The sequence below is a fragment of the Zeugodacus cucurbitae genome, chromosome 2 (assembly GCF_028554725.1).
Source record: "Zeugodacus cucurbitae isolate PBARC_wt_2022May chromosome 2, idZeuCucr1.2, whole genome shotgun sequence".
NCBI classification, from domain to species: Eukaryota; Metazoa; Arthropoda; class Insecta; order Diptera; family Tephritidae; genus Zeugodacus; species Zeugodacus cucurbitae.
The window spans coordinates 11,796,548-11,848,615 of record NC_071667.1 but is presented as its reverse complement, the minus strand read 5'-3'; the positions used below and the strand labels follow the sequence as shown (position 1 = coordinate 11,848,615).

Here is a 52,068-nt window from a genome sequence, read left to right as displayed (position 1 = left end):
TCCGTAGGAATGGGAAGAGCGGCGATGGCATTCTCGGTGAATTCTGTGAAGCCGTCCCAGTTAGCTTTATTAAAGTTAACATAGGTGCGGTTGTTCGCAGGAATAAAGTCGGGAGGTTTTTCAATCGAGAAAATTATGGGCAGATGGTCTGATGTAAGAGTTAGCATAGGTCGCCATGTTATGCTGTTTATAAGACCACTGCTAGCAATGGTGATGTCTGGCGAGCTGCTGCAAGTGCTCATAATTCTGGTGGGGGCTTCGACATTCATTGTGCAGAATGTCGAATCGTCTATCTGTTCTGCCAGCTCCATCCCTCTCCGATCATTTGACAGGCAAGAATGCCAAAGATCGTGGTGCGCGTTAAAGTCGCCAAGTACCAGTCGGTTTTCACCACGAAGTAGCACACTAATATTCGGGTGATATCCTGTTGGCCAACTTGTAACTGGGGGGATATATATATTAAATATTTCGAGCTCGACATCGCCTGACCGGACAGCTATACCCTGACATTCTAGGATAGTGTTCCTACGGTCGATGTCACCTTCGATAAGACGATATTGCACGGTGTTGTGTAATATGAATGTTAGGCCACCACCACTATCTCGCTCGCGATCTTTACGTAAAACGTTGAAACCTGCACAACTCAGAAGATCTGAGTGGCTGTTTAACTTGGTTTCTTGGACCGCAGCTATTGATATGCCTTCCCGACTCATAAAATAAAAAGCTATCTCCTCGATCTTGCTCTGGAGCCCGTTGCAGTTGAATTGTAAGAGTCGGGTGTGTCTTGGTGTTGCTGTCGTGACCCTGGGAGTGAGGGAGTGATGTACGGGTGGAGGTTGTTGCAGCTGTGTTACCCGCAAAGGAAAATGTCGCACTTCGGTGTTGTTTGGCGACTCCGATGTTGTTGGTTGCGGGGGCAGACTCTAGGCAAACTAGGTCTCCGAAAGGGCAGCCCTTGACCGGATAAAATCCGGGTCAACTCCGGTGGCGTAGAACCGGCTGCGTTGGGAGTTGTTAATAATGGTTAATAATGCAGTCAATAAGTACAGTAGGGCAATTCACAATCCGGTGCAAATGGTCTTGCATATTTGCAATTGCAAATTCGCTGTATATTTTGTTAGTGTAAAAGCAACAATATGCCTCAATATAGATATCAATCCGTCAGAACCCAGAAATGATAATTGATTTGGACTTTGCTTTATAAAATGTGCATAATAAATTTATAAAATGTGAATTTAAGAAAGTGTTGGTCACTCCACCATATTTTTATCCTTTCCCTCTCGCTAGTTTTCTTTCATACAAAATGATATGCATTTCTTGGAATATCACTAAGAAGTATAACTTCTTCCGCGCGTAGGGACTCCACGCACCTTTTTTATACTCTCGCAACAAAGTTGCTAGAGGGTATTATAATTTTATTCACATAACGGTTGTTTGTAACACCCAAAACTAAACGAGTTAGATACAGGGTTATATATATCAAAGTGATCAGGGTGAAGAGTGGAGTTCAAATCCGAATGTCTGTCTGTCCGTCCGTCCGTCTGTGCAAGCTGTAACTTGAGTAAAAATTAAGATATCTTGAAAATGAGCAAAATCTGACCACTGCCACGCCCACAAAATGGCGAAAACCGAAAACACATAAAGTGCCATAACTAAGCCATAAATAAAGCTATGGAAATAAAATTTGGTATGAAGGATCGCACTATTAAAGGGGCATGTATTTTTTTCGGGAGGTGGGCGTGGCCCCGCCCCCAAATAGGTTTTTTGTACATATCTCGCAAAACAATAAAGCTATATAAACCAAACTTTGTGCAGTCGTTTTTTTAGCCACTTCTTAATACAGTCCAAAAATTAAAGAAATCGGATAATAACCACGCCCACCTCCCATACAATGGTTAGGTTGAAAATTACTAAAAGTGGGTTAACTCACTAACGAAAAACGTCAGATACATCAAATTTTACATAAGAAATGGCAGAAGGAAGCTGCACTGAGATTTTTTTACAAAATGGAAAATGGGCGTGGCGTCGCCCACTTATGGGTCAAAAACCATAACTCAGGAACTACTCGACCGATTTCAATGAAACCTTACATCCCAATGATATGTTGTGAAAATAAACCAAATCGCTTCACAACCACGCCTACTTCCTAGATATCAGAACTTTGAAATTCAGGTCGTTTACATTACAATATATAAAGTAAGTACTAGGGAAGACATCGGTGCAGAACTTTGCACAAATACTACATTTATAGTGTGACAGCCCCATTATAAAAATCGCCGAAATCGGACCATAGGTTTTTAAGGCCCCATATATCGAACACGAGGACCTCGGTGCTTCTAACCTAATATTATGGTTTCCAACTTTCAATGGACTTTATACAATATATATGACGAATATGTGGGTCAAATTGTGTATTATATAATATAAATAAAGTTAAATAAATAAATTGCGAGAGTATAAAATGTTCGGTTACACACGAACTTAGTCCTTCCTTACTTGTTTATTATTAAATTTCTATTTAAATTAAAATAAACAAATTTATGTAAATCATTATCATATTTTAAATAGAAAAAAATTGCAAAAAAATAATTATAGGACGAAATTACCAATAATCAAATAAATAATAATTAATTGGAAATAAAATAATAATAAAATATACGTTCTTTGCTATAAGTTTCCAGCTGCAATAATAATATACATATATATTCTTAATCTGGAGAATCATTTCTATCCTCTATCTCTAACCATACCCATTTTAATTCTGAAATCGTAAGATGGTATATCAATATTGAGATTTTATGTGTATTTTTTTTTACTGTAGAAAACTAAGAAAGTACTTAATTAGGTTGCTATTGTTGTTGTCTAATTGGATAAAACTGATAATGTACTTAGTATGTATGTGTAAAGTTTCCATTGGTTTGAAAATGTTTTTGTAACCTCGAAGACCTGATAGGCCAATTGAACTTTCCAATCCAATCCAGCGGCGGAGCTTTTCGGTATCTTTTATTTTGTGAAAATACATACATATATGAAATTAACGATTATTGTAAGCAATTAGTTTAGTTATGTCTACAATTTCTCACTTTAAAATTAATTTATACAATTATAGTTAATGTAAGTTGAAAGCAAAATAGCATCAAAACTTTTTAGCGCCATTCCCTCCGCATTTTTCGGCTATAACTAATTTTTAATGTTTATATTACCCATGCCACTGCTGGGTGTGCACTACCTATTCTCGGTTAAAGATAATGCCAACACACCGTACGCGTAATAATGATAATGCTGAGTGAAAACAAAATAGGCATAAAGTTTTAAACACACTGAGTGGCACGAGAGTAATGTACTTGTAAAAACATACTCTTGTACATATCAGTTTATTTGTATATTATTCTTTCATACCAAATGTAAGCATGTGCAAGTGTTTGTGGATACAAATTTTCGCGCATTTTCGTGCAACTTTATATTCGCAAAATTTTACAACTTAAATATAAATACCAGACAGGCTGCTGCTGAGTGCTGCAGGTGTGCAACATGCGTTTATGTGTGGATTTCACATATATGTATATACTAGTTGACTTATATATGTGTATCCAGTTAGTATATTGTGTTGCTTAAAAACTCATAATTGAAATTGTTCAACAATTTTTAGCTGTAAACTTCGGCGTTGTGTGTGTGAAATTTTTATGCGAATTGTTTAAAACGATTTTGTTTATTCATTTAATACGTGAATAATCTAATTTGTGAGATTTACAGCTCGAAACGTGTGTGTTATAGTTAGTTACAAAATAAAATGAAAATTTTTTGGAAAGTAAATGCCAGTTCTATATATTAATACTGGTACAAATTAATGAAATTGGAGTAATTCAAGTATTAGGTCTACAACTTTGCTGCCGCCGTTTTTTTTTGTAATTTTAAGTTTTTTTTTTTCACTTAGGACAGCCTCACCGTACGTATCCGAAAGCATTCCATGACCGTCAGCCGCACTTTCTTGAAAGTAAAAAAGAAAAGCAAAATTTCCCGCAAATGTCGAGAATTCGGCTCTAAAAGTGACATTTTCTGTTGAGAATAAGTTTGGGATGCAAACAGATCTCTACAAATATTTTGTTGGGTTAATGTTGACACAAATGTCCAAGATCGATATATAAACCGATTTAATCGACCAGTGCTTGACCCTAGAGACATCTATTGGAAAACGGCGGAAGCAAAGTTGTAGACCTAATAATATGAAAGTTATTTTAGAATTGCATATCTCACATAAAACATTGGTATAACTCGCTTATTTTGGTATAATTAAGTAGATATTGAGTAGCTAACGATTATAACACTTTATTGAGCTATCCACTTACGTTATTTGTAATAAATCCAATTGAATAACCTTATTATTTTTTACACATGTGACAAGAGAGACAAGAGTGCTATGCTTTAATAAGCGAGCAGAGTCAGCGGTCGAGTGTGTGTGAATCGAAGAATCGAACTTATATAGTAGTGGATAAGAGATAATTTTTGCAGTTCGGTCAACAAATATGCAATTATTTCTCAAATTTATGTCAAACTCCAATCTTACGGTATTTTAAAAAACGAATTCCGATGATTAAAACTGATTGTACTTGTATTTTTGACTAAAGTCTACTAAATTAAAGCGACTTTATTTTCATTTTCTGACCAATGTCTTGAAGTCTGAAGTTTATTCGTCGTTTCGGCATTTTCGGTTGATGCTCGATTATTATGAACATTTTAAGTAGCTAGAATATATGGTCCTACTTAGATATTGCATTTAGGAACCTAACCTGTGTAGGGATATCCTAAATTTCGGGCTTTGTGGGATTCAGCAAGACTACTGTAGCAGATTACTACTTAAAAAAATTCGAGAGGCGGGTCTGGAAGAGTCCGAAAGATGTCAGTCGCATAAGACGGTCTTGTCTACTGGATCGCTTTAAATTCTCAACAGATATTAAAAAGAACCTTAGGGACGCGATAGCAGTGTTAGTGGATGCGTCAACGATTCTCCGGCTACACTAAGGGACATGATTTAACGGTCAATGTCCTTCAACAAAACCGTTTTCGAGCCAATTAATGATCAAAGTGCGGTATGTGTTGTTAAAGAGTGTGTAAATTGGTCGGTAGATCAGACCGTGATTTTCTCGGATGAATACTTACTTAATATCTTTGGATCAGATGGCATCCGTTATGTATGGAGAAGGTCAGTCGAACGGTTCAGCGGAGAATGCCTAAAAACAGTGCGTCAGCTAGTAAGCAGGATCGTCTAAAGGGTTTCATTTAATTGAAGGTAGAGTCAACGCTGGAAACCAATTTGCATCCTACAACGAAGAACTGTATCAACACCAAAACGACGTCATCTTTCAGGACGACTCTGCGCCATGTCACAGGGCCAACATCGTCAGTATTTTTTTCCATTTTACTACCTGTTATCAATTTCCCTTTTTGTTTTCAATTTGGAGAATATTCCTAATTGTAATATTCTAATCAAATTTGAAAAAAAGTCCGTTCAAAAAAATTTAACACTAATATTATTTGGCTAAACATCTATTTTATTGTTTACTACAAATCCAAACAAACTCTCATTTTCACTTTTTCCTTCGATGAATATTTTAGCTCTTAATTCACCGATCGTTTTTTTATACCTAATAATGTATATGTTAAGCTTATCAGAGGGCGAGAAGAATTACAATCCTTTTCACCTGCAGTTGTGAGAAAATTGCTTTTTCAATAAGAGCGCTACATTAAAAATCTTTATTTCTGTGAAAGTACATTCGATGCCAACATGTGTAATGCCAATCTTCGACGGTTTCAAGCATAAATCGGTCGATACTGTTGCAATTTCACGTTCGATATTCGGTCGGCCCAACAACCGCACCAAACCGTAATTTTTTCGGGATGTGATGGTGACTTATGGACCACGTGTGGATTGCTGCCTGACCAATAACTCATATTTTGCTTATTGACGAAGCCATTCATGACGACCATAAATTGAACGTAGACTCTTAAGGCCCTTAAAGTTGAGGCCGCTGGCTCCGAGTTTTGGTAGTAAATTTTAATAATTTCGACTCGTTATTGGATCGTATATCTTTCCATGATGAAATGTCAAATCTTACTGAAAATAAATGTCAAACCAAGTGCCAAAAAATATGGCGTCGTTTGCTGTTCCTATCGGTTTACTTTTAAAGCGTCCTTTTTGAAAAACCCTTTATATGTATGTATATCAGGATTAATAATTGCTTTTGGCTCTGTAAAGGGGTGTTAATTGGTGTATTATAGACCAAATTTAAAATAAATCAGACTCAAAGTTTGTTTTATGAATTCCGAAATATACACGTTCACTCTATAATGCTCTCATGATTTTTATACTCTCTCAACATGGGCTATACATATTCAAACTCCCAGATATCGAAAATGAAAACATCAGTGCCATTGGATAATTTTTTACCGAAAATATCTGCAAATCTTTCAGATATTTTAAGGAAATTCAGAGAGAATCTTTTTGCTTCTTCTTTCTTTAAAAATCCGGTGGGCTTTATAATATATGCTATAATATATGCGGCGGCGAAGAACTGATAAGGTGCATGCATCAGCTTCTTTGCAGAATATGGTCGGAAGAAAGCATGCCTGACGATTGGAATCTCAGTGTGCTCTGCCCAATCCATAAAAAGGGAGATCCCACAATCTGCGTCAATTACCGTGGGATCAGCCTCCTAAATATCGCATACAAGGTTCTATCGAGCGTACTGTGTGAAAGACTAAAGCCCACCGTCAACAAACTGATTGGACCTTATCAGTGTGGCTTTAGACCTGGAAAATCGACAACTGACCAGATATTCACCATGCGCCAAATTTTGGAGAAGACCCGTGAAAAGAGGATTGACACACACCACCTTTTTGTCGATTTTAAAGCTGCTTTCGACAGCACGAAAAGGAGCTGCCTTTACGCCGCGATGTCTGAATTTGGTATCCCCGCAAAACTAATACGGCTGTGTAAGTTGACGTTGAGCAACACCAAAAGCTCCGTCATGATTGGGAAGGACCTCTCCGAGCCGTTCGATACCAAACGAGGTTTCAGACAAGGTGACTCACTATCGTGCGACTTCTTTAACCTGATGCTGGAAAAAATTATAAGAGCTGCAGAGCTAAACCGAGAAGGTACAATCTTCTACAAGAGTGTACAGCTCCTGGCGTACGCCGATGATATTGATATCATCGGAAGCAACAACCGCGCCGTTTGTTCTGCTTTTTCCCGCATGGATAAGGAGGCGAAGCGAATGGGTCTGGAGGTGAATGAGGACAAGACGAAATATCTCCTGTCATCAAGCAAACAGTCGGCGCATTCGCGTCTTGGCTCCCACGTCACTGTTGACAGTCATAACTTCGAGGTCGTAGATAATTTCGTATACCTGGGAACCAGCATCAACAACACGAACAATGTCAGCCTCGAAATTTAGCGCAGAATAACTCTTGCCAACAGGTGCTACTTTGGACTGAGTAGGCAATTGAACAGTAAAGTCCTCTCTCGACGAACCAAATTCAAGCTCTACAAGTCGCTTATCATTCCCGTCCTGCTTTACGGTGCAGAAGCTTGGACGATGTCAACATCAGATGAGACGACACTAGGAGTTTTCGAGAGGAAAATTTTGCGCAAGATTTATGGTCCTAAGAACATTGGCAACGGCGAATACCGCAGGCGATGGAACGATGAGCTGTACGAGTTATACGACGACATTGACATAGTTCAGCTAATAAAAAGACAGCGGCTACGCTGGCTAAGTGTTCGATGCAGTACCCGCCGGAGGAAGCCGAGGAAGGGGAAGGCCTCCACTCCGTTGGAGGGACCAGGTGGAGAGCGACCTGGTTACACTTGGGATCCCCAACTGGCGCCGAACTGCGAAGGAGAGAGAGAGATGGAGCACTATCGTCGATTCGGCTATAACCGGCTAAACGGTTGCAACGCCAATCACATACATACATAAAGCCCACCGGTTAATATGTGAGATATCTCAGCAAAATTAGATATAGTATAAAATGTTCGAAAACACCCGTTTTTAATTAAATGCATAAAGAGAATCACCATGTGTTGTTAAAAAATTTCATTTTCATTTAATATCTTGATAATGACATGTGTGAAACACGTTTGCGAAATGACACGCTTTGATTTGCAAGCATACTTACAGGCGTTTACAACTGTTTCTGTACCAATAAACAACGCTTTTTTCAACATTTTCGAACAAAGTCATAAGCAGATGTGTGCATATATATGTATATGTAAATATTCACATACACACACACACACACACGAAAATATAAACGATTTTGCCAATACAAGCAGTTCAAGCGCACAAGCATGCTTGCAACCATTCAACCATGTGTTCAATCATTCAACGAATGGCGTAAATGTGAATTTCAAATCCTTTTGGCCAAAATTTTGTTGTAAACAAAAAAACGTTACCTGCACGCACGTAAGCAGCGTAGTGTGTAAAGGGTTTAGTGCTTCCACTGTTGTTGCTGTTCTTGTTGTTGTAAACAAATTTTGTAATTGATAGGCACGCAAATTTCATTTCATTCAATCCAACTTAGGCTGTCTACGAGGCGTTGTCGAGCGAAAAATCGGCAAGTGAGCATTATAGTTACATTGCATATGTCTGTACGTGTGTCTGTGTTTTTCGTTGTTGTGCATATATATATGTTGGTTTTTACGCAATTTCGCAATTATATGTATGCACATATGAGCTTCGGCTGCTTTGCGTTTTTATCCTTGAAATCCTTTTCCGAAAAGGTTCACACGCAAATTGAGTGCTGCTGCCATCAAAGCAATATGTTTAAGCAAATGCTCTACGCTCTCTCTGTCTGTCTTCTGTTTGTAGCGCTGCTTTTTCTGGTTATTGGCTAAAGCCGTTATTGTTGTTGTATTCATTTTATTTCATCTCTGTCCCAGTTGTTGTTGGTTTTTGCATTGCAATAGCAGTTAGCTACACCTTTACAACAACAACATCAACAACAACACTTTGACCTGCAATGAAATGCTTTTATGTCATTCACCATTCCCTTTAAGCCCCTCATATCCGGCAGCACTTAATGGCAGCACTGTACTGTGTTTTTTTTCTTATTGTTGTTTTTGTTGTACTTTTTGTATCTATCAGTGGGTGCGATAATCCAATCGTCAAAGTGTTTTTATGGTCCTTTGTAAAAGTCTGCAAAATTCACTTTTTTTTCAAGCATTTCAGTGCTTGTGTTTTTTCAGCTGTTAACCGAGCTTTGAAATAATTCCCGTGAGACAGAATTTTTTTGCCACTACCGGTCGACCGAGGCCGTGACTTTCACCCGCAAATAAATACACACGGACGCACACACTCACAAGCGCAAGCGTTCGCCACGTCCGCATGCAATTTGGTTTAACTGTACATGTTTTTGTTTTTTGTTTTTTATTGTAGGCTATCGCTTGCCTCGGCTTTATGCCAATCGCATCGCTTGCTAGCTCGCCGACATTTATCCGTGTATTTGTTTTAAAATATTTATTATGCATGTCGTGTAGATTGGATTTTTATATATTTATTGCATACTTTTAGGCCAAAACTGAAATATGGAAAATATCATGCTTTAGAAAGTGTGGCCACCGCCACCGTCGCCACGGCTCTGTGATGCGTGCAATCGCAATCGAAATATTAAATGAATTGGTTTCACCACTCGCCATCATTTTGTCAGCTCGCCTCGTATGAGCTGAATAGCAATTTCACTTGTGTCATGTAAGTGCAATTATTTGTATGTTTGTATGTGTGCGAAATTTTTTATTTAGGAATTTGCCTGCAGGTAGTCACGTGGTATGGTATGGTGGAGGGAAAATTAGCATTTTTTTGCAGACCTACATCTGTTAATCTCTTCTAAGGAACATTAAGGAATGTGGGCAATCAAGCGTTGATTCTATTTTCGCTTGCTTTCTTCGTTGATAGGCATATGCGGACAGCAACTGTATGTTATAGCAGAGTATATGTATTATATATGTATAGATAGTTGCAAAATTGAGTTCAACTTTCACATAATTTTTCGTCTAAACGTTTCACGGAAAATTGTACTCAAACCTCAAGATAAGTGCATTTCTAAGATACTCAAAAGCAGGGATAAACTAACCGACTTTTCTTGTTCAACTTTTGCCTTTCATTTTCACTTGGTATCTATTTTAGAATTTTTAGTTTTTATGTATTTATTTTTCTATTTTCCTTTTGAGGTGCTAGCCTAGCCGTCACATCACAATTTCATCAATATTGATGAAAGCTTATATACAATGTAAGCACTTTTACCAAAATCATTAACAAAAAAGCTTCATTCAGATATGTTGTTCGTTAATGAAAGCTTATATAAATGCGAAAGCTCTCAACATAAGCACTTATATCAAAATAATCAATAAAAAAAGATTCATTCAGAGATGTTGTTCATTGATGAAAAGTTATGTACAAACGAAAGCTCTCAATATAAGCACTTTTACCATAATCATTAACAAAAAAAACTTTATTCAGAGCTGTTCTTGATTAATGAAAGCTTATATAAAAGCGAAAGCTCTCGATGGAAGCACTTTTACTAAACTCATCAACAAAAAAACTTCATTCAGAGATGCTGTGCAATCATGAACGCTTATATGAAACACTTTTACCAAAATCATCAATAAAAAAGATTAATTTAGAGATGTTGTTCATTGATGAAGGTTTATATAAAAGCAAAAGCTCTCGATGTAAGCACTTTTATCAAAATCATCAACAAAAAAAATTCAGAGAAGCTGTGCAATCATAAAGCTGTTATACTAGCGAAAGCTCTTAAGGGGGGGTAAGGTTTGTTTCGTCGAAAAAAGACCTTTTTTCATGAATTTTTTTAGAAAAAATTATTGCTGTAGGTTTATTTTACTTATTATTATATGAAAGTACAACATTTGAAGGATAATTAAAAAAAGTTTTATCGAAAAATAGCGAGGAATAACGGATTTATCGTCGATCTCTCCAGGCACCTCGAAAAAAAGTTGTTGTGCGGTGACCAGCCTACAGCATCACTGGATCATCCGAAACCAAAAAATCAAAATGCTTTCTTTAGTCTATTAGTTTGTCTTTCAATTGACGTCGAGTTTTTTTTAATTTTTCAATTTTTCAATTTTTGGTGCCATTTTCAAACCAAAATGACGATTTTAGACGAAAAAATCGACCTATTTGTTATTGTAAAATTGTTAGTAATTAAAATTTTTGGAAAAACTCGACGTCATTCGAGAGCTATATATATTTAGAATATTTGTTCAAAATTTCAAAACGATCGATGCAGTAGTTTTTTCTGCAGACTGGTCACCGACTTTAAAAATGACATATTTGGGAAAATCGATTCAAAGTTTTGTACACTCAACGCAGATAGCTGGAGATACCGCTATTCAACCTGCTGTAACTTCGTTAGTTTCTCTCCGAATGACCTAAAACTTGAACACAATATTCTAGAGATGTTGATGGTTCAGAAAAAAAAAAAATTAAAAAAAAAAAGTTGTCAAACCTTACCCCCCTTAAAGTAAGCACTTTTACCAAAATCATCAACAAAAAAGCTTCATTCAGAGATGTTGTTCATTGATGAAAGCTTATATACAAGCGAAAGCTCTAAATGAAAGCACTTTTTCCAAAATCATCAAAAAAAAGCTTCATTCAGCGATGTTACTCTAATTTAATTAGTTTCTTTTTGGCCTACAATTTGCCGAAATAGTATACATTTTAATAAAATTCCGCATTCACTCTGACATTTTCTCTATTTACTCTATAAAATATAAGGAAACTAGAACAAAAGCTCGAGCAAGTGCTTTCTACTGTTTGTATTATAGTATATACACTAACACTTTCGTTTTAATATAACAGCTGTTGTTCAACATTTCTGTCTCGTAAGCATTTAGTATATACCGCTTAGTGTCGCTAATAAATCACTTATTTTCATGTAGTCCCATTGCTATTGTCTGTATAGCACACTCACGCAATGGATACAACGTCATAACACTTTGCTCATTGCTTGTTCGGTATCTATAAATTGTATTAATAAACAAAAATCTGTTAATTTAAATGATTTATTTATAGCAAAGATAGCCAGTTGTGGAGTATATACTTGTATATGTATGGGTATGTGTGGGCATACTTACTAAGAAAAGGCGGATGTTGTTTATTTTGTTTTCATGTTCATGGAGTAATTATATTTGCGCATTTTTGAACATTCACCAAGTGTACATATGTATCAGTTAGGAGATGCTTACGAGTTTTCGAAGAAAATTTTACTGGTATTTATTTGTCGGCGAATACTCCTTATTTGCCTTTTGAGTTCCTTAATCAGATTCCTAAATTTGGTCAAGAAAATATCCGCTAACTTTCTGAAGTTCCAGTTCTACTTTAGTGATTCTTTAGGAAAAGTGATATAGAGAGATAAAAATAAAAAGAAAGACATATTTCTATTCCGATAGATCCATATAACAGATAATCTATGTCTGAAACGCATCAATTTTTTTTCTGGCCTTCTTTATTCGATTTGGTGAGTACCAAAAAATGTTCAAAAAATTTTTCATCATTTTAGACAACCATTTCGATAATACACTTTGACCTTATTCTTCTCGCTTCTCAATTATAATAAGATCTACCATACCAAACCGAAATGGACTTAGATTTATAACCGTTGAGGGACTATCTGTACAACACAACTTTTCATACAAACTACTTTGCGTCACAACAACAACGTTCACCAAACAACGAATTCCCGAACAAAGGTACCAAAAATATGTGCATTTCCCTGCTGGGTCATAGGCTGCCACACATTTCTGCTGTCTGTTTATCAGACCGCGCCAACTACATTATTGCCACGGTCGTCGAGCAAATTGCCACAACAGCTTTTGACCTTCTTCGCCTTCTAATCGGCATTTTGATTTTCGCTTCATTTAAATAGTAATTTATGTATTATTGTTTTGTAGACGAAATAATTTTATTTGCCTTATCTTAATTTCTCAATCGCACGCTCGCCCCCTTTGGCTTTTGTAGGATGCTTATGAAATCGCCGTTAGGCATATTTTCGTCTATTTATTTGTACAACACAATGGCTTGCTTTAGCTACTCGGCAGTACCTTTCACGCGCTGTTAATGATTTCACAACCCCGCCACACTCCCTCCCCGAAAATGTAGAATAAGATTTCCTGCGAAAACTCATTTATTCATTTCCGCGTCATGATTTTATTGAGCGCCTACACTAGCAGCAGCTTTTTTGTAGTATTTACGTCGCTTTGAGCTTTGGCTGACAGTACACGGCGTATACGCAACATTCGCGGATGCTGGTTTGTATGAGTGCTATTACGTGTCCAGTGTTCGTGTTATAGTGCTACTTTAGACATTCTAGACATTCACCATTGCTGTTGGTTGTCTGCTTTCATTGTACTAATTTGTTGTTGTAAGTGTCATTGTTGCCGCTGTGGCTGACACACAACACTTTCACCGTTATTGCCAACAATTCTAAATAGTTGAAATACTGCTTTTGTTTTTGTTGTTGTTCATGTATATTCACTCACTTGCTGCATTTCAATTCAATTTGAGTGTTTTGTTGTTGTTGTTTCGTATATACACACACAATAAATTGTGTTTGCATTTAAATTACTTGCAAATATTTTATGCGTCACTGCCACAATGCCACATTGCTTGCTCGCTCTTGACTTTCCGCTTGAGTTCGCTATACGCTCTATTACTTCTGTGGTCGCCAACGATTTCCTAAGATTGCCATTAAAGCTGCTTACCTAAATAAGTTTGTAGTTTCCGTTGTTATTGTTATTTAGTTGTAACTTGTGGTTATAATTCAATTTTGTTGTTGCTGTTGTTTGTATTGCATATGTGTGTATGTATTGTGCAACGATTTCAGTGAATAGGAATAATTAACAATGTTCATTTTGTTGTTTGTGGAAACTGTAATATAAAATGGAAATTTGTTTGTTTGTTTAACTGTTGTTTTATTTTTTGTTGGCGTGCAAAATGACACAATTTTATTAGAAATTGTAAGAATATAAAATTATTCCAAGTAGTTGTGCAACAACTACAACAATCTAAGCTTATTTAAGTGCAGCATTTAGTGCAATTCAAAGGCAGATAAGTGCTGGTAAATGTAATTAATGTGGACAATTTAATAAATTGTATATGAAAAGCTGTTTTAATTAAGCATAAAGCTGTCTATGGTGTTATTAAGTGCTACGAAAAGTATTTATATACTTATATATATATCCATATGAAAATATATAATTGATTTTCTCAGGATTTTACATTTTAAATGGAAAATAAATGAAGCTTAATGAATACAATGCGGGATTATGCAATTAGATATGAATTAAATAACCTTAAATTTGTGAATGTAAAATGTGACTTCATTCGAACGAAGAAATATTTTGTGATGAGGTAGCGTTGAGTGATTCTTGAAAACTGTTCATAATAAAATTAAATTTCTTACCAAAAAAAGGAACTATATTTCGAAAACTGTCGAAGGTTCTATAGGTTAAGATCTCTTCATAAAGAAGCAAGTCCAAGAACTATAGCATTACGAATACATCGATCCATCACAAAAATTAACCTTAAAATTTTGGGAAACATCCAGCAGAGCCAGACATTATTTATATTTTCTACACTTAAGAAATATAAAATGCATCAACCATCGAACATATCTGCTATATACTCTTACCTTAAAAGCTGCTGTCATTATATTTGGAGCAGCAGATTTTGTTGAATTGCAACTTGGTTAGTTTAGGTTAGTTTATTGCCTGTCTTTCGACGCACCTAGGGCTTTGGGAGGCCCATTGTGACAGCACCGGGACATGGATCCCCTCACACCATTATGTTCTCACAAAACCACCATTTGGTCTTGCTAAAATTAAATTATTGAAAGAGCCTGATGTGTGCAACTTCCGCCAAATCATCGAGGAAACCGCGTTCAATAGTTGCGATTCTGTTCCTATACAGAGACTTACATCCGCATAGAAGGTCTGTAGCCTATAGCCTCGTGTTCTTCTACTCCTTGGCAGTTTTTGCAATAGTTATTGTAAGGTATTCTTAGTTTGCTGGCTTATATCCCAAACTGACAGTGATCTGTTAACACTTCTACTAGTGTTCTTATGTTATTCCTTTTTGATTTCAATAATCCCTATGTTCGGTTCTTATTCCACTCAGGCCACGTTTGTCTGCTTGTTAAGCAAGTAAATGATTGTTTCTACCGAGACTCAGCTTATTCTACAGCATATTTGTCTATTAAATGTCTGCAAGTGGCCGGAGGTATGTAAATTCTTTCTTTATTGACATCTAACTGTAAGGTGGTGCCCCCGGTGGTCTGGCTAGTTCAGCTTGGCTATCTGTAAATATAAATATATTCCTGGTCCACACTCTTTTTGACAGAACGAGAAGGCTAATTGCAGTAATCTCTACTTGAAAGATTCTGGTATCTAATTCTTCTGAAAATACACCACCTCCCACTCGTTTGACTAGTTTCGATCCGTCTGTATAGATGCTTATCTCTGAATCTTTGTCCACCTCTCCACTCCTCTCTAGAATGAAAGGCTATGTTTAGGGCTGTAGTTAGATTTGCTTCTAAAGGAATTCTAAAGGTGAAACGGGAACTTGTTGAATTTCAACTATGTCTAGAAGAAATCGAAATAATAGTGTGGGCTAGAGAAGATATTGGATGTTGTTGTTTTCAAAAACACTTCATTCGAATAGTGTTTCACATTCCATAACAACTTTTCTGAGATTCCGAATATATACTGAGAGTCCATAGATTGTTTTTTACTTTAAAGATCGTAGTTTGATATCCCAACTAGAGCTTTCGACATTTCTTGAATCACTGATTTTTTTATATCTATAAAGTAGTCGGGGCTATAAAAACTTCTAGTCTACTGCCATACCTCAAAGACTTTCCAAAGGAGAAGAAGCATGCAACTTGTATGCCAGACACATACGAATACAATACACGTAGTTTGTAAAACTTACAACCACATACACAAGTACTTCGTTATGCCTTTCATAACTCGCAATCACATAAATTGGCCTTAAAAATCAACACTAAATAACCACAGTCAATTAAAATCCACACATACCATGCACTCATAGTAAGCGCTGTATATTTATGTGCCATAAACTAATGCAATAATTATTGACTTTGTTTGAATTTCGATAAATGTAATTACAGTTAATTAAACTCGAATACGGTAAAATGTCAAGTGTCTGCTTCGAATGATAAAAGTTAAATACCCAGCATTTTGGAAGCTTAATAACTCAGCAGAATGCTACTAAAATGTTTTTCTTTTACAACACATGCCACATTGTAAAAGTTGCGGATGTGTTCGGGCTCTGTAGGAAAGAAAAGAATTGAGTGCAAGGCCTACCTATACTACTATTATAAAAAGGAAAGATTTGTATGTATGTTTGTAAGGAATAAACTCAAAAACTACTGTGCCGATTTCAAAAATTCTTTTACCATTGGAAAGCTACATTCACCCTCCGTAACATAGGCTATATTTTTTGCAAGAATCTTAACATTCTGTAAATAGTTCCCAAGTGAGGGTATCAAAAAAACTCCGTAATGGAGAATCTTAATCTGAAACTGAAAATCGTCTCGCAAGTCATTCTCTTCGCATCGCAATCGCGTGCTAGAGAGTCGAGTAAGTATGTAAAAGTACTTACTGCTGGTATTTTATAAGTTTGTTGAGAATTGCAGATACACGTGTTTCGGTGAAGGAAATGTTAAACATTTGTTATTGTGAAGGACGTACTGAGATAGAGAGGGAGGAGAGAGGAGAGAAGAGAGGAGAGAGGAGATGAGAGAGAGAAAGAGAGCGCGGTTCGGTGAGGACTAAAAATTCAGTACGTGGACTATAAGTAAGATCTCTCATGGATCCAATGCTTTTAAACATAATTCATCGGTAGATAACCTATTCAGTTCCAGATAAAGAGTTGACAGTGGAAGATCCTAACTTTTAAAACTTTCTGATGCATTGAAAGGGAACATTTTCAAATAGGGAATTGTTCAAAAAATCAGTTATTAAACAAATTCTTTAGAAATAATGATGAATGTCTTAACGGGTTCAAGAAAAGTGAATATATATGTACATATGAGTCTGTACTTCGCCATGGTAGCAGTAAAATGTGTTTCGTCAGTAATAAAATTACGACACAGCACTGGAGAAGAACGGTGTCCGACGAAAGGATACACAGAGGCGTTGTTGTTGTTGTTTATTGCTATTTTTGTTGCTTTATTACCCTTTTTGTTGTTTTTGTCATTATTTATTGTTGTTGTTGTCATGGTTATTATTATTATTGTTGTTGTTGTTCATATGCTCGTACATAGATATTATTGCGTTGCCGCGCTGTTGAGTGTTCTTCAGATTGTCTTATGAAAAATTACGCGAATGGCAAAAGTATGCGCATATTGAAAAATTACCGTTTAAATGAGTGGTGGGTAGGTTGATGTATACATTAGTGCACCCATACACACAACGGAGTTGCATGGAAGCTCGAGCGGAAGTTGATGAAAAAGTAGCAAGTTGTAGTATGCACAAGAAGAAAACGAAGACGAAGAGCAGCGTCACAACAGGTGCTTATGATATGCATATGAATTATATACATTGTAATAAAGTATGAAGTAGTAATAAGCAACAAGAGTAACAACAGTGGCGATAACGGATCTCCGCCAATTTCCATAAATTTCACATAGACTGTGGGGGGGAAAAGAAAGAAAACATTGAAGTGTGTAATTTTAATGCGATTTGAACATGTGACGGCAACGCAAATGATCCGATGCTTAGCAATAGTCATTTAATCTCGCATTTTTGTGATATACGAGTATATGAGTATAGAATAGATGTCAAAATAAAGTGAGGTTAATATAAATATAATATGTAAATAGAAACCGAGAACTTTCTGACTTTCTTAATAACATCTTGATTCGATTATTCAAAATTACTTGTGCTTGTGCTATCTAATAAATATTAGTATCGAATATGTTTCATTGGAGAGTTTGGCAAGATCCCAAGAATGAGTACGGGCACCCCAAGCAATATCCCGCTTGAATATGATTTTTAAATTAAACACCTTTCACATCTTTCCTTACAAAGTGCAGTACCTTTTCTAATGAGATATGTTAATGGAATAGCTGGTCTATAACTTAATTATTGATACATATATCTCGATCCGAGCGCCACTATAACTATCAGTCACGTTCAGTTGACATTAGAAAACACGACAAATAAAGAGTTTTTCAAAAGATACGCTACAAAAATAGTCCAATAAGGACAGCAAACGACACCATATTTTTCCCCGCTCTTTTGACATTTTTCTTTAGTAAGGTTTGTAATTTTAGACCCGGGGGGAGCATGTCGACGGAGCAGCAGTCCCTGTTTGAGGCGGCTTTTGGTGACGGTCTGATGGACCTAATCCTATCGTCGACTTCCAGCAGGTCTGTTTTCAAAATCGACATGACTCGCTTCGAGAAGGGCGTCTTCCGTCTGGCCATCAACTCCGTGGAGGACACTTCAGCCATTCGTTCCATGGTGGAGAGTCTGCCGGAGCTATGGGATAACTGCAAGCTGCGCATGGTGCGCGACGATGAGGTCCCTAGACTCCTAAAGACTCACATCTTTGTTAGGGGACGAGCGGCGGTTATGTCCACGGAGTCCATCGTGAAGATGCTGGCCAAACAGAACACGGCACTGAGGACGGAACTGTGGGAGATATTCCATCGCAGTAGCACTCCGGAAGGGGACGTTATCGTGATGGGTATAGACCCAGATTCCCACTCGTACCTGGAATCTGTAGGTGGTAGGGCTCACCTGTTGTTCTCCACTGTCCAATTTAGAATAGGGCACCGTCAGGTAGAAAGCAAACCTCCTTCGGGGAAGGTTCGCCCAGACGAGGACCGTTCTACCAAGACTAGTGCGAGGACACAGGAGGTACCACCACCGGTCAGGGTGACGGTCGGGGCACGCCCGGGAACCACGTCGTCGTCGACAGCACTGTCGAGGGAACGCAGGGACCCACGTGCAACAAACAGCGCATCGGGACAGGCGACTGGAACTGACGCGGAAATGGTAGGCTCCTCAGGACTGACCCCTTCTCAGGAGGGATAAGCTCCTGAGTAGCCCCCCAAAATGCTGATCACTCAGATCAACTGCCACCGTAGCAGTGTGGGGTCCACGAATCTGGTCGACAGACTAGAAAAAGGTAAGGCTGACATTGCCCTAATCCAGGAACCCAGTACCTTTGGTAATCGGGTTACTGGATTAAGCTCGGCAAATCTTAAAATATTTTATGCTAATGGCAGATCCAGACCAAGGACCTGCATTTTATGCAAAAAACACTATAACTTTTCTCTTTTAGCAGACTTGTCGACGGAGGACATCACTGTGGTTAAAGTAACCGACCAACCACTGCTTTTGGTGGCACTCTACCTGCCCTTCGACTCCCCATCTCCGCCCCCCACGGAAGAGCTGAGGAAGGTAACGGAGTACGCAGGAAAAACAGGTATGCAACTAATCATTGGACGCTAATTCCCATCATACGGCCTGGGGCAGCTCAGACTGTAATCCTAGGGGATTAGCCCTGTTCGAATACTTTAATTCTAAGGACCTTCTGACCATGAATATAGGTAATACCCCCACCTTTATTAATAGGCGTAGAAGGGAAGTCTTAGACATAACGATATGCAATACTAATGCGGTAGGCCTAGTGTCGGATTGGAGGGTCTCCTTGTAACACTCATTTTCCGATCATAGGTACATTGATTTTAGTGTCAACATCGGGGGCACAGAGCAACCGATGTTTAGGAATACATCAAAAACCAATTGGTGCAAATATTTGGCTGAACTCGGGCGCCTAGTAGGTAGACTCGCAGTTACAGATCAGCTCAACTCCAAGTCAACTATTGACTTAGAGGTGGAGAATCTCACAGATTGTATTATTAATGCATTTGAAAAAGCTTGTCCTCTTCGAACGGCGGGTTCTACCACCGACAGACCTTGGATGAATGGGGAACTAAAAAGTCTTCGAAGAAATTCTCGTAGGGCCTTCAACAAGGCCAAGAGGTTTGATAGTGCTAAATGTTGGGACGAATACCAGACCGCATTTCGCAAATATAAATACAAATATAAATACAAACGTAATTCGTGGCGCCTGTTCTGTGAACAAGTCGATAGCGTAAGCGGCGCAGCAAAAATTAAACGATTTTTATCTAAAGACCACATGCAGACCGCGCTAATGGTAGACAACCAAGGACGCAGGGCCTTAGACGTGGCGGATTCAATAAAAATCTTATTAGATACACACTTCCCACAGTCCACGACGGGTAGTCCGCAACCTTTTGCTTCAAACCTTTCAAAGCAGCAGGCACTGATGGGATATTTCCTGCCCTTTTACAATACGGGGCAGACTTACTATCAGTCCGTATGGCTAAAATATATACCGCCTGTGTCCGTCTAGCGTACACCCCATGTAAATGGCAGGATGCCAAGGTTATCTTCATCCCCAAACCGGGTAAAGAAAACTATTCCTTGCCAAATCGTATAGGCCGATCAGTCCAACGTCCTTCCTACTGAAAAGTATGGAAAGAATCTGTGACGACTTAATCAAAAAAACAAATTCCACCCAAGCGTTTGTCCTTCAAGCAGCATGCGTATGTCAGAGGTAAATCGGTTGATACCGCTCTACACGAAGTAGGGGGGACTATCGAGAAATCCTTGGACAAGAAAGAGTTCACCCTCGCGGCTTTTATAGACGTCGAGGGGGCCTTCAATAACGCCGACACCGCTGCATTGATCTCGTCTGTTGCCTCATTCGACATCAACCAGAACATTTTGGCTTGGTTGAGTCATATGCTCAGTAACAGACGAGCCGTCTACGATGGGGAAGAAATAAAAATCTCTCACCAGATCACTTGTGGAACCCCGCAAGGAGGTATCCTGTCCCCCTTGCTGTGGGTCACTTTGATCAATAAACTAATACTCCTACTTGACGAGGAGAATTTTAATGTTGTCTGTTATGCGGACGACCTAGCGATTCTCTGTTCAGGGAAAAATCTCAGTCGTTTATCACGGCTCCTAGAGAAAGCCCTCGAAATCTCCTCTAATTGGGCGGAGAGACATGGGCTCTCGGTAAATCCGGAAAAAACAGAAATCTGTCTTTTTACAAGAAGGACGAAAATTCCACAATTCAATCCGCCATCTATAAGGGGTAAAAGCATTAAAATTATTAGCTCCGTCAAATATCTTGGGGTCATCCTAGATAAACAATTAAGCTGGAGAGAACACATTGAATGTAGGGCTTCCAAAGCTCTCCGTATATGGAACTCCTGCAGAAGAGCCATTGCCACGAAGTGGGGTCTTCGACCACAGATGGTATATTGGCTGTATACAAGTGTGATTCGACCGACGCTAACATATGGTGTGTTAGTTTGGTGGAAAGTGCTAACGAAAAGTGCCGGATTAAACCATTGGAACAGGTTCAAAGAACCTGCTTGATAGGGATAACCGGTGCTATGAAAACAACTTCAACAAAGTCTTTGGAGGTTATCCTTGATATCCGGCCAATACATATCCAAGTGAAGTATGTTGCAGCGCTTACAGCGTGTAGGCTAAAGATCTTGGGCCACTGGACCCAAACATTGTACCAATGGGGACATGGGATCATAATAAATCTTGTCACTGAACTCGGTTTGGATTGGTCCTGTGACCGGGAAACCGAGACTGTGGAGGAAATTAAAGCAACATTCTCCTTCCCCAGCAGAGAAGATTGGACTAATGAAACAATCGTAGATAGTACCAACGGTGAAATCTATATATTCACCGACGGATCAAAAGGTGAAACAGGAACGGGAGCAGGCTTCTTCTGTAAATACCCACACACAGAAAGAAGCTTAAAGCTAAACGACTACAATTCGGTGTTCCAAGCTGAGATTGTCGAAATAAGGGAAGGCGCTAGGTGGGCCTGTACCCAAGCAAACAGGTCCATCAACTTTCTTGTGGATAGCCAAGCCGCGATTAAGGCTATCCGCAGCGCCAATACAAAGCCTCAATGCGTCAGATCATGAGAGGCAATTAATAGACTAGCGGGAGAAAACTCAGTTAGCATTATCTGGGTACCCGGTCATATAGGTATTGAAGGAAACGAAAAGGCAGATGAGTTGGCTCGCTCAGGTGCAGCTGGGAATACAGTTCCCTTAAACTGCCCCAGACCTTTCAATTCTCTAAAGCGCTGCCTAAAGCAATGGATGCTAGGGGAACAGCTCAGGTCCTGGAACATGTGCAACACGAGTCGCACCACAAAGCTACTATGGGGCAGTGTTGACACTGGACAGACAAAAAACTTCTTACTTTAAGCAAAAGAGAACTAAGCTGTATCACAGGGGTCTTCACGGGGCACCTGCCTCTAAGAGGCCACCTGCAGAGACTTGGCATAGTAGAATCGGCGGAATGCAGGGCGTGCGCGGAAGATGATGACACACTAGAGCATTATCTCTGCGAATGCCCGGCCTTCTGTTGTTTAAGAAGAGATACCTTCCAAGGCTCCCATTACTCTAATCTAAGAGAAATTGGGCAGCAGGGATGGAATAAACTCAGAAACTTCGTTAAATTGACCGAGTTGTTCAGGTGACGCTTATCAGGGTATCTTCGGGGAGCACAATGGGCCTAATAATGGCCTAAGTGCGGCCGCTTGCCGTCAGGCTCTCTTCGCCTCCCTTTTCAACCAACCAACCAACCAACCAACCAACCAACCAAGGTTTGTAATTTCGTCATGGAAAGATATACGATTCAGCAACTAGTCAAAATGATTAAAACTCAACTCATACTCAATTTAAAAAGCCTATGTTCAATTTATGGTCGTCGTGATCGTACTGTCAGATCAACAATTGTGAGCGTCTAATTTGAAACCACAGGCACAGCATACAATGTTCCCGTGCCAGTGAGACAAAGAAGTGCCCTTAGTGTCCAGAATATTCCTGACACTAGACGCCGTTGTTGCGAATTTTCTGGCTGAATGGCGTCGTCAATAAGCGAAATATGGGCCGGCGGCTCCTTGGCGGCTCTTCTGTGATCCATGAATCGCTACCTCTCAGTGATAACCAAATATTTTTAGCTGGACTGGATGATAGGGACTTGGACAATATGTGGTTCCAACAGGGCGTCGCCACAAGCCACACAGCGAATGTCACAATCGATTTATTGAAAACCCAGTTTGGTGAAGGTGTTATCCCACGAAATGGCGCAGTCAATTGGCCGCCTCGGTCGTGCGATTTGACGCCGTTAGACTATTTTTTCTGGTCTATACCAACAAGCCTGCGACGATTAAGGAAATTTGTACGAATATCGAACTTGAAATTGTAGCAGAACCGTCGAACATTGGATTCAGCGTCTGGACTTTTGCAAGCGTGGCCGTGGTGGCCATGCAAAATAAATCGAGTTCCATACATAATGACATCAAATGTACTTTCACAGGAATAAATTATTTCATTGATATCCCAAACCGTTTTTCTTTTATCTAAAATTCCGCACAATATTTGCAGTTTCGTCGAGTATTAAGGTACTCTCGTTGATCTGTCGAATAGATTTTTAGAAATCTTTAAACTTGATAAAATTATTGCTGTCACAATTTGTTTGCGGTATGGAATCCATTGTTCTCCGTTCGCTAAATGGGACCGTTTCTTTCTTTGCCATTGAGTCATCAATTTATCTCGGAATTTCAACTAATGCGCAATTATTTTCATGTTGCTAATGGCTTATTATTTTTTCAAGCATTACAAACTCTGAATTAAAATCTCTTATACAATTTCTACTTGCTTTTATCGGCTCAAAAGCTCATTAGGATTTCATGCTTTTACAGTCAAAATGATAAATGCCTCCGTTTTTATGCCGACGTGTTGTATGCATTATAATAATCCGACTAATGAATAACACTATACTTTTTAAGCTTCTTTCGTATGTGTAATGGATTTTTTAAGAGCAACTTTCTCATATTAAAAAAAAATATATTTTATTATGTTGGATGGGTTTGTCTAACATACCTCCAACCACGGCAGCCCCGTTGAAGTTACTAACTGGAAAATTCAAAAGCAAAAACTCCAATACGTGTGCGAGTATTACCTAATATATGGTAGCACTGCGAAGAGTTCAAAAAGAGATGAGATAGAAATGTTAACACTGTTTATTCGCAATTAAAAAATTTTTATTTAAATTCTATAAAATTAGCCATATTTAAAGGACATTGTAGAACAATAAAATATTCTAAAATAAACTTTAATTAGATAAATCAAATGCTCTTACTGTAAAAACAAAGCCAAAGACGCTCATGATAACCGTATCAAGATTTGCTCTTTTCCTCATACACGTGCCTTCCTATTCTGTATTTCTGTACTTTTGTTGACTATTGTTGGGCGGCTAGCGAGAGTTTTGATCATTATGACAAATGATATTGTTTACATTTTCCATTTCGTTGGATTTATCATGGTTGCCACAGTAACACATCAGCAAACGGTCGAATTCGCTTTATGTTTAATGACCACACAATGCTAAAGGACCGTTGACGAATACTAATGCATACGCATTTCGATTCTTTTTGTTTGGCTCTTGCTTTGGCTTGACGCTTTGTTTGTCTGAAGTTTTTTGGCTAAAGAATATATATTTTTTATTGTTGCGCTTATGTAATGTTGTTGTTCTTGTTTTTGGTTTAGTATTGCCATTGACGCTTTTTTTCTACTTGAAATTTCGGTCAGCAACGGATAATCAAAATTGATTTCCGCTTTCAATATTTACACTTCAAAGTCTTCGGAAGGCTGTGTGTGTGAATAGCCGGAGAGTGTTGGTCATTTGTTTTCTTGGAGCGTTGATGAGCGCTCATTGTATTTCAAGACACGGTCAATGTGTGTGTTTTGCGGTTTTTTTGTTTCGCATTTCTGTCATTTAATATAAATGCTGGTCATTAGGTTTTAGAGATGTTGTTGACTTTTACCAACAACAAAACATTACATACATATACAATGACAAGCATACAATGACAGCCATACAGGACGTTGGTTATCAGTAAAAATTTGAGATAAAGCAACATATTGTTTAGTTTGGCGACACATTAGTGGCGTGAAAACGAGCACATGCGGTGAAGGCGTCAAAATAGCCCCCACTGCCAGAGAAAACAACAAACTTACCACAAGTATAAATTTAAGCTTAATGTGCGAATGGTCGAATGGTCGAAATTTTTTGTACCAAAGTGAAAATGATTGCGACTTTCATTCGTGTAGACAGCGCACATTTTTCGCGTGAGCAACTTATTCGTGCAACATTTAACACATCGACAGCTAACGGTTGCTGCTGCTGGTTTTGCGAAAAATACTAAAATTTAATGCACGGAAATAATGTGTGAAGTTTTACTGTTCGTAAAACCAAGCAGCGCAGCGTGAACTGTCACTTCCGGGTGACTTTAGGGTCACGAGTACAAAGACGATTTTTTCCTTTTTGCTATGGATCTATGAGAAAGATTGAAAGTTCGGAAATAGTTGAATTGTAATTGATGTGCCATATATAAATGTCATTGACTGACATATATCCATGTATTAAAGTTATATATAATGCGAAAAAGTTTGAGCAAGCAATCTGAACAATTCTTAAATAAAATTTTGAATAATCAGTTATCTGGTTTTATTCACGTAGACAAATGTTGAACACGTTTTATACTGGGAGATGAATATCAGATGACGACTGTCAAATAGTTGTTAGATCTTAGTTGTCAAAATGATGCCGAATTGATGACAGTTCACTATTATCAAATGGTTTTAAGATGGAGTTCAGATGACAACAGTCTGTTTGTCAGATTGTAGTTGTAAAATGGATGTCAGATGATGTTTGTCAAATTTGAGTCAGATATGAAAACAAATGAATATCATATGGCGGCTGTCAAATAGTAGTCAGATCACAACTGTCAAATTAATGCCATATTCGATGTCAGGTTGATGACAGTTGACAGCTATAAAATGGTTTTAAGATGAAAGTCAGATGACAACAGTACAATTTTTGTCAGATTGTAGTTGTGAAATTGATGTTAGATCACGATTATATTATCGCTGTCAGAAATGAAAACAAATGGACATATGACGGTTGTAAAATAGTAGTCAGATGCCAACTGTCAAATTAATGTCAGATTTCGATGTCATATTGTTGTCAGATAAAAGCAGTCAAATGCTTTTAAAATGAATGTCAGATATCAACAATCTAATTTTTGTCGGATTGTAGTTGTCAAATAGATGACAGATGATGATTGGTGTCAGTTATGACAAAAAATTGATATCAGAAGGAGGTTGTAAAATGATAGTCAGCTGATTACTGTCAAACGTATGTCAGATCGCAACGATCAACGATTGTCAGATGGCAGCGGTCAAATGGTTGTGAGATCGCAGCTCTCAGAAAGTTGTCTCTTACAAATTGATGATAGATGGTATCACATGGCTACTATCAGTTAGATGAGAGATTTCAGATTTCAGCTGTGTGTCAATTGTCAAACTCAGTTACATGAAAGCCGTCGGATGACTGTATTCAGACGGCTGCTGTCAAATAGTTACTTCCATATGGCTGTCAGATTTTTGCTGTCAAATTTAAGTAAGAAAGTCTTGAGAAGAAATTGTACACTTGTGTTTAACAAACTAGCTCAATGGATTGTATGCGGGTGAGAAGGTAAACACAAATATATATTTCTGTTTAAGGGCGCCAAGTAGCGATAACCACGTCGCATTAAATAAAACTCGAAGCGGCTTTTAGGTACAGGTAAATCAAACATTAATAGGCTGATTAGGTTTGTGGTAGGTGGCAAAAGAGCAACATAATAACAAATAAATAAATAAATAAAGAGGAAAGAATGCGAAAATTAGGTTAAACGATGTGATGGCAACTCACCAGGAATTTAGCAGAAATGATTATTGTGAACTGCGGGGCAACAAACCGGGCATTTAAGCAGTTTTCAACACGCATTGCTTACAAGGGGGCGGTGAAGTGCAAGTACACACGCGAACACATTTTGCTAGACCCTTGTCAAGTGACGCGTGTGAGGCATTTTTACTTTTTATTCTTTTGAAATACTTCCACTATTGAACATTTTGTCACCCACACAAATCCCACCAGCATGTTGATTCTTTTGATTATGGCAATATATTGCTGTTGGTGTGCAACGGATTGGACCCTACTCAGCAGCTGCTTATCGGCGCTGCATATCGGACAAATATTACTTTCGATTTTGCTTTCACCTACATGAGATCATCTTCAAGATGTGCCACAATATTCTTAAAACGTTTGCTAAGCAGTTATACTTTCTGGGTGTTAGCGTTAAAGACAAGCAAGTACGAAAAAAAATCGAAAACGAAAACAAAAGCAAAATAAGACGCTAAGCTCAGTGCGCATAAATCAAGCTTAAAGAACGTGCCACATAACGGTAATGCACAGCAGTCGCGTCGCACTTTTTTTCTTGCACCAACAACATGTGCTTAACAGTTGCGAGCTGCAGCGAAGATTTGCAGATATTCGAAGCAGACGAAGAATGCTCGACGGCTCAGCAGCGTGTCGGTCGAAGTCAAAGGCCAAGTTACACCAGTTGAGGCGGGTAAAAAAACATTTCGAAGAACAAATAAGGCAAAACAAATACTCGCACACACTGAAAACAAATATGAGCGCAAAAAAGTTCGAATGTAAGCACTTGTGAACAAATAGTCTTTAAATATTTATATCGCGACCCGGAGGCCAGCAGAGCAGCAAACGTTTCCGCCTGTCTAAATTTCCTTGGCCAGTTCGAGCGCTACTTTGGCAGTCATAGCGGCGCTGTAGCACTACATAATACACAAGAAATAGCTCAAATGCTACTCGTACGGCGCGCAATGGTCGAGTGTTTAGTGGCGCGGTGGCGTTAAGGAGATTTATTGAATTTCATTTGGGATTTACTTTTACTTTAGTTCCATTTTTGTTTTTGTTTTTTTTTCTCTAACGTGTGTTATGTATTTACTTTCGTTACACTTTCGCTGTTTAGTACGCTGGCACTGACACTGGCCACTTCGACTTATCTGCCATGGACCTCTTTAGTATGCCCATCCTGTCGCCTTGTTTCCTCAAATCGTTCATTTCTTTGCTTGCTCCCTGTAAGCACATTCATTTTCACTGACTTTCGCTAGCTTCGTTTTTACTTTCTTTTATTTATTTTCGCATTTTAATTTGTGCTGATTTGTGAGTTTGCGCCAAGCCAAGCTGCTGCTGCATTACAATCGCGCGCTCTGAGGTCTGTCCCGTTACCTTATTTATTTACTTCAACTTCTAAAGTACTCTTCCTGCGTTAAAATGTTAACTCTTGCCAAGCATAACAACAACACAGAATGGACAACTGCCAACACATAATTACAATTACAGCGACTAAGTACTCGCAGACATACAATATGGGTTTAAAATTTATGGTTGTGGAGAGTAAAGGAGTCAAACTGCAGTGAAATCGATAATATGCGATAAGATGTAACAAATACAGGATAGCAACACCAAAAGCTTCGTCAGGATCGGAAAAGACCTCTCCGAACCGTTTGATACGTTTGAAACGAGGTTTCAGACAGGATGATTCACTATCGTGTGTGTAAGCTGACGTTGAGCAACATCAAAAGCTCCGTCAGGATTGGGAAAAACTTCTCCGAGCCGCCGTATTTGAATAGCTCGGCCGGCAATCCATAGCCCCCCCTTTTTGTTCTTCAAGCGAATAGCAATCGAATTTCTTCACGGTCGGGCAAAGGAACATCTGTTCCATCGTTGGCGATTGGGAAATCGGGTCGCCATCTCCTGGTGTTGTACTTTCACTGCCATTCGTAAAATTTTCGAGCATTACCCCTGTCGGCCAGCTTGTCAAGCACTTCATACTCACGCATTTTTGGCTGTCAACATCACCAATAATCTCAGCCTTCAAATCGAATGCAGAATCACTACTGCCAACAGGTGGACTGCCAACCTTTGGACTGAATAGGCAATTGAAAAGTAAACTCGTCTCTCGGGAAAAAAGAACAAAAAAAACTTTCGAGAGAAAGGTTTTGCGCACGATTTATGATCGACGAATGCCTTAGACGATGGAACGATAAGTTGTATATAATATACGGCGATATGGGTCTAGTTCAGCCAATAAAAAGACCTACGATGGTTAAGTCATGTGGTTAGAATAGACGAAAGTTCTCAAGCTTTGAAAGTGTTCGATGCAGTACCCACCGTAAGACTTCCATTCCGTTAGAATGAACAAGTTGATAGGTTTCGCTTGATATTACCAATACCAGCTACCTTTGAGCGCTCATTTTCTTCAGATTGTGTCCCCAAAACCATTACTCCGATTGACTAAGGGCTATGTTCTAGAGATGTACAATCTAATGAGGCAATGAAAAATCGATTTTTTGAAGACGTGAAACTTCATTAATGATTTTGAGATATTCAGCTCTTAGAAACTGACATCAAAGATTAAATATTTTTTTAATCTCAGTAATGCATTGATATTCTAAAACTAGTAATAGATACAATTACACTAAAAGCAGGGTGCATCAATTCTAACCCAAATAAATAATAAAAAAATAAGCTTACTTGTATTATATTTATCATATTAATTTGACAGCCAATACCTGTCAATTCAATATTTCTAAAAATAATTATGTGGATTTAGCACGTCGAAATAATAAAGAATATCATGAATATATAATATAAAATAAATTATGTGCAAAAGTTAAATGCCAAATTAGTGCAATGTTTAAGTAATCAAATAAAAAAGCTTAGATTTTGTGGTATTAATGCAAATCATAATGGCGAGCAAGCTAATAACATATTTTGCATATTTGCAATATTTATTGCGCAATACAAATAATGCAAATGGATAATGCTAAGCTGCTGGTTATTATAATGCATATTTATAACAAAAGCAAAAACAAAACCAAAAAAATGTGCAATTTTGCATGAAAATGCTGGCATAATAATGGAGTTGCACAACAACAACAAGAACAAATTTGTGAATTTGCACTGCACGATATATATTTTTGTTGTTTGCATGTAGTGGTAAATTGTATTATTAATTAGATTAGCTGCTATTAATATTGAAGTCAAACACAATATTGGCAGCAGCGCTACTGTAACCGCACACACACACACACAGACATTGCTTTAGGATTTGCCAACATGAGTTGATGCGCTGCTATTAGCTTTTGCTGACCCGTTAGTCGCTTAGTTTATTGCTAACCGCATTGCCATGAGCAACTTGTGTCACTATTAACTTACAACAATAACAACAAAAAAGTATGTGTAGCATATACGCTTTTGGCAATGTTTTGTGTACATTTCCATGTAAACACCAATAAATAGCGAGTATCAGTGTAATTTTATGCGCTCAGATATATTTCGTAAATATTGCCAACACGAGTGTAAGGGACAATAACAAACACAAAGCATTGATAAAATAATATGATTTTGGTGACTCAAATTCATTAAAACATTTCATAGAAGAGTGGAGCAAAATCACCAAAGCAATTAAAGTGGTGAAAGACCAGAGTGGCGCTGAAATGTTATATGCACCATGTATTCGTGTGTGTGTGTGTGTGTGTGTGAGCATGTGTGCTTTTTGTCTGCTTCCAAATTTTTTCTGTAACTAATCCAATCAGGTGGTGGTGTAACATAAAATGCGGCGAGTCGCATAGCTACAGGATATCCTTTTGTTGCATCCGCAGCACGAAATTTAGGCCATGAAATAATGGCGAACTACACTGGTTTCGCCGCATTTACCTATGTGGGCTCTTATATGTATGTATATGTATCTATTGGTATAAGCCTTATTTTTATATAATCAACATATGTAAATATGTATGCATAAAGGGTTGCCAACAAGTTTACATTTTTTTTTAACAAAATATCGACTTCAACTGCCATTTATCAATGGATTTTACATAGCAACATTAAAGGAATCCAGGATAAAACTGTTTAAGAAATCTAAAACTATTTACTAAGAATAGCTTCTCAAAGTTCTTTGAAAAATATGTAATATTCGAAAAATCAAAAAACAGCTCAGCTGAAAGCTTAAAGCTTCTTATTCAAGTTTTTAACTTGCTTATATGTTATAGGAGAAAATATAATTATTAATAAAACTAATACACACATTTTCCAGATAAAGATTTCAGAGAAAAAAATTGTAATATTCGAAAAATCCAAAAAGATTAACTAAAAGTTTTCAGATTCTTAATAAAAATTTTTATCTTTAATACACATACATACATATATTATAGGAAAAAATGACTTATTAAAAAAATTAAAATATTTTTATTTTAAATCAAGATTTCGGAGAAAAAAACTTTAATATTCGAAAAATTGAAGTAAAGCTCAGCTAAAAGATTAAAGCTTCTTTATGAAAGGTTTTACCTTGATTAGTTTATATGTAGGAGAAAATATACTTATTAATAAGATAAATATATTTCGAAGAAAAAATTTTAATTTTCGAAAAATTTAAATAAAACAAGCTCAAAACTTAGAGCTATTAAGAATAGTTTTAACTTAATTTCATGTTATAGAATTCTATTTTTTCAAATCAAGATTTCAGAGAAAAAAACTTTAATATTCGAAAAATTGAAATAAAGCTCAGCTAAAAGCTTAAAGCTTCTTAATAAAAAGTTTTAACTTGATTATATGTTATAAGAGATATAATATACTTATTAAAAAGACTAATATATTTCAAAGAGAAAAATGTAATATTCGAAAAATTGAAATAAAGCTCAGCTAAAAGCTTAAAGCTTCTTAATAAAAAGTTTTAACTTAATTTCATGTTATAGAATTCTATTTTTTCAAATCAAGATTTCAGAGAAAAAAAATTTAATATTCGAAAAATTGAAGTAAAGCTCAGCTAAAGACATAAAACATCATAATAAACGGTTTGCTTGGTTAAATGTTATAGAAGAAAATGTATTTACTAATAAGGCTAATACATGTTTTTCAAACAAATCAAGAATTCAGAGAAGATCACCTCGACCGATAGGTCGAAATGAGAATTTCAGAGAACTCAAAATTAGTTGATTTCCTCCCCATTTAGAAAGCAGCTTTTCGGTGAAGAAGCAAGTGGTGCTTATAAATCCATAAACGGTCAGCGAATATGTCAATCTTCTGGAAATGTCAAGCTTTTGCATTTTCCTTTTTAGCTCTAACTCTAAAATACCTTGTTCTCAGAGTTGCCATGAAATAATAAATTAATTAATATTTATACAATTCAATAAATAATGTAAATAATGTAAATAATTAATGCATTTGATGAAATCAAATTTTAAATATCATTCAAATTTAATTTACATTACATTTAGCTGAGTTGGTAACTCTACATAATATTACAATTTTTGCACGTAGTACATATGTACGCAATTTAATTACAAATACACGCACGTATGTAGGTATACAGTTTCAAATTTTAAAATGACAACATGCAAAGCATATGATGGAAAAGTGAAAACCTGATTAGTGTTTTGGTTTCACTAGTTCCAAAAACTTTCTATTGTATTTGTTTGAGTGTGATGAGTAGTATTCATTATTAAAGGGAAATTACAATTATTTGCCAATGGAAAGTTTGGTAGCAACTTTTTGGAACTAAAAAAGTAAAGTTGGTAAAATTTAATTTTCAACTTAATTTTTGCGAAAATGTAATATGCACCTGGTGTTGGCATAGTATTATTATAGGAATTAATGTAATTTTAAATTAATATTGCATTAAGAGCAAAAATGTTTAGTAAATTGCAATTAAAATGTTTGAATTTGAAATTGAAATATTGTATGAATGCAAATATATTTTTTAATAAACAAAAATGTTGAGTGACCATGCGAAGAAGGCTATTTAATATTTATGTATATATATTATATATGTATTTATGCATGTCATTCAAGTTCAATGACAATATTTTGCCATTTTGTCACACATCCTTGAAAATTTAATATATAAAACAAAAAACCAACGAATATGTCTGTTCTTGCTAGATGTCAAAGCATATTTATACGCCTACTATTGTCTTGGCAGAAAATGACATCGTTTTTGAGTGCATATTTTCATAAAATTATCATGAAACGAATGTGCATTTAATAATATTCTCTCAAATAAATATAAAATATCGTATATGTGCTTGGTTTTGACGTTTCGTGACCTAAACAATTAATGAGTTTATTAACATGCCATAAATTAATTAATAAAATGCAACAAATAAATAATGCGTTAAATTAAATTTGTGATTTTTTTTCTGCACTGACATATTTTTCCTTTTCAATACAATATTTTATAAAAAAGCTTCAATTGACACAACAGATTTATTTTTTTAAACTTAAAACCGGATGTATTAACTTTTTTTTCTTAATTTTCTCATATTAAAAATATCTGCCAAAATGGTATTGCAATTCACTACATCAATATTAAAGAGGTAAACAATGGAGTGCTAGAACAATTAAGTCAAAGTTGTTTTGTTTACTGTTGGCTGTTTCATCAATATCAGATGATGTCTATAAAACATCAATGATTCCAGAATTTTTTAAAACGTTATTTGACTTAGAATATCTCATTATAAATATTCGGAATATTTAGTACACTCAACAAAAATTATTTAGTATAGTTTCTATAATGTCAAAAGTTACCTCGATCTGATTTTCTCTATATAGGACAAAACTATGAAAGATGATAGAAGTTGTTTTATAGTAATTTGTCCAGAAATTGAAAAGCTTCGTCATCACAAATAATGCCTTCAGAGAGTAAAAGCAAACAAGAAAAAAAAGTTTGTTAAGATCAGATGATATGTCGATATTAAAGGGATATTCAGTCATTTTTTAATAAAACAAGAACGGCTTGTGATATCAATGAAATTCTTTATTACTGTTTTTCGATTTCGATTTCTTTTGCATGAACCGAATTTTCGACGGTATTCAAGCATAAATCAACCGATACTGTTGCAATTTCACGTTCGATATTCGTACGAAGTTCATCAATCGTCGTCCCTACAGGAATTAGTCAACAGCGTCAAATCACAATTGACTGGTCCATTTCGTGAGATAACACGTTACCCAAACTAGGTTTCCAATAGATCGATTGTGGCTTGTGGCGCCGTCCTGTTGGAACCACATATTGTCCAAGTCCATATCATCCAATTTGGGCCAAACATATTCGGTTATCATTGAGCGGTAGCGTTCCCCATTCACAGTAACGTGCCGATCTTGATCATCACGGAAGGAGTATTGGTTGCTGGCTGACCAATAACACGTGCCGGTCTTGATTATCATGGAAGGAGTATTGATTGCTGGCTGACCAATAGCACATATTTTGCTTGTTGACGAAGCCATTCAGCCAGGAATGAGCCTCATAGCTACCTAGGTCGTAGCGCTCTTAAAGTTGGCCACTGACTTCGAATTCCAGTAGTAAATTTTAATAATTTTGATTCATTGTTAGATCGTATATCTTTCGACGATGAAATGGTAAACCTTATTGAAGAGATCGGTATACTTTTATAGCGTCCTTTTTGACAAAACAATGAATGAACTGAAGGGAAGTTGCTCTAGGGTAATTTTGTCCAAGAAATGGTAGCCGTCAATACAAATAGTATCTTCAGAGAGTAATATCTGGGAAGCTAAAAGAAAGTTGTTCCGGTTAGCATCAGAAAATACATCGATAGTGTTATCTACCGTGTTTGTCGTCGAAGAATTAGCAATAGATCACAACAGAAGTGCTAGAATATTTCTTCAACATATGTGATACTTAAAATATTTTCAAAATCCTTAACCTCAGACGAAGATACATTTAACAACAACAACTGTTTGATTATTAAGACTTTTCGCGCGATCTCGAGAGAAATCATTTAGGACTTAAACTCAATAGATGATATGTGGTATAATTACGAAATAATCTCAGTCGAAATAAGTTCCTATGTGTTTAAACAATATGTTTCTATTTTTTTTAGACAATAGAGCTTCAAAAAACATTCGAAACTAGCTAAGTTTTTATGAATATGCTTGACAAAGATAAACAATATAATCCATTAAGAACATTAACTAATGACGTGTTATTATTTCTTTGCAAACGAAACTAAAAACAAAACATTACCGAATCAGCAAAAAAATGTGTCACACAACAAAAATATTCCCGTAAAATATATCTACAAATATTCCACAAATAAATACCTCGAGCATGTATTTCTATTTGTATTAGCTGACAGTGTAATCAGTTTAATGCAAGCAGCTGTAGATTTCTGTCACATCCGGCGAAGCGCGGCAAATGGCGAGTGGGAGTCAAGCAAAGAAGACGTGTTCAATAGTATTTATATACTTGTATATAGAAGACTATATGTACTAATGCATATATAGCACACGATAGAGGCGTAAACGAGCGTGGGTCCAGCGTGAACATGCAAACCGCGCACATACATACTTACATACATATATATATACTACCAGCACACATTTTAACTAAATGAAAATCCAAAAATAACAACAAAAAAAGAAAGAAAATATAATTAAAGAAAAACAGCTGCCTGATCATTAATTTATTAATGTTTTATTCTTTTTTGTTTTTTTTTTTCTTGATTTGTATCTTATCTGGTTTTCTTCGATTTCTTATTATATTCTACTTCGTACAAAATCGTAATTTTGTTTAAATTATGCATGTATAAAAACGAGTGAATAGAAAATTCAGTGCGTGCAATGCAAAATTCAAAAAATACACAAAAAGATTTCAACTTGTTCGAAAACTCATCATCAAAAAGTGAGATTTTCGTTTTTTCTTACTCTTCTTATACTAAATATGCAAAAAAACATTACGCAAAAACTTTTGTTATCTTAAGTTCTCCCTTTCACTTAGACCACTAAATTCTCTCCTTTGCAGCGTACTACATGTACCTAAATCTTCGGGCTTCTCCTTTCGCTTTTCTCTTTTAATTAAGTTAAAATAAAGTTTTTGTCTGACTGCTGCAGTGGATGCGGCCAACTGTCATTGTTGTTGCAACTTTATCTAATCGCCGAAAAGTTTCTTGCCCAAGTCCATCATGCGGTGATTGCGACAGACACGCAATGCGTCGGCCTTCTTCAGCACCGCCACCACGGATGAGTTTACCTCGACCAATTGCGATAGGAAGTCCTCATAGGCGGACTTGACATTGGGTGGCAATGTGCCGATTTTGACCTTCTTCAATGTCTGCACGATGCCCTCAGCCCAACCGGATTCGATGGCGAACTCTGACAGCCAAGGTACCAAAGCCAAGACACCGCTTATAGTTTGCATACCAAGGAACCATAATTCTGAAATCTCCATCCAATGTTCTTTGTACGCAATGGATACGACCAGGGCGGTGGGATCGTTGGACTCATCGATATTGTAGGCATCCCAAAGGAAGCGTATGGTAGCCTGTATATAGCGACAGAAGGAGAAATCGTTTTGTTTGACGCGTTTCGATTGTTGCTTGAGCAGCAGTAAGCCGAGTACGGCCAGATGTCCGTGCATAACCAGATTATCGGGTATGTCTTTGAGTTCGGGCAGATTTTCCACCACAAACTTGAGTACGTTTGCGAAGAGCGGTGAGTCTTCGGCCAATTTTGGCTCCAGCACAGTCAAGTTCATCAAGATGTTGCACAGTGAGACGATTGCAGCGCGTGCATCCTTCATTTCCTCCAGCTGTTTGGGTGTTGGCACCGGATCGGGTTCGTTCATGCGTTTGAGACGCTCGGCGCGTGGTATTGGTGGACGCTTGTAATGCGCAATGGTAAAGTAGAATTCGATTTGTTCGAGCAATATTTCATCTTGTTTGGTGGTGAACAAAATTTTACGTGCATCATCTTCCAAAGCCAAATGACACAGCGCTGGCAGCATGACGCGCAGCACATCAACGGGTTGCTCACCCTCGCGCGAGCCAGTACGCCAAGCCTTAAGGTCGTGGAATGACTCGTTGCCTACCTTGAACATGAAGGGTAGTATTTTGTAGATGGCCGGACGCATGGCGGTCGTTTCTTGTGCCAGCCAAGCGGAGAGTATGCGTACAATGGCGCAGATGAAAGCTTTGTCGCGTGGATTGCCGTTATCTTTGATTTTGTCTTGTGAGACGCGTGTCAATACAGCTAATACCTGATTGAAGGCGCCCTTCAACGCTGTGTACGTGGTTTGCTTTTCTTTGGGCTCTAAGTCTATCTGGTCGTTAGCCATATGTTCGATGCACAGTTCAAGTATGACGAAACAGCAAGTAATGAGATCGGAGCGTTTGAATGTGGTCTCGAGCTTTTTCTCGTCCATTTGCATGCGTACTTCAATAGCAGCCAATTGGAGTATCGAAAGGAAGAGTGTCTTTTGATCATCCATAAATGCCCATTGAATGCCCAGCACCTGCAAGGTGGTCGCAATCAGATGTAAAGCGGGCTCGCGTTGTTTGGGACCAATTTTCGCTTTCAAAATATCGCCAATAGCCTTAAAAATGCTCTCGGGCCAAATTTCGCCCTCCAGCGAGTTAACGATCACATCACGACGACAAGTTTTCAGTATGGATGAGAGTATGTTGCACAGCTCGTATTTGCGTTCGCTATTCTCTGTCTCCATATCCAATGCTATACGCTGCACGAGCGCATGGAAAGGTTTCGGATCGTCAGACCAGGACGCTGTGCCGAATTTGTTGACCAACAAAACGATCAACTGCAAAGCCTCATCAGTTTGGAAACTTTGTGCAGAATAGATTTGCGACATCTTCGGTATGGCACCAATGCTAAGCAGCGCCTGTTGACCTGGTTCATAGGTGGCAATGCTTTTTAGGCAACTGTACGATTCGCTGACGACAATCAAATTGTCCTCGTAATCGTCATCGTCTGCAGTCTCGACGATCTCCAACAAGGTGGGTATGGCTTCGATCATATCCTTGTGCGTGGCCAACTCCTCTTCCTGGCAGAAACAGGTAAGTATTGAGAGCGCCACACTCTTGTAGACAAGTGGTGGACAATCATCGGGTAGATTTTTACCATTAAGCAGTTTCTTGAGAAAACCGAAACCGATCGCTTCGAATAGTAATTTTTTAGCAGCTGTTGTGCAGTCCTTACCCTTTACCAGCTTCGTTACCATGAAGAGTGCGGCAAACTTTTCCGTCTCACTTTTGGTGCCCTTCAACATGGCGGCACACTTCTTTATAGCTTCCGGTACGTCAGCCATTTTGTTTGCGCTAATAAACTAACTTCTTTTCGAGCACTACCAAATTTATTCCGAGTTCTTGCTGTCGTTTTATAGGCGTTGGTTGCTAGGCGTAACCCCTTCTATTCCGCATAAGCTTTAGCTTGCCGTTTAAGAAAATGTTATGTATATATAGGCGTTGCGTTCTATATATACATGCATATATTTATAGCGTCAATATTCACTTTTACACACTTTTTCCCGTTGCGAAATATCTCGATTTTTGATTTTGTACCGTTCGGGCCGACGCACTCTCACCGACTGATTCGTTCATAGCTGGCAACGACTGTAGTTCGCCTGCATTGCATGCGGCCAAAACGATCTTCGGCTCACCCGTTAGCGACGTGTTCCACCTCCATAAGACCAGTCGGCTGTTGCCGTCGTGTAAACATTTGTATCGGCTGATCGCAGCTGCTGCGCCGACACTTCCTTCCATGGCGGCTTTGACGTTCTTATTTACAGCTTGTTGTTGCATTTCGCCACTTGCTGCGCCTACTGTGTGTACTCGTATACCAACAAATTTTTATTTTTAACAAAATTCATTTCAACACCTCTATATACGAGTATATATAGATATATATGTATGTGTGTATGTATAACACCAGCTAGCGCAAGTGGAAAACAAAAATTAAATTTGAAATACGAATTCAAATGCATATTCTAAATAAATCGGGAAGAAATTGCCGCCGTGTGTGGAAACAAAGCTATGTCAGCATCGCCCGGCAAGCGCTGGGAGAGCATAACGGTATATCGGCCGGTATAAATGGCTTTGTGTCTCTGAAAAGCATCGGTTCTCTCTCCCCGCATGAGTCGATGTTTATAATTAGTATTGTATTTTGTTTGTTTCTTTTGCTTCTTCTTGTTGTTTTTCTATTTACATTTTGGAATTCTTTTAATTTTCTGCCTCCTATTTAACACAAAGTAAATATTTGAAGAAATGCATGGCTTTATATTTTTATATTTGTATGTATTATACATATGTACATTGTAACTTGTAAGTATGTACGTTTTGTAAGGATTTGTAATTGACACGCATGTAGTTTTTTTATAAAAAATCATTGCATTTGCGTGAACTTTTTCTAGTATCAATTTCACGTAAATAATTGCAGATTTCAATCTAAGGAAAATTTTTGTGAAATTTATTTCTGAAATGGGCTTTTAAGCTCATTCATTATTTTTCTATTGTTTTCAATTAACTCATATCTCACATATTAATATAGTATACGGTATAATGTCTACCGTATATGAGGTATATGGGGGCTAGTAGAAGTAATTACCCGATTTTACCCATGTTAGGCACATCTCCTTTGAATTTCTTTACAATATTTGAGAGATGTACCGATAGTTTATGTAAAAAAATTAGCTACAAGCACTGAAGTTCTCAAGTTCGGTAGCTGGGGCCTTTAAAAGTTTTAGTCCAATTTCGGCAATTTTTATACGGGCTATGCCACACCAGAATTTGGGTTCTGTTACAGCGAAACCACTCTTGGGCGGATACTCACGGTCGAGTGATTTTTGTCCGCCCAAAAAAGGTTGTCTGCCTAAAAGAGGGTAATTTGTTCTAACAATTTAACTTGGTGCATGAAAAAATGTCCGCTCAAAGGAGATGTTTACAAATTATTACATAAGAAAGGGTAGAAGGAAGCTGCACAGAGATTTTTTTTACAAAATGGAAAATGGCGTCGCCCACTTATGGGTCAAAAACCATATCTCAAGAACTACTCTACCGATTTCAATGAAATTCGGTATATAACACGTTCTTGACACCCTGATGACACTGGTGGAATATGGGCGAAATCGGTTCCCAACTACGCCTACTTCCCATATAACTCAATTTTGAATCTTTCTGATTCTTTCACTTTATAAGGTATATATAGCGAAATAAAACTTTACACAAATACTGTATATGAGCAGTGACATCACTTGTGGAAAAATTGTCAAAATCGGACCATGACTTTTCAAGGCCCCTGATATCGAACATGAAGAACTCGGTGCCTAAGGGTAATTTTTCTCCGAAAATATAGGTAAATCTCTAAATAAATTGCGAGAGTATAAAATGTTCGGTTGCACCCGAACTTAGCCTTTCCTTACTTGTTAATTTTGTATTATGTCTTGGTCTAAAAGTTCGATTTATGGAAGAAAATTTGTATCTAATTGGGGTTCTACTGCCAATTCAAGAGTTCGAGTTATGAAGAACTTCGAGTTATAGAGGTTCAAGTTATGGAAGGAAATTTGTATGAAATTGGATTTCTAAACGCTATTGCCAATTTAAAAGTTCGACTTATAGAAATTTTCGAGTTATGGAAGTTCCACTGCATATTTGTATATTGTAAAGTATACAAATCAGATGGACTTCAAAATTGTGGTATAAAGAGAGTAGGCGTGGTTGTAAACCGATTTTGCCTATTTTCAGCCTATACCATTGGCTTACCAAAAAAAAAAAAATGTTTAGAATCCAAAACTCAAAAGTCCATTTTTTATACTAATTCGACCACATCGCTGAAACAAAATTGTGTGCTTCTGACTTTTTTCATTAAAGTACATTAAGTAGTTTTCAATATGGCCTTTGTATGGGGGTTATTTTATTTTCCCATTTCCATAGTGTATGCTGAGATGATAAGGAAAATGTCTCGACGAAATTTGATTGATATAAATATGTTGCTATTGAAGCTTCCAAAACCTATTGAGGGGCGGGGGTCACGTACAATTTCCCAAAACAAATTTCATCCGAATATGCCCCTTCGTACTGTGATTTCTCAAAGATTAATATTGAGTACTAAAAATTGTTTTTGTAAAAATAAAATTCAAGTATTTTCTAACTATTGAACACTTTAGCTATTCATAATTTGCTGGGGGCTTCTAAATCAACTTTCTTGCTGGGTGCATGCTCATGTACTACATTGTCTTCAACTGATATATATGTATATAAGTGCATACATTTGTATTTGAGGTTATTTTTAAATTGTGATGCTGTATTGCTTGAAGTCATTTGCCTCGCTGCAATAGAATATTTTGGAGCAAATACCACGCTAACTGAACACTTGCATAGCAGCCACAATATGTGATAAACGTGAGCAATATTATTCTTTAATACAGACCTATTTTTTAACATGTAAACAAAAGTTTTTTAGTTATGTATAACAAAATTTACTATTTATAGTGCTTTATGTATGAACTTAGTGTAAAAAAATGTATATACTTCAATGAGTTTAGTACGAGAGCAGTTTCATTTTCTTTGACAGAGAAATAATTAGGAATCGTTCACGGTTTGCTCTATATAGCTTTTTAATGACGTTTAAATAACAAAATCAACTTTACTTTCGTTACTAGACAATGTGCAAGATATTATTGATGCCAGTGAATGTTGCTCATCGGGGATCACTTGCCCGTGCTTCTGTTACGTTAACACGATAATGTGATCGACAGATAGTTTTGATAACTTTCGGCTTTATTCTTCAAAATTGTTTCAGGTATCTCTTTTTGTTAGGAATATCTATCAAAAAGGTCCGATTTCCGACCGATCTGCGGTCTAATAAGACTTGATAATGCTGGTATCATGTGAGAGACTGTATACTTTGTACAAACATAAGTTCTTTGTCAATGATTCCAAAGATTCGTTAGATCTAAGTAAGGTTAGATGAACGTGTGGTCCGAACAAACATTTTATAAAGGGTGATCGAAGTAGAGATACTTTTTTTAATAGTTTTGACAGATCATGCGTGAGTAGGGATGCAAACATCGTAAAATGAAACATCGATGGTTCGATGTATCGATGTTTCTTCAAAACCCATCGAAATCAAAAACATCGGCCATTAAAACATCGAAGCATCGATGTATTTTTGAACTTTTTTAACTTATTTTAAATTTAGTGTGAAAAGCTAAGGGATACAGAAGCAGAAGCATAAATAATTGAAAGTAGTACGCCTTAAGTTGATACATTTTATTTCACTTAGCATTATATGTTTAAGTTTGTTAAAGTTTTTTCTCAATAAATAACAGAATTTCAAAACTACGATATGGAAAATTTTTTCACTGTCATTTCTTTTCGATTTTACATCTGCGTGATAGTTGCCCTGGGTTTAGAAAACACTCGTTTACTCGGCACAGAAGAGGCTACAATGTGTAAATATTAATAAGCCTATTTATACAACTCCGGAAACACAGTATTCATGTCAACCCAAACTCTATTGGCTTCTGATTGGTAAGGGTAACAGCCGAGATACACTTTCTCCTCAACCTTCCGTCCCTGTAATTGTAGATAAATTTGACAGCATACATTTCACCTTTTTGTGGACCAAATGTTTATTCTGGTTCCAAACATCAAACGAGTATTCTGTTTCACACTCATCCGAAGATTCCGTTGTATCAGCGTGATTAGCCTTTAGCCCCATCATCTTTAAAATTAAGTAATTTGAATCTCTGATCAAACGCAGTAGCCTACGCCAGAATTATGTAAATTGTATAAATAAATCATAAAAGTAACCGCAGGTCCAAGCGCACATTCCCTTAACGAATTCTCCGTATTTTACAAAAGTCTAATTCCAATGTAATAAAGCGTATCCAAATAGAGGGTATCGGGTTAATACGCGAAAAAGTGTGAAGGTGTGAAGTAAAATTTTTATATACAACATCGACATAAAACATCGTTGAAAGTGACATCGATGCATCGATGTTTTTAGATTCGAGACATCGATGGCTAACATCGATGCTTATTGACGAAAACATCGATGTTTCAAAAACATCGATACATCGTTTACATCCCTATGCGTGAGTCGTGTCAAGCTGTCATATTATTTTTGTTCGGCATTGTTTACAAATTGCTCAAATTTATTATGAAAATTCACGTTCTGTAAAGAATGTGTTTCGCGCGTTTCGCTCAACTTATGATCAACCATTTCTGGCTTAATGGGTATATCAACAAGAAAAAATGTCGCATTTGGGACGACGAGCAATTTGAAGAGATTCAAGAGCTGCCATTTCATACAGAAAAAGCAAAGGTCTGGTTTGGGAGCCGGTGGAATCATCGGTCCAAATTTCTTTAAAACTGATGCCGATCGTTATCGCGCCCCAACAGTAGTTCTGCGGGTTTCCCCCAGAACAGCCGGTTCTGCGATACCGGATCCGACCAAGCGCTGTTATTTCGGCGATCCAGACCTGTTCGGATATGTAAGTTTTACATTAACCGTTATCGCTCCATGATAACCGACTATTTGATTCCTGAAATTGAAGTTCATGATCTCGGCGACATTTAGTTTCAACAAGACGGCGCCACTTTCCACAGTTCGCATCAATTAATGAATTTATTAAGAGAACACTTCGGTGAGCAGATAATTTCACGTTTTGGGCCGGCCGATTGGACACCAAGATCGTGTATTATCACACCGTTAGACTTTTTCCTGTGGGCTATAGTTTATGCGGCCAATCCCGCCATTCGCTTGTTACCAGTCGAAATGCTCGAACGAGTCATCGAAAATTGGACTCAACGGATGGACCAACTGAAACGTAGCCGAGGCTAACATTTGAAAGAGGTAGTCTTTAAAAAAATAAATGTCAAGAAATGTTCTTTCGCATGATAATTAACATTCCCCATTATATTTGAAGTTTCTTGGTTTCTGCTTTAAAAAGGTAAGGAACCTCGGAATGGATCCACCTTCAAATCAATTTTTTTCTAATTGTATACATTTTTGAATGTTTATCTCAAAGTTTCCAAATTATATGGCACTGTTGCAGCACAACGCAATAAATTCCAGCATTCAAGTATTTCATAGCTCTCAATAACTCATTTGAAGCTTAGATCGCCTATAAAACACTTTTCTTCTTCTTCTTCTCTCTCTACTGATGATTCAAGCGATTGTGAGTGAAATGTTTTGGAAACAATTTATTGTACAAACATGAATTAAAGCAACACGAGTTCGCACAGGCTAGTGTGTGCGCTCATCAAGGCAACTTTGTAAATAATGCTGATGTAATACATCATAAATCATTAATGTTTTTAAAGTTTTTTACTATTGCGTGCTGAAATAAGTTAAATGCCAAAACTTTGCGAAACTTTTTTATTATTGCACAATAAAACTATGAATGCTTACTTCGTTTGGGCGTCATTTTGAAGAAGGTGCAGCAAAGCAGAATCTGTTTTATGGCCACTTTTGTGTGTGGGTATGTGCTACCAAAAAATGGGATTAGGAAAATTTAATGTTTCGTAAATGACATGTAAAACAATCAAATTTCGCTGCTGCGTATGTGTTGCGTCGTCCGCACTCTCACTCTCCCACTCTCTTCCACGCATACACAGTCACACATGCGATGAGCATGCGGCGAACCGTGATTACGTCGACTTCAATTTACAATGTAGCCGAAGAAGAAGAAAATGCATATTTTTCAAAAAATTATAAACCCATAAATAACTTTACTCATGCCACGATAAAAGACGGGACGAGCAGGTTATATTTGCGATATATGTACATGTGTGCGATTGGCTGTTAGTAAGCGGGAATGTATGCTGTATGCGCCTGATTGTAGGCAATAAAACCCTTTCAGCGCACAAAAGTATGCCGAAATGTCTTTATAGATAGGATATGGAGTATCCAATTTTTTTCCGCTCGGTATTTTGGGTGAACGCAAGCAATGCGCGAAAGTAAGACTTGTTAGTGGCGGGTCTGGGGAGGTCTTGCTTGCTAAAGGCAAAACGTATTTTACAATTGTCCATGCAGTGGAGAGGGCGAAGACGCTGTGTGTATGTACTTCTTCGGTCGCCGCATACGGATACCATAATCAAATCGCTGACAGCTCATACAAGCGAAATGGCACTTTTATTACGCAATCGCCCATTGTGTGCATTTTGTCGTACAAATAAGCGCGTCGAACGTAACACTGTCCGATGAGTGTGGTGTCGTTGTGACGCATAGAAATTGAGTCATTCACGAAAGCAACGAAAGAAAGCAAGATGTGGCAAGCAATACGTGTATAAAAGCAGGGAATATACATAGAACACAACACTATCGGCATACAAAAATCGAATTATGTCATTGCTGGAAAAGGGTGAGGCGTACACAGCCACACACAACATGCATATTCACCTCGTGTGTGTGGACGTGCGGGTGTGTGTTGCACGCTTTTACGACTATTTCGGTGTGGCACAGCGCTCAAAAATTTAAAAAATGCTCCATATGTGAGTTGTTGGGCAACAATAACAACGTAAAGTCATACCGTTGATACGTTTATAACTGTATATGGGTTTGTGTTTGGGAATGTATTGAAATCAGCAGCAAATATGACAGCAGGAAACGTTAATAAATGTTGCCATTTTATTGCAGCGGCCTTTTAGGCGTAGCAGCGCAGAGACGTCGTCAGTTTTCAGATTCGCTTTTTAGCAGCAGCGTTTATTTAAAATGTCTGTAAGGGTATTGAGATTTATGGCGGTTATTCGTAGTAGCAGCAGCTGTTGCTAGTCATTTGTTGTATTGTTGTAACAACAAGTGATCCGCTGGCAATACACATGTATGCAGCTGTATAGCGTAGGCATACATTTAGGCGCACATTAAGGGTGTAAATGTGTGAAACAATTTCGTAGAAATAAAAAGGGCTATTACGTATGTAAAAATGTGTTTCTTTTGTTAGTTTCCGGAATTTCAATTGGCTCTCGAAAGGAGTTTTATTTGCTCTGGCCATTAGGAGTGGGTTAATCTAATAAAAATGCATATACAAATATTTTTAGTATTTTCAGTGTTATGTTCCATATATTTCTGTTGATTGGGATAATACAGGGTTGTGGTTAGTGAATCTCAAGAATCTCGTTTTATGCTTTTAGAAATAAACTTTCTTTATGCTATCACATATATATTTATTTTTTTAATAAGTTGCCATCCTTCGAGACAAAGTACGAGAATAATTCCTATTTTTCAATGTAGTGAAAGTCGTCTCTTCCGTTGCTACCTCCAGTTACTGCCTCATAAAATACTTTCAAAGCTAGTGCTCATGATTGCTAGGTGAGGAATTAGGCACCCCTAATATTCACTATTTATTAAGAGGAGTAAGCCATGAGATTTTTGTGTTTGTCTAGTCGAGAGTTCACATCTTCTCAACTGCTAATTTAATGCAAAATAGCAATATATAGTAAGAGTTTTCTTTAGTTGAATGTCAAGGTGAGTATAATTAATTTACGATTGCCAACCGTGCCGTAGAGCTAAACGTTTTGCGAAATCTATACACAACTAACGCAGAAAATTCAAAAAGAACTGGCGAATGACACGCGTGATGTTTTGCTCCAAAGCCTGAATCGAAACGGTATTGTCAGCATAGACTTTAGACTTTAGATAACCCCCCAGGAAAAAATCTAACGGTATGATATCGTAGGATCTTGGTGGCCAATCGACCGGTCCAAAACGTGAAATTTTCTGCTCACCGAAATGTTCTCTCAATAAATCCATTGATTGTTGCGATGTTGTTTGGGAAGTCCCGCCGTCTTGGTGAAACCAAATGTCGGCGACATCACAGGCTTCAATTTCAGGTATCAAATAGTCGGTTATCATGGCGCGATAACAGTTAATCTAAAACTTACCTATCCCAACAGATCTGGATCGCCGAAATTCTTCTCACCATCAGTTTGAAGAAATATGAACCGATGACTCCACCGGTCCACAAACCACACCGTTGCTTTTTCTTGATGAATTGGTAGCTTTCGAATCTCTTCAGGTAGCTCTTCGTTCCAAATGCAGCAGTTTTTCTTGTTTACATATTCTTTGAGCCAGAAATGGGCCTCATCGCTGAACAGAATTTGGTTCGAAAACGTCGGCTGTTCTTGAGCCCATAGAGAGAAATGGGATGGAAGTTAATCATTCTGCTGTTCTTTCAATACTAACAGACGCGGCAGTACGAAGGGTGATGCGCTTCTTGGCTACAACAAGACAATTTCAAATGTAGGAATCTGGTGCTAGAGGAAGTCGTGGCTTGTGTGCCGGCAGACGATTTAGATCAGTTCCACTGTGTTCTATAGCTACCAAAAATTTTGCTTACGTTAAAAAGTAAGAAAACCCGATTTCAACTTTCTTTTGGATTACTACCTTCAATTGTTCCATTTAGATTACAGTTTCGTTAATCTGAAACCACTTGAATATGTACGAACTTGGTCGAGTTTTTTTCTCGCAAGCTTCTCACAAAAATTCGACGAGCATTGGAAGCCGTAAAGCTTTCAGATCCTCCATGTTTCATTTATAATTCCAAGATCTCCGGAATAATAGTCATAATACGAATACCGTAATATTATTATTATTATTTTTAGTAAATTCATAACCTTTAAATATACACAGTACAAGGTCTCGTCCCACGCTTCCTCTAACCCGTTAAACGCTTTTAAAAAATTGCTGCACCACACCGTCAAAGTTCATCATTGACTTGAAATTCTTTCGTCGGTTCTGCATACAATCCATCATTTGGCAAGCGTGCGAGTGAAAAGTGAAACTAAAGTCGCGAACTTGTGCGCGCGACTCCGCACAAAATACCCAGACTCACACGCATATCTTGCAGCGAGATGAAAAGTTTAGCGTGTTCCTATGAAATCAGATATTTTTAAAAGTCTTAAATGTGCGAGTAGTATGTATGCAAGGGTGTGTGTGTGTTTGAAAACTCACGTTGGTTTCATATCACACACACCAATCTTGGTGCCGCCCACAGTAAAGGCATTTTGGTTAAGTGGGTCACGGCGAAGTTGGTTTAATTGAAGAATTTGCTAAAGGCATTTTCCATTTCTTAATTAAATTAATTTGTGTATAAAGAAAAATGCAACATAAAGTGCACTCACACGCACACGTTTACTTTGTTATATTAGGTTCGAATGCGAATGCTTGTGGTGGGTGCTCGGCTCGGTGAAAAAATATGAATATGCAGAGCTTTTAATAGAGACTTTTTTATGCTGGTTCATTCATAATATATGTTTAAAAAATTTCTTCCGAGTGCAACATGTAGAACATAGGTGGAATTGTGGAAAATGAATAGGTGGAAGTGTGGAACTCACTTGTGGATGTAGATCTCTAGGAACTTAAAGCTACAAAAGTGAACGATACTGCCAATATTACTGTCTAAAATGATGTTTCACAGCTTGGAAAAGAGGTTATGCGAACTTTTTTTACTTCTGAAATAGTATTCAATTGCAATAATTAAGAACGAAAACTTCTTTTGAGTCAGAAGCTTTTTGTTATATTTAATTTAAGCGAAAGTTTTCTAAGTCTATGAAAGTTCCATTGTTAGATAACTTTAAAGATTGTTTTAAGCTGAGAAAGAACGAAAGCTGCTTTGGTATGAGAAGCTTTTCATTTTAAGCAAAAGCTTCATAAGTCGATGAAAGCTCCATTGTTAGATAACTTTAAAGATTGTCGTAAACTGTAGAAGTTTTGTTTGGTAACTTGAGAACCTTAGGCCTTGAGAAGTTTTTAATAAAGTCGTATAGCAGTCATTGTCATTCCCATGATAAATAGGACGCCATAACTTTATAGCCAGTCGATAATTATTTTGTAGTCAAATTCTCACAAGTATAAAACATAATTAAAAATTATAAATTTATTTAGTCACCACTTTACCACTTCCATTTATAAATTCCTTAAGTAAAGTCTGAAAGAACAATGTTGAGCATAAGTCAAATATGGGGCAAATGTAGTGGCAACAGTGTTGCACTTGTACGCAAGGGCAATAAGTGCAATGCCGGTCACATGACCCGAAACGAGCATGCAACTATGCAACTCTTAGTAACCAGCTCAACTACATGCATTACGAGTGAGGGATTAAGCAGTGCAACAGTCCTGAATGGCAGCCACATGCGGAATTGCGGATAGTCCCAGAATGCCGTTTGCATGTGTTTGTGTGATGTGCGGGCGTGTGGCTGCTCCTTCGTCGGAAACGCTTGTTGCAATGCGCCAGAAATTTCAGAATGCAGCTAACAGCAGTAAAAACATAAATGCTTTGTTGGCTAAGGAAATATGATGGTAATGAAAAGGTTTTAAAATTTTAGCCATAAACTTTTGGTGCTGTGCTACTGGGGAAAATATTAAAATCCATGAGACGAATTTTATAACCACACACAGTTGGTTACTGTGCCATTTCATAAGAGATTTCATTATTTTTGATTTGGTTCGGAGCTTGGCGTTGGTTGTTTGTCGTTGAAGTGGGAACGAGCAGAAGAAAGGAGAATTTAAGAGTCTTTTGGTTACAAATTCTAAATAATTAACTCATAAAACCGCATTAAGTTCCTTTTCTGGTGGTCTAACCAACACAGAGAGGACTATATGATAATGCAGCCCTAGTTAAATGTTTCCAGGGCTGGAATGTTCTTAAGACAGTAGTCTGCTTCAGAAGCTGAAAAAATGCGTTTTTTTAGCAATTTTTTTTGAAAGGGAAGGAAATGATTGCGGTAAACGAAATTTTAAGACGATAGTGTACTATATTTAAGGCTTAAAAAACAATATTTATTATTAAAAAATATTGAAATTTTTTCAAAGTTAGAAGTATTTTTCAGGAGCGCCTAGAGTTTGCACTTGTAAATCGGTGCCGGTGATGGTGGTCGTGCGATGCATCTGAAACAGTCGAACCAATTTATTTGTACTCTCGCAACAAAAGTTGCTAAAGAGAGTATTATAGTTTTGTCCACATAACGGTTGTTTGTAAGTCCTAAAACTAAACGAGTTAGAAATGGTGTATATATAACAAAGTGATCAGGGTGACGAGTAAAGTTCAAATCCGGATGTCTGTCTGTCCGTACGTGCAAGCTGTAACTTGAGTAAACATTGAGATATCTTAATGAAACTTGGCACCATAAGAAGGTTAAGTTCGAAAATGGGCGTAATCGGACCACTGCCACACCCACAAAATGGCGAAAACCGAAAACACTTAAAGTGCCATAACTAAGCTATAAATAAAGCTATTGAAATAAAATTTGGTATGGAGGATCGCACTAGGAAGGGGCATATGTGGATGTAATTTTTTTGAGGAAGTGGGCGTGGCCCCGCCCCTACTTAGTTTTTTGTACATACCTCGCAAACTACTAAAGCTATATCAAGGAAACTTTCTGGAGTCATTTACTTTAGGTACTACCTTATACAGTTCAAAAATGGAGAAAATCGGATTATAACCACGCCTACCTCCCATACCGAGGTTAGGTTGAAAATGACTAAAAGTGCGTTAACTCACTAACGAGAAACGTCAGCAACACCAAATTTTACATAAGAAATGGCAGAAGGAAGCTGCACTGAGATTTTTTTTACAAAATGGAAAATGGGCGTGGCGTCGCCCACTTATGGGTCAAAAACCATATCTCAAGAACTACTCGACAGATTTCTATGAAATTCCGTATATAATATTTCCTTGAAACCCTGATGACACTGGTGGAATATGGGCGAAATTGGTTCACAACTACGCCTACTTCCCATATAACTCAATTTTGAATTTCATCTGATTCCTTCACTTTATAAGATATACATAAGGAACCAATGAGGATAGCGAAATAAAACCTTACCCAAATACTGTATTTGAACTGTGGCGCCACTTGTGGAAAAATTGTCAAAATCGGACCATGACTTTTCAAGGCCCCTGATATCAAACATGAAGAACTCAGTGCCTAAGGGTAATTTTTCACCGAAAATATAGGTAAATCTCTAAATAAATTGCGAGAGTATAAAATGTGCGTTGCACCCGAACTTAGCCTTTCCTTACTTGTTTTTATTTTTATTTTTTATAAGCTTCTTTTCTTTATGAACTACAAAAATACCGAAGAAGTTATAAAATTCCAAATTTTTTCGAAGTTTGAAAAAAAAATTCACTTTTTTAAGAAAAAAAAATTGACTTTAAGTTGCAAAACAAGTAGTTTAAATAATACTTTTGTTCAACTTTTTTAGTTCAAATAGAAGATAATTTAATACTGAAGATCTCTTTGGTTTTTTTCGATCGGACATATATTCTTTTGGCTATCGCCGGCACCGTTTTCTAACACTTGTGAAAATGAAAACGCGCTTTAAAGTTTTCAGTATCCATTCGCATCTGCTCGACGCTCGGCCACTAAAACTGCTCTAGCTTCGAAAATATGTCGAATTGGCCTCTGGAATTTTAAAGACATATTCTTGAATAGTTTTGGAAGAGATTTAAATCAAAACAAAAAAATCGATTTTTTGAAGCCTGTAAAGCAGACTACTGCCTTATCTATTGACAGAATATGGCATAGCTCATCCATAGAGTATTTCAGATATAGAAAAAATGTGTTTTAATATTCCATAAGGCGTACGCGGTTAGTACAGTAACTTCGGGTATAAATATGAAATCATCGAATATTAACTTGCTTTGAAAAATTTTTCGCTCTTTTCTCAAATTCAGATTTTCTAGGCTTTAACAAAAATATATAAGAACTTTTAACAAACATGAACGCTATATGGTTGAGACTAACCTGAGAGGAGTAAATTGCTGTATCACTAAGCTCACGCCGATGAACTTGTAATATTGCAGATTTTACGTTTGCTAGCTTATTTATATCTTTGAGCTACTTTGAAGGGATCATATATTTTTAAAAATGAACCGCATAACTTGCCTCGACCTTTTCTGTTCCGCACTTTTAGAAGCCTTCGTCGATTTGAGTGTTCGATCTTTGTCTTTCAATTGTGATTTCTATTCTCAAAAGGCTGTTTCAGAACTAGAAATGTGTCGCTGAGTCTCTAGGAAGTCTATCTAATTGTTCAGATTACGTCAACAAATCTAGATTCTTATTAAAATCAATTTCCGGATTTGTCATTATTTCTGTAAGTCGGTCTGTAAGTCTATTGTCGTGATTTCATTGCTCTTAGTCCCTAAAATATTTTTTGTGGTACGA

The 52,068-nt window shown here is 37.3% G+C and overlaps 1 protein-coding gene across 1 annotated transcript; it reads right to left on the bottom strand.

Annotated features, from left to right (window-relative positions):
• Positions 1-35,539: 35,539 nt before the first annotated feature.
• On the bottom strand, positions 35,540-38,561 carry LOC105212310 (neurochondrin homolog). The gene has a single exon (XM_011184203.3). The coding sequence runs from the start codon at positions 38,208-38,210 to the stop codon at positions 36,039-36,041; it is 2,172 nt and encodes a 723-aa protein (XP_011182505.1). The 5' UTR covers positions 38,211-38,561; the 3' UTR covers positions 35,540-36,038.
• Positions 38,562-52,068: the final 13,507 nt, after the last annotated feature.

What these genes read in the sequence shown, in the direction of transcription:
- LOC105212310 (XM_011184203.3), bottom strand. Translation starts at nt 38,210, where the DNA reads ATGGCTGACGTACCGGAAGCTATAAAGAAGTGTGCCGCCATGTTGAAG.